General features: G+C 35.7%; 4 protein-coding genes across 6 annotated transcripts; 2 read left to right on the top strand and 2 right to left on the bottom strand.

Annotated features, from left to right (window-relative positions):
• The first annotated feature begins 34,157 nt into the window (after positions 1-34,157).
• On the top strand, positions 34,158-36,760 carry LOC122588373 (cytochrome b561 domain-containing protein At4g18260-like). The gene is made up of 5 exons (XM_043760477.1): positions 34,158-34,172; positions 34,274-34,450; positions 34,573-34,740; positions 35,493-35,641; positions 36,209-36,760. Exons 1-5 carry the CDS (start codon positions 34,158-34,160, stop codon positions 36,585-36,587), a joined length of 888 nt encoding a protein of 295 aa, XP_043616412.1. The 3' UTR covers positions 36,588-36,760.
• A 10,654-nt stretch (positions 36,761-47,414) lies between these two features.
• On the bottom strand, positions 47,415-58,977 carry LOC122588372 (midasin-like). Its single transcript, XM_043760476.1, has 31 exons — positions 58,757-58,977; positions 58,537-58,662; positions 58,098-58,438; positions 57,925-58,009; positions 57,458-57,750; positions 57,155-57,319; positions 56,889-57,058; positions 56,454-56,563; positions 56,222-56,341; positions 55,964-56,042; positions 55,673-55,831; positions 55,550-55,631; positions 55,366-55,462; positions 55,157-55,291; positions 55,016-55,078; positions 54,747-54,923; positions 54,021-54,146; positions 52,168-53,934; positions 51,988-52,055; positions 51,715-51,910; positions 49,962-50,066; positions 49,566-49,868; positions 49,235-49,428; positions 49,094-49,148; positions 48,836-48,986; positions 48,603-48,676; positions 48,308-48,455; positions 47,976-48,074; positions 47,759-47,859; positions 47,582-47,671; positions 47,415-47,486 (listed from the first exon to the last, which is right to left on the bottom strand). Exons 2-31 carry the CDS (start codon positions 58,639-58,641, stop codon positions 47,415-47,417), a joined length of 5,730 nt encoding a protein of 1,909 aa, XP_043616411.1. The 5' UTR covers positions 58,642-58,662; positions 58,757-58,977.
• Positions 58,978-62,491: 3,514 nt separating this feature from the next.
• On the top strand, positions 62,492-69,771 carry LOC122586860 (aminopeptidase M1-like). Of its 3 annotated transcripts, none has more exons than XR_006322089.1 (19): positions 62,492-62,946; positions 63,020-63,165; positions 63,364-63,466; positions 63,584-63,773; positions 63,861-63,954; positions 64,283-64,433; positions 64,561-64,665; positions 64,756-64,872; positions 65,277-65,390; positions 65,490-65,672; positions 65,776-66,094; positions 66,877-66,998; positions 67,081-67,178; positions 67,374-67,551; positions 67,652-67,766; positions 68,253-68,320; positions 68,399-68,481; positions 68,682-68,759; positions 69,275-69,365. XR_006322089.1 is itself a non-coding variant. In XM_043758864.1 (19 exons), the coding sequence occupies exons 1-19, from the start codon at positions 62,713-62,715 to the stop codon at positions 69,467-69,469; spliced, it is 2,643 nt and encodes an 880-aa protein (XP_043614799.1). In that variant the 5' UTR covers positions 62,523-62,712; the 3' UTR covers positions 69,470-69,771. The 3 variants fall into 3 exon arrangements, 2 of the variants coding, with proteins under 2 accessions (XP_043614799.1, XP_043614798.1); XM_043758864.1 differs by having other exon boundaries at positions 62,523-62,946; positions 63,861-63,909; positions 68,399-68,476; positions 69,275-69,771; XM_043758863.1 differs by having other exon boundaries at positions 62,523-62,946; positions 68,399-68,476; positions 69,275-69,771.
• A 414-nt stretch (positions 69,772-70,185) lies between these two features.
• LOC122588370 (serine/arginine repetitive matrix protein 1-like) lies at positions 70,186-71,868 on the bottom strand. Its single transcript, XM_043760475.1, has one exon. The coding sequence runs from the start codon at positions 71,866-71,868 to the stop codon at positions 70,186-70,188; it is 1,683 nt and encodes a 560-aa protein (XP_043616410.1).
• Between the last annotated feature and the right edge of the window lie 221 nt (positions 71,869-72,089).

Here is a 72,089-nt window from a genome sequence, read left to right as displayed (position 1 = left end):
ACCAAGAATCAATAAGTTAAAAACTTCTGGAAGATGAGACCAATCCCAAGCAAGATGTTAAAACCAAGCAAGATGAGAGACCAATCCCAAAATAAAATACAACAAAGTGAAACTTCTAGAAATCAATTCAAATGTTTATTTGTCTAGCTCTCATTCTAGTTCAAATTCTAAAGTGTCTAAGTCTAGCTCAGTTTTGCTAACTAGGGATGCTTCAAATGGTGCAACTAGGTATAGGGATAGATATGGCTGGTTTTCTCATCATAAACCTAAGAAACAAGAAGTTTCCGCACCTCCAAAAGAGTCTAAAAAGATAAAAGTGCTTCAAAACTCTCATTCTTATCTTCTTAATGCCAATCCAACAGGTGGAAAGAGCTTGATTAGTGAGTCTAAATGGGTAGCTAAGTCATTAGTACCTAAGATCACTAATGTTGATAAAAAGAAGAAAAGGCGAAGAAGAAAAGATGGTAGAAAGAAGAAGCATGTTTCTATTGAGTCAAACAATTTATCTTTTAAGTCCTCTGTGTTAAACAATGTTAATGGTGCCAAAAGAGTCTAAAAAGATAAAAGTGCTTCAAAACTCTCATTCTTATCTTCTTAATGCCAATCCAACAGGTGGAAAGAGCTTGATTAGTGAGTCTAAATGGGTAGCTAAGTCATTAGTACCTAAGATCACTAATGTTGATAAAAAGAAGAAAAGGCAAAGAAGAAAAGATGGTAGAAAGAAGAAGCATGTTTCTATTGAGTCAAACAATTTATCTTTTAAGTCCTCTGTGTTAAACAATGTTAATGGTGCCAAGGCGAGGCCTTGTGATGTTGTAAACAATGTTAATTCTTGTTCTCATATGCATGGTTTAAATGCTGGTAAACATGTTACTTTTGATTCATGCGTTAATATTTGGTTGTTTTATACAAATGTGCTTGTTGATAATGTGCTTGTTAACAAGTATGTTGATATGAAAGCATGTTTGTATGCATCTCCTAAGTTATACCTTCTGCCTGTATTAACTAACCACAAAGGACCCGTCTTTAAGTGGGTACCTAAAGTCGGTTAAATTTTTGTTTGCAGGAAATAACCATCTGTGTATGGATACTCGATTCCGGGTGTTCAAAACACATGACTGGCAATAAATCATTGCTCAAGAATTTTGTTGAAAGATTCATGGGAACTGTTCGTTTCGGAAACAACAATTTCGCTCCAATTCTAGGTTATGGAGATATTGAAAGAAACGGAATTGTCATCAAGAAAGTTCATTATGTTGAAGGCCTGAGTCATAACTTGTTCAGTGTTGGACAGTTCTGTGACAACAATCTTCAAGTTCATTTTCAACAATCCTTGTGCAAAGTCCAAACTCTAGATGGAGTGGATATCCTATGTGGAGATCGTGAAGACAATCTTTTCACAGTTAATCTTGATGATAACAAACCAACTGATAATATCTGTCTTGTTTCAAAAGCTACTTCGAAAAATTCTTGGTTGTGGCACAGAAGGCTTTCTCACTTGAATTATCAAACCATCAATGCTTTAGTCAACAAGCAACTTGTTGAAGGCTTGCCTGACTACAAATATGAAAGTGAGCATGTCTGTCCTTCTTGTGCAATTGGGAAGATCAAGAGAACTTCTCATAAACAAAAGAAAACTCCACATACTTTGGCACCTCTTCATTTGCTTCACATAGATCTTTGTGGGCCTATGAAAGTACAAAGCAGAAACGGGAAGAGATATATTCTGGTTATCGTTGATGATTATTCTAGATACACTTGGGTCAAGTTTCTTGCTTCAAAAGATGAAACAACTCAAATTCTGATCGATTTCATCACTTCCACTCAAGTGAATCTTCAACTTCCAGTCCGTTATATCCGTTCAGATAACGGTACTGAGTTCAAAAATGCCATCTTCAATGAATTTTGCAAATCAAAAGGTATTACTCACTAATTCTCAGTTGTTCGTACCCCGCAACAAAATGGTGTTGTTGAAAGGAGAAACCGTACGCTGGTGGAAGCAGCAAGAACAATGCTTGCTTATTCCAAGTTACCATCAAACATGTGGGCTGAAGCTGTTGACACAACTTGTCATACTCAAAATCGGTCCATCATCAATCAGCGTCATGAGAAGACTCCTTACGAGGTTCTTAACAAACGCAAACCCAACATCAATTACTTCCATATTTTTGGGTGTGTCTGTTATACCTTGAATGATCGGGAAAATGTTGGAAAGTTTGAAAGGAAAGGTGACGAAGGTTACTTTGTTGGTTACTCAAAGACATCGATTGCATATCGCATCTTTAATCGTCGAACAAACACGATTCAAGAAACCATGAATGTTTGGTTTGACGAGATGTCTGGCATGATATTTGAACAAGAAAGTTTGCTACCAACAATTAGTGATCCAAGTACTTCAAGTGCTTCATCAAGGATGTCTACCTTAGCTTCAAAATTCAAGAAATATCCAACTCCAACAAGTGAAGAGCTAGATATTCTTTTCGAAGAATTCTACAACTCAAAACCGATTCAAGAAAAGGAACCTCAAGTCATCAATGAACCAATTCCGAACAATGACCCCATTCAAACAAATGAATCAGTTCCTGACAACAATCATGAATCATCTTCAAATTCTACAGAGCAAGAAGAATCATCTTCAAGTGATATTTATTCTCAAAAGAATGTTCAAGAACAACCTTCTCAAATCACCCAAACAACAAATCCATCAAATACTCCAAATGTGTATGTACCACTGGATTTTGATCATCCAAATTTTGAGGAAAGAATTCTTCCAAGCTTTGATTCCATTGCTCAACAGAATTCTGGATTTAATGATGATAATATTGACATTCATCAACAAGATCCTCTTCCTCATGACAACAAGTGGTCACGTATGCGCAAAGATCATCCTATAGAACAAATCATCGGAGATCCACAAGCTGGTGTTTCTACCCGTACTACAGTCAATGAGTGTCTTGTTGCACTTTCACTGAGTAACATTGAACCCAAAACCGTCTTTGAAGCTCTTTGTGATCCAGAGTGGGTTAAAGCAATGCAAGATGAATTAGCTCAGTTTGAGAGACTGAAGGTATGGAGATTGGTTCCAAATCCAAGGAAAGAAGAACCAATTCGCACCAAGTGGATTTTCAAGAACAAGAAGGATGAAAATGGAGTTGTAGTAAGGAACAAAGCTAGATTGGTTGCAAAGGGTTACTGCCAACAACCTGGTGTGGATTTCGATGAAACTTTCGCTCCTGTTGCAAGAATGGAGGCCATTCGTATATTCTTAGCTTATGCCGCATTCAGAAACTTCACAGCGTTTCAAATGGATGTGAAGACAGCATTCTTGAATGGAGAACTCAAAGAAGAAGTTTACGTGGAGGAACCTGAAGGTTTTGTTGATCCTAAGAAGCCAAACCATGTCTACAGGTTAGAGAAGGCTCTCTATGGTTTGAAGCAGGCACCCCTAGCATGGTATGATTCCTTAACTACTCTCTTACTCAAAGGAGGCTTTACCAAAGGTACTATTGACCCTACCCTGTTTATTCGTAAGCAAGGTAAACATGTTTTACTTGTCCAAATATATGTTGATGACATTATTTTTGGGTCAACCAGTCAAACTTTTTGTCGAAATTTTTCATCTCTAATGGTCAATCATTTTGAAATGAGCATGATTGGGGAAATGAATTACTTTTTGGGTTTACAAATCAAACAATTACCAACTGGTATTTTTATATCACAAGGTAAGTACATAAAAGATATGTTGAAAAAGTTTGAAATGACTAATTGTACTTCAATTTCAACCCCAATGGCTACTCGTACAAACATAAATGCTGATAAAAAGGGGAAACCATTTGACCAAAAGAGGTATAGAAGCATGATTGGTTCGTTGTTGTACCTTACAACATCTCGCCCAGATATAATGTTTGCAACATGTATGTGTGCTAGGTATCAAGCCGCTCCGACTGATTTACATTACCAAGCTGTGAAACGAATTTTTCGTTATCTGAAGGGTACACCCAATCTTGGTCTCTGGTATCCAAGGGATACTGGATTCAATTTAACTGCCTATTCAGATGCAGATCATGCAGGTTGTAAGTTTGATCGCAAGAGCACATCTGGTACTTTACAATTCTTAGGGGATAAGATTGTAAGTTGGTCATCCAAGAAGCAAAATTGCGTATCACTGTCAACAGCAGAGGCTGAATATGTAGCTGCTGCTAGTTGTTGTGCTCAAGTGTTATGGATGAAAACACAACTTACAGAATATGGTCTGAAATATGATCGTGTCCCTATATATTGTGATTCTCAAAGTGCCATTGCAATTGCTGTCAACTCAGTCAACCACTCACGTTCAAAGCACATTGATGTGAGATATCATTTTCTCAAAGATCATGTTGAGAAAGGTGACATCGAACTCTATTTCGTGGGAACTGACCACCAACTCGCTGATTTGTTCACAAAACCACTGGACGAAAAGAGGTTTAATTCCTTAATCTCTAAACTTGGTATGCTAAATCTTGATCCTTAATTAACTTAACCATGGAAGGAATTCTTGATTCATTTTTTGAAATATTATATTGTCTTTGAAAAATAACAAAAAGATTTTCTTAATTTTCTTTTCTTTTATTTTATAAGTGGCTTGCATATACTCAGTATGCAACCCGTTCTTCATTGAACTATTTATTCTTTAAAGTGGTTTACATATACTCTGTATGTAACCCGTACTTAAATGATGTATTTATTACTTCGTGACTTATGCACACTCAGTGTATAACCCGTGCTTATTTGTGTTATTTATTTTATAAATAGTTTGCATATACTCTATATGCAATCTGGTTTTAAAATAAAATCATTTATGTTTCAAAGTTGGAATTAATTCATGTTATTATACATATAAATTGATATAAGATAACATGGAATTGAACGCCTTTGTGTACTTCCAAGTGGTCTTATATGAATGTATATGTGTAATACAAGATGTTAATTGCAATTTTGTTACAAAAACTCTCAATTGTTGATATGAGAAGCAAAGGATTGAACGCCTTTGTGTACTCCTGAGTTATCTCATCTTGAACGATTGATTGAGTTCATTTTTCATAAAACCTGTTTTGATTTCACACAAATCATTTTTTTTTTGCTCCACCTTTTCTATGAAAATCTTTTTGATCTATCTTTGCATAGATTAAGGGGGAGTTTGTGATTTCAAATCTCTTTCAAACTTCAAATGTGTTTTTAAACATTTTTTTTCACATTTGATGATTTTTTTTCAAAATATTTTCTTCAAAGGAAGTTCGGTGTTTAGTTTGCACATGAGCGACAAGGTTTTTCTCAAAATTCTACTCCATGAGTTTCATCATCGCCGATGAGTTCTAACCCCGGAGTTTTCACTTCTTTCAGTAGATAGTGAGGGTATTTTTGAGTGATGATGAATTCGTGCAACTAAGTTGGAGGGAGTACAGTCAAAAAGTGAGAGGTTATGGTGATAATGTTGTGAGAAAAGGGTTAAAAGAATAGATACCCTTCTCTAAAATTCTCAAATCGCCGGGTAAAACACATTTCTATCGGATGTCATTTGTTGATATCTCGGTATTGAAGAAGCCTTCATGGACCCAGTGAAGCGATGCACATCTTTACCTAACCACTCAAGTATTTCTTAACAAATGCTTGTTTTATTTCTCACGGAGGTTTTCTCATTTCTATTGACTCTTCATTTGGAAGACGTTGATATTGAAAAAGGGTGACACTCTGCTCCAGTCCCCGACTTCATTTAATCACTTTGTGTCTAGAGCTCTCATAATTGATCATTAATTTGATCGTTATTCATTCTTTAGGACACATTTGCGTCATATCTGTGTGATATACATGCTTATCTTTGTGATATAGCCGGAACATTTGTAGTGATATCTTAGATGATATTTCATGATGATCAAATGGAAATCCTACCATTGCTAACATCATTTCCAGCTTTGAATGTAGGTCTCATAATTGCATTTGTGTAATTATTGAGTTAACAAGAAGTCTATTGTGACCTTGGAATTTTTTTAAAAACATCTTTAAGGATAGTAGAACATGGTTATTGAACGCTTAGGTGACACTGACCATGGTTTACATTCTTTGAAGCATTCTTGAGGTTGGAAAGCCAAAAGACCAAACTATGTTAGAGGTTTGCTTTGTGCATCTCTCAATGATACATAGGAAATCCGATAAATGATATACATTTCTTTCGGTCATCTCATTAATCCTTTTGATTTTTGAATGCAAACGGATCTTTCTTATCCGGTTTCTTTTCTCATTACCCGAACACAGAAAACACCAACACCATGATACAATGTTTATCCCAACAACTTCAATCTTACATTTTAGTCATCCATAGGAACAATTGGGTGGTTTATATGGTTAGATTGATGTTTTGATGGTTGATAATTCTCCATAAGCATAATGTCTAGATTTTAGTCATGATTATTTCTTTTAAACAATCGAATCAATCAATGTTTGCATAATGACATTGGTTCCCAACTTTGTCATTATGAGGGGGAGAAAATAGTTTGATTGATTATTGATTAGGAGAAGAAATTAGAATGATTGATAAGGACAAAGAGAAAAGTTTGTGTTTGGTTGTTTCAATTGCTTTCCGAGTTTGTTAGTCAAATTCATTCCAAACTGCAAGGGTTCCAAATTCAACTTGAAGACTATTCATCTCGAAAGAAAAGGATATACATTCAAGATTTAACGAAGAGACTGTGATTACTCATGAATTGAGGGGGAGCGTGATTACTCATGAATTGAGGGGGAGCATGATTACTTCATAAGAAACTTTTCAAAAACCTTATTGAAATATTTTACTCTCAAAAGTGCTTAAAGATGATGTGACAAAGAAGAAAAGCTTCAAAAAGAATCTTCATCAAAATAGAGAATCTTCACATCATACAACAAACACTTTACCTAAAGCTACATTGCACACATCAAGGGGGAGAGTACATGTTTCTGAAAATTCATTCCAACATTTCAAAGAAAAGACTTCAATATTCGAAGATTGAAGAATTCAAGACAAGTTCATACCTTCCGCACCTCAAAAGACAACTCTGATTCATGATTCAACAATCTTCAAAGATTCAAGACATATACACACTCATCATTCTCTGTTCTATAAAAACATTGAGAATCAACAGATGATCTAACTTCAAGAAGTCCAAGACCAATACTGAATCAAGTTCTCCAAAGACAATGAGAAAGCTTTGAAGACTTGTTTCAACTCACCAATTGTCTTCATCACCGGACTCATCAAATTCATTCCTACAAGACAAAATAACACGTACTTCAGACCTTACAATATATCACTAAGGGGGAGAATGTTAGAAATCCAAAAATAGTGATATATTGTAATTTAAGATTATGGACTTACTTGTAGTTAAGTCATGAGTTGATGATTTCTAAAGTTGAGGGGCTAATTGTGTTAATTAGCATAGTTGGTTAGTTTAGACTATAAATAGCCCTCAATTCCTTAGAAATCATGACTTTTGCATAACATTAGCATAACTCTTGACATACATTTTCATACTATTACACCTGAATAACACACACTTGATCCCAATTCTCTCTCAACACACACACTAACCAAACACCATTGTTGATGTGAATTCGGTTGATAAAATCGTGTTGATTACAAATACCAGTTGGTAATTGTTTGATTTGTAAACCCAAAAAGTAATTCATTTCCCCAATCATGCTCATTTCAAAATGATTGACCATTAGAGATGAAAAGTTTCGGCAAAAAGTTTGACTGGTTGACCCAAAAATAATGTCATCAACATATATTTGGACAAGTAAAACATGCTTACCATGCTTACGAATAAACAGGGTAGGGTCAATAGTGCCTTTGGTAAAGCCTCCTTTGAGTAAGAAAGTAGTTAAGGAATCATACCATGCTCGGGGTGCCTGCTTCAAACCATAGAGAGCCTTGTCTAACTTGTAGACATGGTTTGGCTTCTTAGGATCAACAAAACCTTCAGGTTGCTCCACGTAAACTTCTTCTTTCAGTTCTCCATTCAAGAACGCTGTCTTCACATCCATTTGAAACACTGTGAAGTTTCTGAATGCGGCATAAGCTAAGAATATACGTATAGCCTCCATTCTTGCAACAGGAGCGAAAGTTTCGTCGAAATCCACACCAGGTTGTTGGCAGTAACCCTTTGCAACCAATCTAGCTTTGTTCCTTACTACAACTCCATTTTCATCCTTCTTGTTCTTGAAAATCCACTTGGTGCGAATTGGTTCTTCTATCCTTGGGTTTGGAGCCAATCTCCATACCTTCAGTCTCTCAAACTGAGCTAATTCATCTTGCATTGCTTTAACCCACTCTGGATCACTAAGAGCTTCAGAGACTGTTTTGGGTTCGATGTTACTCAGTGAAAGTGCAACAAGACACTCATTGACTGTAGTACGGGTAGAAACACTAGCTTGTGGATCTCCGATGATCTGTTCTGTAGGATGATCTTTGCGCATATGCGACCACTTGTTGTCATGAGGAAGAGGATCTTGTTGATTAATGTCAACATTATCATCATTAAATCCAGAGTTCTGTTGAGAAATGGAATCATAGCTCGGAAGAACTCTTTCCGCAAAATTTGGATGATCAAAATCCAGTGGTACATACACATTTGGAGTATTTGATGGATTTGTTGTTTAGGTGATTTGAGAAGGTTGTTCTTGAACATTCTTTTGAGAATAAATATCACTTGAAGATGATTTTTCATGCTCTGAAGAATTTGAAGATGATTCACGATTGTTGTTAGGAACTGGTTCATTTGTTTGAATAGGATCATTGTTCGGAATTGGTTCATTGATGACTTGAGGTTCCTTTTCCTGAATCAGTTTTGAATTGTAGAATTCTTCGAAAAGAATATCTAGCTCTTCACTTGTTGGAGTTGGATATTTCTTGAACTTTGAAGCTAAGGTAGACGTCCTTGAGGAAGCACTTGAAGTACTTGGATCACTAATTGTTGGTAGAAAACTTTCTTGTTCAAATATCATGCCAGACATCTCGTCAAACCAAACATTCATGGTTTCTTGAATCGTGTTTGTTCGACGATTAAAGATGCGATATGCAATCGATGTCTTTGAGTAACCAACAAAGTAACCTTCGTCACCTTTCCTTTCAAACTTTCCAACATTTTCCCGATCATTCAAGGTATAACAGACACACCCAAAACTATGGAAGTAATTGATGTTGGGTTTGCGTTTGTTAATAACCTCATAAGGAGTCTTCTCATGACGCTGATTGATGATGGACCGATTTTGAGTGTGACAGGTAGTGTCAACAGCTTCAGCCCACATATTTGATGGTAACTTGGAATAAGCAAGCATTGTCCTTGCTGCTTCCACCAGCGTACGGTTTCTCCTTTCAACGAGTCCATTTTGTTGCGGGGTACGAGCAGCAGAGAATTGGTGAGTAATGCCTTTTGATTTGCAAAATTCATCGAAGATGGCATTTTTGAACTCAGTACCGTTATCCGAACGGATATAACGGACTGGAAGTTGAAGATTCACTTGAGTGGAAGTGATGAAATCGATCAAAATTTGAGTTGTTTCATCTTTTGAAGCAAGAAACTTGACCCAAGTGTATCTTGAATAATCATCAACGATAACCAGAATATATCTCTTCCTGTTTCTGCTTTGTACTTTTATAGGCCCACAAAGATCCATGTGAAGGAAATGAAGAGGTGCCAAAGTGTGTGGAATTTTCTTTGGTTTATGAGAAGTTCTTTTGATCTTCCCAACTACACAAGAAGGACAGACATGCTCACTCTCATACTTGTAATCAAGCAAGCCTTCAACAAGTTGCTTGTTGACTAAAGCATTGATGGTTTGATAATTCAAGTGAGAAAGCCTTCTATGCCACAACCAAGAATTTTTTGAAGTAGCTTTTGAAACAAGACAGATATTATCAGTTGGTTGGTTATCATCAAGATTAACTGTGAAAAGATTATCATCACGATCTCCGCATAGGATATCAATTCCATCTAGAGTTTGGACTTTGCACAGAGATTGTCGAAAAAGAACTTGAAGGTTGTTGTCACAGAACTGTCCAACACTGAACAAGTTATGACTCAGACCTTCAACATAATGGACTTTCTTAATGACAATTCCATTTCTTTCAATATCTCCATAACCTAGAATTGGAGCGAAATTGTTGTTTCCGAAACAAACAGTTCCCATGAACCTTTCAACAAAGTTCTTGAGCATTGATTTATTGCCAGTCATGTGTTTTCAACACCCGGAATTGAGTATCCATACACAGATGGTTATTTCCTGCAATCAAAAATTTTAACCGACTTTAGGTACCCACTTAAAGACGGGTCCATTGTGGTTAGTTAACACAGGCAGGGGGTATAACTTAGGATATGCATACAAACATGCTTTAGTATCAATATGAGCATTAACAAGCACACCATCAATAAGCACATTCGTATAAAAAGTACGCACATTCACATTTGAATTAAAAGTAACATGTTTAACAGCATTCAAACAAGCACGACCATTATCATTGTTTACAGGCCCACAAGGCATAGCCTTGGATTTATTAACATTGTTCACAAAAGATGAATTGTTTAAATCAACAGAAACTCTTTTCTTTTTGTTACCAACACTCTTTCTCCTCCTCCTCTTCTTCTTTTCCTCAACAGACAATTGCTTAAAATTGATCTTAGGTTCTAATGACTTAGGAACCCATTTGGTCTTTCCACCTGTTGAATTGACACTAAGAAGATTAGAACGAGGGGTTTTAAACTTATTCATCCTTTTTGTCTCTTTTGGGGTTGAGGAAACTTCTTGCTTCTTAGGTTTGGCAATTGAAAACCATCCATATCTATCCCTATATCTAGTTACACCATTTGAAGTATCCCTAGTTAGCAAAACGGAGCTAGACTTAGGCACTTTAGAAATTGAACTAGATTGAGAGTTAGACAAAGAAGCATTTGGATTTTCATTTGGAAGTTTCACTTTGTGTACCTTGGTTTTGGTGAGGTTTTAGCTTGTTTCTTTTGAACATGTTTGTCATGTTTTGGAGGGTTAGGACTCTTTTGTTCAGTCTTGACAGAAGGGGTAGAACTCTTTTGTTCAGCCTTGACAAGTTTGGGTTTAACTCGTTCTTGGAAGTAATATGATGTTGGAGCTTTGGACACTGATTTTAGTTTTTGAGATTCTCCTTTTATTTCTTTTTGAAAATTTATGATTTTGATAGATTCAATCTTTTTCTCAGTTTTTGAGTCAAAAACATATTCTCCCTCCATGAATTTATCAAAATCATCTTTGGTGAATTCATTCGAAAATGTAGAAATATCAGGAATCTTGTTGGCCAACATCATACCACGTGTAGTCTCAGGAATAAGGTCGACTTGGACTGAAACATCCTTGGTTTCACAAGAAAATTGAGTAGAAGTATCAACACCTATACTAGCACAAAGCTTAGGGTGAACAACTAGCTCATCAAGATTTTCGCATGTGAAAAATCTATAAAAGTACCATATCAAAACTAAGTTATGCGCAAGATCTTCATCAGATAAATCAGATTGCGCATAATTTGTAGCTAAAAAGTAGCAGTAGTTTGACAAGTACATGCAAAACAGTCAGTCACGGTCTGGGTGGATGAACTTGTAGATGAATCACAAGTAGTCTGAGTGAAATTATCTACTAAGAGACTGAAATCAGTTTGGGTAGAAACATTCACACAAACTTTCTTGATATCAACAACAACTGATTCATTCTTCGAATTCGGACTTTGAGACTGTAGATTATGAATGAGTTTTTGTTGAGATTTCACTGTTTGTTGTAAACCTTCTATTTGTTTTTCCAAAAATGTGGATGGAATATACAAATTAGTTGGTTTTGGTGGAGAAATGACAAATTCTTGGTTTTGAAAATTAGACGCAATCTCTTCTAATTAAAAAATTGTTGAATTTTTTGTTTCATAAGAAGTATTGATAGCATCATAATTAACCAAAAACTTATTCTTTTGAATCTTCTCAACTTCATCAGTCTCAAATTCGTCATCCAAAGGACGAATGAATTGTTGTACCATACCAAGTCTCAAAAATTTCTCATCATACAAAGGTATAATTTCTTCTTTTGCTTTTTGCAATGGAGTGATATTTTCAAAACCCAACCCAAGAAGAAGTTCCGATCTATCAATCTTTGATTTATTGAAATAGGCAGTGAAATCCGAAAAAGGATTTTGTTCAACTTTGTACAACTTTTCTTGATAGAAAAGTATATTCTTTTTATGTTCCTCAATTTGTCTTTCAAGGTTTTCAATCTCAATGCCTTTTATAAAACAATTATGATTTAAATCAGAAACTTTTCTTTCGAGTTCAATTGTTTTTGGTGTAGCTTCTTGAAGCTTCTTATTCAGAATATCAACATCCATTTGTCTTGCATTTTTCCGAAGCCATTCATTGGTCTTTTGAACTTCAAGATCTTGATTGGCTTTTTCAAGATCAAGAATGGTCTTTTCTAAATTACGGCACTTTTCCAATAACTTAGAATCAGGAGACGCATTCATCTCACATTCTTTAACCAACATTTGTTCTTTATAATTTTGAAATTCTTGTTTCATAGCATCATACTCAAAAAGTAGTTTAGAATTTTCTTCAAGAAGTTTTGTGTACTCCCCTTTTGAAAATAAAATGCTATTTTTCAATTTCTTGTTTTTGTTGGCTAAAAAAGTGTAATGATTCGTCAAGTTTGATAAGACAATTCTACAAGACTCTTTATACTTAATTGATGAAAAAGTAGAGTCGAGATTTACCTCATCATCGGGATATTCCTCGTCAATGCTATCAGCCTCCAACACTTTGTCTTTGCTCAACCTTGCCATGAAACATACATTTGCAGACAGATCTTCATCTTCATCATCAGACAGCAAAAGCCACTTGTCATCTTCAGCAATCAAGGCTTGACCAGCTTCAACTTGCTTTGCCAAGAGCATCTTCTGCTTGTAGTATTCATAATTCTTCTTGCGAGGCAGCTTGCAATCCACAGCAAAATGACCAGGAACTCCACAGTTGTAACACTTTTTGTCAGATGTTTTTCCTTTCTCCACGATTTGTTTCTCAGTTTCTGCTTTCTTGGAACCACTTGTTTCACCTTGTTCAAAACTCTTGTCATGATATTGTTCCTTCTTTGGAAATGCACTTGTTGATGAAGTACGAAGATTGTTGTTAGTTGGCCTCGCTTTGAAATACTTTTTCTTGAAATGCTTAGTCACAGCGGCAAGAGCTTGGTAGAATTCATCAGGAACACCATCTCTTGGAGCCAAGAAATCTTCTCCCTCCTCATCAGACGAAGAAACAACAGTCATTTGTCTTTTAAGAGCCTCAGAAACCTTTCTTTCAACAACCAATGCCAAAGGATCAGTAGATACAACTTCTGGCACTTTGTTGAATGAATATTTGTTTAGAACTTGATGCTCATTCAACTTGAAAGATTCATAAAGAGTATGAATGTTGAATTTGGTCAGATCTTGATGTTGCTTGATTTGAGTTCCAAAATCTTTCCACTCGGGACCAAGTGCTTTGATAAATTTGATGTTCAGCTCAATTTCAGTTTTCTTGACCTTGTTCTTTCTCAGCTCATTGATTACATTGCAAAATCTATAGTACACGGACTCGAGAGATTCATTTGGTGATTTCTGAAAATTGTCAAACTCAGTTAAGAGATTTGTCAGTCAGATTGTTGAGGATACATCAACACCTTCCATTTGTCTAGCAACTTCATCCCAAATCTCCTTTGCTGTGTCATAAGAGTCAACTGAGCCATAGATCTCATCAGGAAGTGCTTGATACAAGCATGACCTAGCTCTGTTGTCAGCTGCAGTACGATCTCTTTGTTCGGCATTCAAAAGATCAAGAGTCAAAATAGCACCGGTAGTAGGATGACAATGCATAGCAAGTCCATTCATGATTGAATCCTTAAGCATGTGACCATTAGTCTGACGTTCCACATAATCCATGAACCTTTTCTTCCAAAGTCCATAATTACCACGATAAAGAACTGGAGGTCTTGTATCAGTACCCAGAGCCAACGCTTCATGAGTAGCCATTAGAAATTGATTTGAGAATTGAATTGATTTTTGAAAAAAAATATGAAACGATCTAAAATGAGATAGAATGAAACGATCTAAAGTTGGAAAGATAGGAAAACGATCTAAATTGACAAAGGAATTGAAACGATCTAAAATGAGATAGAATGAAACGATCTAAAGTTGGAAAGATAGGAAAACGATCTAAATAGATAAAGGAATTGAAACGATCTAAATTTTGATTGTAAATGAAATGATCTAAATCTTGATTGGAAATGAAACGATCTAAATCTTGATTGGAAATGAAACGATCTAAATTTGTCTTCAGGAATAAAATGATCTAAATTGAATTTTGGATGAAAAATTCTAAGTATTCTGAATGAATTTGGACAGAGTTTTGGTATGAAATATAATGGAATGAATTGAGCAAAACCAACCACAAAGATCAGTTATCCAAGAAGTAATCAAACCAGGAATTTGTTTGAGTGAAAGATGAAATGATCTAAAAGAGATCGTTTTGGATTCACCAAAACTGAAACGATCTAAAAGAGATCGTTTTGGTTTTTCAAAGTCTGAAAAGATCTAAAAGAGATCGTTTTAGATTTCTTCACAGAATTTCACCAAAACTTGATTATTTTCAAGAAATTGAATTGACCAAAACCAATCCAAAGGATCAGTTAGCCACAATCAACTCTTTACACCACAACCACACTTGTCAAAACGATCTAAATTGTATCGTTTTACAAGCCACAACACTGAAATGTAAGTATAAAAAAAACTGAAACGATCTAAATAAGATCGTTTTAGCTTCATAATGTCGTCTTCAACCTCTGAACATGAACAACTCCATTGACGATTTTTAAAACTTCAATATCTTTTGATTTTCTGGGAATTGGAACATGAAACCACTTGCAAACAGTTTGTTTTCACCTTAGCAACGATCCGATTAACACAATTCAGCTTATAACACAACAGAATCAAATCCCAAATTTTAGCTCCAAAAACTCAAAATCTGAACTTTTGATCCAGTTCGAATTAGAACATGAAACTTGAGAGGATTATGTAATTAACTATGAGGAATCGAACGGTGAACAAACATTTGTGATTTTATGTGATTTGAGAGGTTATTTTTGAATTTTCAGTGTTTTAAAAAAAACGAACAGAAACAGGATTAAAAACAGAATTAAAAAGTGATTGTTTGATGAATTGTGATTGAATTCAGTTATGGATCGAGATCAAAACGATGTTTTTCTCTGATACCACATGAAACAACACGATTTTATCACTCGAATTCACATCAACAATGGCGGTTCAGTGTGTGTGTGTTCTTGGTGTTTGTGTGTGTGTTGAGAGAGAATTGGGATCAAGTGTGTGTTATTCAGGTGTAATGGTGTCAAAGTTATGTCAAAGTTATGCCAAGGTTATGATTTCTAAGGAATTGAAGGCTATTTATAGTCTAAACCAACCAACTATGCTAATTATCACAATTAGCCTCTCACCCTTAGAAATCATCAACACATGACTTAACAACAAGTAAGTCCATAACTTAAATTACAATGTATCACTATTTTTGGATTTCTAACATTCTCCCCCTTAGTGATATATTGTAAGGTCTGAAGTATGTGTTGTTTTGAATTTGATGAGCCCGGTGGTGAAGACAATTGTTGTGTTGAAACAAGTCTTCAAAGCTTTCTCATTGTCTTTGGAGAACTTGATTTAGTCTTGGTCCTGGACATCTTGAAGTTAAATCATTTGTTGATTCTCAATGTTCTTTTTGAACAGAGAATGATGAGTGTGTGTGTATTAAATCTTCAAGGATTGTTGAATCAAAGATCAGAGTTGTCTTTTGAAATGTGGAAGGTATGAACTTGTCTTGAATTCTTCAATCTTCGAATCTTGAAGTCTTTTCTTTTGAAGTCTTGGAATGAATTTTCAGAAATATGTACTCTCCCCCTTGATGTGTGCAATGTAGCTTTGGGTAAAGTGTTGTTGTATGACTTGAAGATCTTTAATTTGATGAAGACTCTTTTTGAAGCATTTCTTCTTTTGTATTGAATCTTCAGCCTTTTGTCCTTTGAAGCTTTGATCTTTGTCACATCGTCTTGAACACTTTTGAGAGTAAACATTTCAATAAGGTTTTGGAAATTCTTTTATGAAAGTAATCATGCTCCTCCTCAATTCATGAGTAATCACAGTCTTTGATTGGAGCATTTTGAACTTTTTGTAACATCTTGAGTGAGCATCCTTTCATTATTGATCTTGATCTTCTTATCCTTAAAATCATTATCCATTTTGATCTTCTCATATCTTCATCTTCAATCTCAAAAAATTTTTAAGTCAAGATCTCATCTCAGCTAAGACCTAGTGAGAATTTGAGCTCAATTGACCATCTTGAAACTTGCAGTATTAGTCATCTCAATGAATTTGTGAGTTCAATCTACAAAACATTCAAAGCTTGAAGATGAAAATTGTCTCTTGTTTCTCTTTTCTTCCCTTAATATTTTTCAATTTTAAAACAATCAAACGCAAATTTTTCTCTTTGCTATCCTTATCAATCATTCTAATTTCTTCCCCAATCAAAAATCAATCATACTATTTTCTCCCCCTCATAATGACAAAATTAGGAACCAATGTCATTATGCAAACATTGATTGAATAGAATGTCAAAAGAAATCAAAAGATCCATAGCGCAATGGTGTTTACACAAAGATATATTAACTAACAACTCATCAACCCAACCCATTAATCCAACCCAAATAACCCTATGGGTGACTAAAATGTAAGGTTGAAGTTGTTGGTATAAGCATTTTATTATGGTGTTGATGTTTTCTGTGTTGGGGTGATGAGAAAAGAAACCGGATAAGAATGATCCGTTTGCATTCAAAAACCGAAAGGATTAATGAAATGACCGAAAGAAATGTATACCGTTTATAGGATTTCCTATGTATCATTGAGAAATGCACAAAGCAAACCTCTAACATAGTTTGGTCTTTTGGCTTTCCAACCTCAAGATTGCTTCAAAGAATGTAAACCATGGTCAGTGTCACCTAAGCGTTCGATAACCATGTTCTACTATCCTTAAAGATGTTCTTAAAAAAATTCCAAGGTCACAATAGACTTCTTGTTAACTCAATAATTACACAAAAATCCAAGGTCACCCTTAGAAATCATCAATACATGACTTAACAACAAGTAAGTCCATAACTTAAATTACAATGTATCACTATTTTTGGATTTCTAACAAAATCCTACCTCCAAACCCTATCCGTCATCTTCTTTGACAAATTTACAAGTAGGCAGTAGTCGTCCCTCGCCGCATATTCCCCTCTTCCGATGCTCCCCTGCCACCACTGCGTTGATTTTGACAGGTCCCCACAACTATTCCTTCGATTTTGTTTTAGATGATTGTAAGTGTAATCTATTTGATAGGTTAGATTAAGTTACTGTAAGTTTGTGATTCTTGCTAATAATGGGGTAAGAAAGTTATCAAAAGTTAAAGGAGATGGTGTGTTTAATTTTACCCATAATATATGGGGGACTACAGAACTGCACGCTATGTGTTTGATCTATTGTCTTTACAAGTGATGACCACGTACAGTATTTTGAGAACCAAATACTTATAATTAATTACAAACATTTGCTTCCTTTTAGCTATTAAAGTTTGAAAATGATAAAAAGAATAGTTTTCCTTGCACATCATGAAAGATTTCAATGTCCTAGTTGTGTATCCATATATGATAAACTGGATGATCTGGTCCTATATAGCGATAAGTGTGACTTCATATATATATATGCTATAGTGATAAGGTGTAGTCCTAACTCGGAACGTCACTATTATTGTTTTGTTAATCGGTAGTGTGACTGTAGTGTTGTGTATAAGCTGGTACGAAGTGGATGTCCTCTACTTCTTGTGATTGTTCGTTTGCTGGTTATGTTACAATAGTGGTCAGATGTTTTCAGGTTAACGCTAATGTTGTTCGGCTCAAGATAGATGGGTCGACATGCTTATGTAAAATGACAGACGATAATTACAGCTCAAGATGTGTTTAACAGAAAATAATAAGTTCTATTTGGCTTGTATATATATTATACATTTGATGATTATGAAATTATATTTTTAGATATATTAGAGCTTAAGATGTGTTTTTAAATCGTTCAGAGATCAATTTTAGTTTCAGCATCATTGATTACGATTATGTTAAATATGTAGAAGTAGTATAAGAAATAGATGATTCATGTCATTGTAGTTAAATATCATTTTTGTTTCTCTCATTTTCTTACCAAACATAAGAATTGATTTACTACTCATTTCTCATGTCGATTTCTCTGATGTTACCAAACACATGAAATTATTGAATTTCGTTACTTATTTCATTTCTCTCAATTTCATTTCTCTGATTCATTTCATTTCTCTGAATTTCTCCCTACCAAACGTACTATAGTATATTAGGTAGAGATGTTTAAAATAATGAATAAAGAAGAAGGGTAATTTAGGTAGTTCTAATCATCTTTTGAGATTTTAAAAAAAGGTAAAATGCTTTATAATAGATTATAGATATGATAGAATAGTGTAAAGTCTCTCACACGATGATTTAACCCACAAGTGTAGAATAACAAGGTCAAGTATGTACTAGAATTGGACTAGTATTGCTTGTAATATAAATGCAAGAATATAAATAAAGCAATAAAGACTTAAGCAATAAATAAGTAAACAAGTATGTAAATGGTGGAACACAAATATAATTTTCAAATGTATTTTATTTATTGATGTTAAATAAAATACAAGATTGTTACGGAACCAAGATATTACAAATAATGTAAATATCCTAACAATCTATGAATTATAAGTGATCTATTCTTGCCAAATAACCTTAAGATCGAAATACTTAAAGTTGTGAAGTATTCCTTGTAGCGATCGAGAGTATTTGTGCAAGTTCACCAAATTGCAAAAAGTGATTTTGACGAGGGAAATGACTTGGTATTTATAGGCAAAAATAATTAATATTTAATTCTTTTTGTCGTACAAATAAAGTTTCATACACTTACGGATATAATATTTATACCTTAAATGTATTGATTTAAGTATACGAATAAAGTCACATCAATGTGACTTTTCATACTTTAACCAATCACCTTTACACGCGTGTAAGACTTTTAGTAAGGGACAAAAGGATTATCTGGGTAAAAGCTTGTAAAGGTAAACAAGTCAATTCCTCGTAATCAGTGTTCAGATTTGTAAGGTCTAGAACGCTGATAAGGACTCCAGTCATGAGATTTGGTAAGACTGCCAGTGGGCTCCGCCATTTGTAAGTCTTTTTTCTTCAGACTTCAGTCTTTGACTTCAGTGAGAATGTTCTTCAGTGGAGAGATCTTGACTGGAGTGAAGTCCAGTGAACCAATCTGGTGGAATCCATATTCTTGTACAAGTAAATGGTTCACTGGCCTTCTCATAATTTCTGGATAAATCTTCAGAGGGGCTTCAGTAATCACGTCTGGAGAGACTCCAGTAAAACTGGACCTAACAAATTCCCCCTATTTGTTTAGAAATTATGCATGGATTTTCAAGCTCTATCTATACAAGTTTGTGCTTGAAAAATCCTTGAAATTTTACTAAGTCTAAATTTGAGTTTCTGGAAAACACTTTATAGATCATTAGTGTTTCCAATTTATACATTTTAATTTTTGCTAGACTTAAAGTGATCATTTGTGAATTAAAAATTGCAACTATATTTACATACATCAACTTATAATAAAATTCTGACCAACCAAACGACTTCACTGAGGCATTCTTTCTTTCATCCACAAAGTCTCATTCTCTGGTCAGCTTAACTTCAAACTTGCTCATGCCCTCATGATTCTCAGCCAACTTGATTTAAGCACTTATGATCCTTCTGGCATTTGCCCTGAACGCCATCAGTTCATTATACTTCTCCTTTTGTTTGGCCAGCTGGATCATCACTTCAGTTTCCCTGGATACCTTGGTTTGTTCAATGGCTTTTTGAACTTGAGCCCTATTTATAGTTCTGGAGGTATCCAAGGGAATAAAATTACTGATGTCTGTATCTCTGGAGGAATTGGTTTGTTTGGTAGATACCTTGGGCAAATCTTTTATCTTTTTTCGTTATTAATTCTCCAGAGCTGCAGCATTCTTCCTCACACGTTTCTGGAGTTCAACTAACTCCTCCTTCCTCTAAGCAATGACCTCCAACACACTTACACCATATGTTTCAGAATCATACATCTATTCTTATTGGGAATACCTGGAGCGAATATGCACATCATCTAGTGCATCAAGACATTTATGGACTCTGGGGTCTTCCTTCATCTTTTTGTATACATCAACTTGAATCCCCAACCTACCAGCGTTGTAAGAGTCCAGAGTCCCCATATTTGCCATTTGCATCTTGTGGGCCTGCAGTTCATCTTTTTGATTTTTCTTGAAAATCTCTATCATGATGCACTCTTGCTCCAGTCTTTTTGAGTTGTCATTATCAACATTTGGTAGTGTATTGTCCATCTCTTCAGTTTCTTTACCATATACTACATGTTTATGTCTGACAGTTTTCAATGTGGTTGGGATATCTGGGAAGTCCTCAAACACTGCCTCACTGGCATCAGTACCAGCAACCTCTTCTTCCTGAACAACTTGGACACTGGCTTCAGTACCAATGACCTCTTTATTCTGCACAATGGTTTCAGTACCAAGTGCTTTTTGGGCTTCTTGTGCTCTGGCATCAGTACCAGGCACATTCTTTTCAACAATCTTCTTCCATACTTCAATCTTTCTTTGAAGTTCATCAGATTTTTCCCCCTTAGAATGATCTCCAGTCTGAGATGAGAGATGATTCCATATCTGGTCAAGAGTGTGTCTATCTGAAGACCTGAAGGTTCTGCCTGCTACTGGAGTTGTAATATTGACAGTTTTTCTTAGAGCCACAACTTCCTTCTTAACAATTTCCAGTTCTTGTGGCAAGTGTTTGGGCAGCTCTCCTTCAATGATTTTGACCACCTGTGGCAACAACCCATCATGTAAACATCGGAGGACAGAACCAGAAATTTCCTCAGTAATTGTTTTCAGCATATCAGCTCTAAATTTTCTAGTAACCTCATCACTAATACTGCTGACAACCGATTTCTGGTCAAGAGTTGGCCTGCTCTCCAAACTACTAACTCTGGTGGACAACCTCTGAATTTCTTCTGTCAATCCTGCCAAAGGTTGAGCAATGTTTGATTGTATGGTAGACTAAACAGAATTCACCAGTCTTTCTTCCAACCCCTAGACTGCCACTTTGATATTTTCAGAATTTTTAGTGGTGGCCAGTACCAGCTCATTCAATTTTTCAAACACCAGCTTCTGATTCCCAACAAACAAATTCATCTCTGAAGAAAGGTTGTTAGATAACAAAGATTTAAAATCTGCAACAACCAAGGAAGAAGACAGGAGTGATCTCTTTAGGTCCGCCACCTTAATAAAAAGGTTTTGGACCTCGGTGGAAGAAGAAGTGGAGAGACCACTGGGAGGTGCCAAATCTGTAGTCATTCTGACCACCAACGGTATTTGTGTATGGACCCCTTTAGATGTGACAACAGTTGGGTCCAGTACACGGTGTTCAGAATTTATTTCAAGTGGTGGTGGTTGATCGGATGAAGGTGGTGGATTTAAAGATTCTGGTGGTAGTGGAGGTGAGGATTCTGGTGGTGCTAGAGGTGAGGATTCTGGTGGTGGTGGCATTTCTGATTTTTCTGGAGGGGTGACAGATGCAACAAGAGTTTCTGCTGGTTGTTCTTCCATCTGTACATCATCATTCAGAAAGTCCATGGAAGTATTGAAATCTTCTTCTGAAATGGGAGATTCAATATCCCACACTGGCACATTTTCAACCAACTGTTGACCAGCCTCAACATTTAAATCAATCTGGGCTTCCTGCCCAACCTGCTCACTCTCCTGCTCAATATGTTGTACCTGAGCAACAACTTGTTCAATGATCAAGGACCCATCTTCATTCATAATGTCACCAGCAGTTACAGTTTCTGCACCACTATCCCGTTGGCTATGTACAGCACTGATAGGATTGACCAGTAATCCTTCTCTTCGAAGACTTCTGGTGTTTCTTGGTCTTGTTTGAATAGCCTGTTGTTGGTCAGAGATCACCTCAGTTTTTGGTGACTGCTCTATAGCAATGAAAGCTCCAGGAGGACCCACATTAAGTTGAGAACCACCCTGGGTTTCCTCTAAATCAATTGATCTTGTTGCATCAGTTATTTCCATTCTAAAATTATGAATAATAGCTTCTGGGATCTCAACTTCATTCTCACTGGACACCAAATTGTTGAGATCCCTCAAATATTCAGCCATAGAAAACTGACTGGTATTATAATCATACTGGTCGCCCAAAGCTCTTTTAAAAATTAAAGATAAAAATCGAATAAAAGGAACATGAGCTTTTCTTTTATGGGCTTTTATTCTTTCAGCCAGATCATTCCAAAAATTTTGTGCAAAATCAACTCTAAGACCATACCATAGACAATAACCTATCATCAGTTGCGTCTGATCGATCTGGTCCAGCCCTCCAGATCCACTTCCAAGGCACTCAACCAGATGAGTAAAGAAAAATCTGCATGAGTTAGTGAGTTTGGTCATATAAATAGTACCTTTCCTCTTCAAAATACCATGCTCATCAACAATATCAGTGTGACCCATTTCCCTACATATTTCCCTATGATTAATGCCAGTTGGGAGTTGTAGAGGCAACTCATTTTCAGAAAAATAATTTAAATGAAGGGCCTCTCGAAGAGTATCAACAGTTAATTTGAGAGGGCGAGATCCCTTTTTAAGAGTATAATGAATTGTATTATCAACACCAACCTAGTGTACCAGAATTCACAAAGATACTCATGGTACATCTTTCCCGGGTTCATTGTGAGAGCATCATATAAAGGACAACTGAGAAAGAAAGAGTTGAGTCATCCGATAATGGTCTGAGAACCATGAGTTCCGGCAAGCTTTGCCATCCAGTTATGCATGTTGATACGAATTTTGTCAGAATCGATGATGATGTCATCAAGTTTCTCGACACCAGCAGGAGGACTATAGTTATTAGTGAGGAGATTTTTATCTGAGTTAGATTGTCTAAGAGCCATATGAGTGTTGAAATTGAAACTGAAAAATTAGGGTTTCGATGATTTATGATGAAAGAGAGTGATGATTGGAATTGAATGAAGGAGAAAGTAAATGAAGGAATTTTGGGAGTAAAGGCTTTTTGAGATGAAAAAGGAAGTAAAAATAAGTTTTGGTATATATAGGAGAGAGAAAATGGCAATTCAAACGGTTTATTTTGAAAAATTATACAATGTAATTTTGATCGGGTTTGAAATCTGCATTAAATTCACATCATCACACATAAATGTATGACGGTTGACAGCCCACAAAACTATCCACTTGCACTTTTTGTCTTCCCAAGGTAAAATAACCATCATTTAGTTTGAAAAATTACATGCCACGTAGGATAAACAGTAACTGTCCATTGAAAGGTTTGCTTACGTGGCACGCACTAATATCAAGTACACACGTGTTATGACTGACACACCATGACTCAATTCAATGTATCTGGAGGATGACTAGTCACTCCAGTATCACTGGTGGATTAGTCCAGTAAAGCATGCACTGATGGTACACTGGAGGGACACTTTAGTAAAGCACCAATTTAAAAACCATACTGGACTTCAAACACGCACATCAACTAGTATAGAAAAATGAGAGGGACACATTTACAAGGCGATTGGAGTCACCTCAAACATGCACTTCAACCTATCCTTTTCCAGTGAGAGGGACACATTTACAAAGTACCAGAAATATTTTCCAGAAAAAAAAATTTTATCCAGTGAGAAAATAACTTAATAAATTCTCCCTGAATTTAAAACATATTAAGGACAAAAATATTTTGGTCTGAGTCTTCCCTTGGAATGTTGATTCAGAAATTTATAAAAGTGAAGATAGTACACAAAGGCGTTCAATATCTAAACTCTCACAAATTTATAAATCTTTAAATCAAAGATCCTTGATAGTACACAAAGGCGTTCAATACCAAGGTTCCAAATTTAAGGGTTTAACATTCCCAACTCACCAACAAGATATTCAAAAGTTTTAACATCCAGAGGTTTTGTAAAAATATCAGCGAGTTGTTTGTCAGTGGGAATAAAATGGAGTTCAACTTTGCCTTTCATAACATTATCACGAATGAAGTGATACCTGAGATCGATGTGTTTCGTTTTGGAGTGCATGACTGGATTGTTTGAGATAGCAATGGCACTGGTATTATCACAAAAGATTGGGGTCTTTGAATATTTAATACCATAATCAAGCAACTGGTTCTTCATCCAGAGTATCTGAGCAAAACAACTGGCTGCAGATACATACTCAGCTTCAACAGTTGACAATGAAACTGAAGTTTGCTTCTTACTGGTCCAGCTCACCAGTTTGCCACCAAGGAAATGACATCCACCAATAGTGGATTTCCTATCTATCTTACAACCTGCATGATCTAAATTTGAATAACCCATTAAATCCATGCCTGAGCCTTTGGGATACCAAAGACTCAAACTGGGAACACCTTTAAGGTACTTCAGTATGCGCTTTACAGCAAGCATATGAGATTCTTTTGGATTAGACTGATATCTGGCACATAAGCATGTTGCAAACATTATGTCTGGTCTACTGGCAGTTAAATACATCAGTGAACCTACCATGCCTCTATAGATAGTGGTGTTCACTGGTTTTTCATCAAGATCTAAGTCCAGTGTCAGTGGTGCAGAAATTGGAGTGGGTTTAGATTGTGAAGAGTTCATATCATGTTTCTTTAAAAGATCTCTAACATATTTTTCCTGATTAATAAAAATACCATCTTTGGTTTGTTTAATCTGGAGCCTTAGAAAATATGTTAATTCACCCATTAAACTCATTTCATATTCAGAGGACATGATTTTTGAAAATTTCTTGCACATGTTTTCATTAGTAGACCAAAATGTAATATCATCAACATAAATTTGTACCAGCAGAAGATTACCTTTTTCATGCAATATAAATAAGGTATTGTCAATTGCACCTCTTTTGAAACCATTTTTCAACAAATGTTTAGTCAAAGTATCATACCAGGCACGAGAAGCTTGTCTGAGACCATAAAGGGCTTTGTCCAGACGATATACCCAGTGAGGATACTTCTCGTCAATGAAGCCTGGTGGTTGCTTGACATAAACTTCTTCTTCTAATTTTCCATTCAAAAATGCACTCTTTACGTCCATCTAGCAGACTTCTAATTTATGATGAGCAGCAAATGCTAAGAAAATTCTTATTGCTTCAAGTCTAGCCACTGGAGCAAATGATTCATCAACATCAACATCTGACTGGCAATACCCTTGTGCTACCAGTCTGGCCTTATTTCTGGTTACGTGGCCATCTCCATTTATCTTGTTCCTGAAGACCCATCTGGTTCCAATTGGTTCTTTCTTACCAACTTGGAAAGGGACCAGGTACCAAACCTTGTTCCTTTCAAACTGGTGTAGTTCTTCTTGCATAGCTAGCACCCAGCTTGGATCTTCCATAGCCTCGTCAATCTTCTTCGGTTCTATCAGTGACAAGAAGCTGACGTATAAACATTGTTCACTGGAGGCTCTTCTAGTCTGAACCCCTCTACTGGAGTCACCTATGATCTGATCAATAGGATGAGCTTTTGTCCACTTAGAGTAATGACCAGGATTGTTTCTGATAACAATATCAGTGCAAGTATTCAGTTGATTTCCCTCTGGAATTGCTTCAGAAGGAGGGTCTTGCCAGACTACTTCAACGTCTTCGTCTGAATCTGTAAGATCACGATTTGCATCATGAAATTCTTCATTTGAAGGCATTTCCTGGAGTACTGGTTCAATATCAACTGAAACTGATACTGGAGGAGTAGTACAAACATCTGATCCAATAACAAGTTCAGAGGGTAGTTTGAAACTTATTGAAGGATAGAAAGGGGTACTACTGGGGGTTTTTCAGATTTAATAGGTTCCAGATCAGGATGACTGAAAACTTCTGGTGAATATTTATTGTAGTTGATAGGATCAGATTGACAGAAGATTATTGGATTTACTGGGGGAGAATCAAGGGTTGGCTTTTTTATTGATTGCATTGTTTGATTCATCAAATGTTACGTGAACTGACTCCTGAACTCTTTCCAGTCTTTTGTTGTAGACTCTGAAAGATTTGCGAATGGCCGAATATCCTAAGAAATATCCCTCATCAGCTTTTGCATCAAATTTGCCTAACTGATTGGAGTCGTTAAGGATGTAGACTGGACATCCAAAAACATAAAAATAACCAATATTTGGTTTTCTATTTCTTAACACTTCATAGGATGTCTTCTTGTGTCACTTCACCTACACTGATCGATTTTGGGTGTGGCAAGTAGTAGCAATTGCCTCAGCACAGAAACTACTAGGAATATCAGATTCAGCAAGCATACTTCTGGCAGCTTCTATCAACGTTCTGTTCTTTCTTTCTACCACCCCATTCTGCTATGGAGTACACGCTAATAAGAAGTTCTGAGAGATGCCAGTGTCAGTATAGAATTTCTCCAGAGATGCATTCTGGAATTCTGGTCCATTGTTACTTTTTAACCGACACACTTTTCACTTATACTTGAGTTCAATCTGCTTAATACGAGTGATGATTTCAGTAGCAGCTTCACTTTTTGACCTGAGAAAGATTACCCAACAGAATCTGGAGTATTCATCAACAATCACCAGGGTAAATCTTTTGCCACCACGAGTCTGAACATTCACTGGACCAAAGAGATCTATATGAAGCATATGAAGTGGTTCAGATATGCTAAAATTCTGCTTGGTCTTGAAACTGGCACGTTTATGCTTTCCCATCTCACATCCTGAACATGGCCTTTCCTTTTTGAAGGAAACTGAAGGTATCCCATCTACAAGTTGTTTTCTGGACAAATTATTAATATTTTTGAAATTTAAATGGGACACCTTTTGTGCCATAAAAACTGAACCGAACCAAAAATATATATTTTTACTTTATTTTATATTTATATCATTTTATTAATAATTTTTGATAAATATGTTATTATATTTGCATTTTTAGGTATATATAATAATATCATTTATATGTTTTAAGTGAAAATACACAACAAAATTAATTTGTTTTAATAATTGTATAATTAAACAACGCGTAAAAGATATAAATAGTTATATATAAAATTTGTTTGAAGTTTGTACAACTCACTTTTATGGATTTGTTGTCATTATTGTTGTGTTATTGTTACTAATATTGATTTGAAAACTTGTTGAAATTAATTAAGGTATAATTATATGGTATAAACTTATAAACTTTTGAAGCTCAATTTGATTCAAACCACAAGTAGTTAAAAACTTATTAAAACCGAAAAACCAAACCGAAATAGACCAAAACCGAAAAAACCGAAACCCAATGGTTTTAATTTTCAAAAACCGAATTATAACGGTTCGGTTTCGGTTTTAGTCAAAAACCGAACGAAACCGAACCGTACTCACCCCTACCATCACATACACATTCCCTTTTCTGGGAGCAATCAATACTACCTTCCAATCCTTATTAAATACGATGCCTTGAGAGATGTTAAACAACACCTGGTAGCCATCATCACACAGTTGGCTCACACTTATCAGATTATATTTCAAACCATTAACATAAGCCACCCGTCTGAATTTGACTTCACTATTATTCAGGACACCATATCCCTCAGTATTTCCAGAACCATCATTTCCAAAAGTAATGGAGGGTCCGTCAGAAACCACGAACTCCTCTAGCAGGGTCTTACATCCAGTCATCGTCCTGCCAGCTGCGCTGTCAAGATACAAAATATATTTTTTTTCGATCGCCTTACACATCCACCAAATTGATTAGTTAGATTTGGGAACCCATCGACTGATGGGTTCACTGGATCCTCCCATATAGATCCCTGAAGGTATTTGGTTGAGTTTACTTTCTTTAATAGTAGTCTTCGTTGAAAAGACTAATGGAGTTGACAGTTTAGAAACCTTTTTCTTAATTTTCTCAACAGGAGCAATATTCGTATTTTTCTTAGAAAAAGGTTTGGAATTTTGTTTAGGGCCAGATGAAGTACCCTCAAAGTTGTTCAGTCTTTGCATTACAGCTTTGAACTTCACGAGCCAGTAGTTGAAACTGGCTCTCTAACCTTAACAAAATTGATTCTTCAGATGAAACCTCAGCCTTTCCAGATGACTGGACATTAGGCTTAGGAAAGGAAACATTCTTTTTCTTCTGAACCTGAGGTTCTTTAGAAGCAGACCGAGGCAAAGGTTTATTCTGCTTGACCTTTTTAACTGGAGCAGTCATCTGGGATGTTCCAGTCTTAACCTCAGAGGGTTGAACTAGGATAATACAAGCTTTTGGGGTAGAAGGCTCATCATAAATGGTGCTTGGTTTAACCTTTTCTGGTAATCGGTCAATTACTGGTATTAATGCTGCAACATGAGTATTTCCATCCAGATATGCACGTTTTTGGGATGGAAACTGGTTTACTCAAGCATCATATGGCTTTTTAGTTTCAAGCCATGATTTAATGACATGTTTTTCCTTTTTTAAACAATTTCCAGATCATGTTTTTCTTAAACCAGTTGTTCAGTTACCAAAACTTGTGCTTTAAATGCCAGTTCAATATCTTGAAGTTCTTCTAACTTTGATTGCAAATTAGCCATTTCAGAGAAATCTGTTTCAAAATTATTTGACATTTCGGATCGAACAGTTTCAACAAAGATCAAATCAGAGTTTAGAGCTTCAACAATGTCCAATTTTAATTCTGGATCGATTTCCTTATCATAATCTATTACCTTGTTAATGACAATGTCAACCCATCTTCCAGATGTGGCATGTTCTTTCACCAGATGCTCTTGATCAGCCAAAGCCATGTAACAACAGTCTCTTTCTTCTTCATCATCAATTGATGAGTCATCAGAGGGAACCCACTTCTCTTCAGCAACCATGCATTGCTATTATCTTTTTCTGCAGACATGAGAGCAATTTGAGCCTTAAGCTTTTTGTATTTTAACTTGTAGCTATCATCAGGCTTGTTATAAGAAGTAGATGGACCAGACTGGGATACAAATTGATTGGACTTGCACTCCTTCATGAAATGGCCTTTTCTGCCACACTTAAAGCATGTTAGATTGGTCTTCTCAGTAGAGGAACTGGGTGCATGTTGTCCAGTGGGCTTATTTGCTCTTGCTTTAAAACGGTTAAACGTTTTAGAAATCATTGCAACCAAGTCATCACTGTCAGATTCATCACAGTCTGATGAGATATTGTTTGTGATTCCAAATTCCATTAGTTCAGACATCATCTTCTTCATAGAAAATACATTCTCGGAAGACATTAGTGCAGCACAAGGTGGTTCAGAATTACTGAGCACTGTGGAACTACTGGAAGCATGATTTAAGGCATCTATTTCAGCCTTAATTCTTTGGGCTTGATTTTCTTCAGTGAATCTGAAAGCTGCATACAATGTTCACAAAGTATGGGAATGCAAGGTTTTGCCTTGCCTCATGACCACGATCATATGAGACCATTTTGAAGGAAGAATATCACAAAATTTCTTCAAAAGTATATCCTTGTCTTTTTCTACTCCCAGTCCTTTTAATTGGTTTATGATACTCATAAATCTGGTGTAAGTACCAGTTAATGATTCATTGGGCAGAGCAAAAAATGACTCATACTTCTTGTTAAGGGAGACTTTCCTGGTAACAATAGTATCATCACCACCTTCATACTGGTTCACTAGTTCATCCCACATGCTTTTGGCACTGGGATGAAGCATTAGTGTGGGAATAAGAGATTCAGGAACGGCCCCGAGGATCATATTTTTCAAAATAGTATCAATATTAACAAGTCTTTTATCCTCTTCAGACCAGTGTTCCTCTCTCTTTTCCCTTCCAGATCTTGCTCCAAGAGGATCAAGACGTGGATTGAGAGGGCTTCTAGGAATATAGGGTCCTTCATTTAAAATTTTTATCATATTTTCCTCTCAATTCTAGTAATATGTAAAATCATCATAGCTTTCCACGTCCCAAATTCACACTATTCCCACTGAATTTGGGAACAGGAGTGTTTGAGTAGTGCACATGCATGTGTGGAGAAGCAGAAGTTGGTAGAGGTGGTGATGGATTATTGTTAAGAGGTGGGGGTTCATTAGTTTCATTATTAATAGTAGGAGGTAGTTCAACATTTAAAGGATTTCCTTGTGTATTCTCTGGGTTGGCCATCAAGTAATACAGATCTAGGCACTTATGTTAGCCTTATGCTCTGATAGAATGATGTAAAGTCCCTCACTCGATGGTTTAACCCACAAGTGTAGAATAATAAGGTCAAGTATGTACTAGAATTGACCTAGTATTGCTTGTAATATAAATGCAAGAACATAAATAAAGCAATAAAGACTTAAGCAATAAATAAGTAAACAAGTATGTATATGGTGGAACACAAATGTAATTTTCAAGTGTATTTTATTTATTGATGTTAAATAAAATACAAGATTATTGCGGAACCAAGATATTACAAATAATGTAAATATCCTAACAATCTATGAATTACAAGTGATATATTCTTGCCAAATAAACTTAAGATCGAAATACTTAAAGTTGTGAAGTATTCCTTGTAGCGATCGAGAGTATTTGTGCAAGTTCACCAAATTGCAAAAAGTAATTTGGACGAGGGAAATGACTTGGTATTTATAGGCAAAAAGAATTAAATATCGTACAAATAAAGTTTCATACACTTAAGGATATAATATTTGTATCTTAAATGTATTGATTTAAGTATAAGAATAAAGTCACATCAATGTGACTTTTCATACTTTAACCAACCACCTTTAAACGCGTGTAAGACTTTTAGTAAGGGACAAAAGGATTATCCGGGTAAAAGCGTGTAAAGGTAAAAAAGTCAATTCATCGTAATCAGTGTTCAAACTTGTAAGGTCTAGAACGCTGATAAAGACTCCAGTCAGGAGATCTGGTAAGACTGCCAGTGGGCTCCGCCATTTGTCAGTCTTCTTTCTTCAGACTTCAGTCTTCGACTTCAGTGAAAATGTTCTTCAGTGGAGAGATCTTGACTGGAGTAAAGTCTAGTGAACCAATCTGGTGGAATCCAGATTCCTGTACAAGTAAATGGTTCACTGGTTTTCTCATAATTTCTGAACAAATCTTCAGAGGGGCTTCAGTAATCACGTCTTGAGCGACTCCAGTAAAACTGGACCTAACAAATGATATATCAATAAATAAGAAATGATATTCCAATAAAATGGAAACTTATTAATATAAAGAGAAAATTTCATTAGATCATCCTGTGGTTTGATGTTTTATCATTTTCTTACCCTGTTATTTTTTTTATTATTACTTCACCATGTGGTGACTTTTTGCTTCATTAGAACCCCCTCACTTTAACAGCCATTAATTTAAGTCCGTGAAGCCCCCTCATGTGCATCACACATGAGGGCATTTTAGTCTTTCTCACCAAAAACACCCTCTCTTTCTTCATCTTCTTTTTTAGATTCAACTCTAACCTTTTTTTTTTTTCCAAATCCAAACACAAAAATATAAAATCCAAAAGCATTCCACAAACATCAAAAATATTTTAGTCCATTAAGTCCCTAACCATTTCCCATTGATTCAAACCCCATCAATACTTCCGATCCAATCGAATATATGTCCAAGATCTAATCCATCTTTGCTGGATCTTCATAGTGATGATTCATCCAATTTCAGGTATAGGTTCCAATTTCTTTTATTTGTAGTTGAGATGTATGAAAATGGAAAAAATTTACCTTGGTTTTGGAGATGACGTTTAGTTCGACCATGAGAAAATATCAATATATATATATATGTATCGATGTGATGAATATGTTGTTATATATATGTATCGATGTGATGAATATGTTGTTGTTGCTATTATTACTACTACAACAACAATAACAGGACCCAATCCCTGCGCAGGGTATGGGGGAGGTAAGCTGTAAACAGTCTTACCTCTACATAAAGGTAGAGAGACTGCTTCTATAGGGACCTCCGGCCACAAAGGAGTGCAAGACGGAAAATGAGAAATGTTTAGAAAATCATACCTGTCTGCTGAGAATCTGAAAAGCAGAAATACCTGTCCGCTGGGTCCGGCTACTATGCGGGTCGGAAGTTTATCAATCATGCATCCTACCGATATCTTAGAATCATGTTTGACAAAACAAATACCAACACGAAAGCAACCATATTGGGCATATTAAACAACATAAAAGTAGCAAACTACTACCTAACTCGAACAAGTAGTGGGAAACAACCAAGACAAACATATATATAAATAAGAAATGACAAAACCTGAAAAGATCCCGATTGAGCCAAGGCAGTAACTACTTCTAAACAACCTATGAAAAAAAAAAAAAGGAAAAAAAAAAAACCTTAGCTCGCCTAGCTATCCTAATCCTAATCCTTTCACCCGCTCTTCCAAACCATTAAACTAGTCCTAAAGCCCTAGTCCTCTAGATAAACTCTCATTGGTCATGTCCTTCGACAACCATTTTGGGGGAAACAAACACAAGAGTATCCTCCCCCTCGGTTTAGGCCTCTCGAGACTCAAGACCAAAAATCCTTACGAAAGGTCACAGAAAACTAAAGTCTAAATAAAAAAAAATCTATTATTACTACTATTACTATGAATATTTATCTTCTGCGTTCAAAAAAAAAAAAAAGAGAAGAAAAGGCCAAAAAGGCTTTTTTGCCTTTTGGCTGCTTGCAACCCACGAACACCACACCAGCACACCTATTTTTTGTTAGTTTTTTATTTATTCTTTTGTGATAAGTGATGTAGGTTTTCACATGTGGGCTTCTCTTATAACAGTCCTTATAACAGCCCATATAAGTTGAATCTGGTCAAGTGAAGATTATATATATAGATAGATTATTGGTTATGGATTTATGGGAAAAAATGGTATATATAGATAACGATGAAGAGGTGATAAATGTGAAAGCAGATAGATAATATTGAAGATGAGGGGAAAGGTAATATTGAAGATCTAGATGTTTACATCTTTTGGAAAAGAAGATAAGAGGTAAAAAACGAAAATACCCTCATGTGCATTGCATATGAGAGGGTTAACGGAGACCAATAAATGTCAGTTAAATAGAGGGGTTTCTAATGATACAAAAAGTCACCACATGATGAAGTAATAATAAAAAAAACGACAGGATAAAAAAATGATAATACAGCTAACCATATGGTAATCTAATGAAATTTTCTCTAATATAAATAATTCATACAATAAATTATATATCATCTTTTCTAACATTACCGTCACCAACCTCCATACGAATCCGGTGGTGAGCAAAGTTAGAAGTCATTATCTCCCCAGCTAACTATCCTTGTTGAAAACTATAAGAAGAACCTACCGCCGGTGCAATATACGCTTCTGGTCGTCGTTTAACATGCTAGTTTCCACGCTAATAATCATTTTACACTGGTTTAGTTTTGTTGGTATGATAAAACTAGTTAAAACTTATGTGGGTGTCATGCCAGCTAAGATTGGCAGGTTAATCAAGAACATCGCTGCAGCAGGATATATAGGAATGCCGCTTCTTGTGTACATAGCATACTAGAGATTTGAAGACAGAGATTTATTCTGCTAATATTTGACCTATTGCCTTATATTTCTTTGTTGGTATTCACATGTATACGTAGCGTCTGTCGTATATATTCCGTATGAATTAACTAATGTTATGTCACAATACTTGTACCAAACTGTGGTGTTTTTATATGAAAAATCATCGGCCGGGTAACCTTTTACCCGAAAAAACATTGTCAATGCATTGTAGCATTTTAAAGGTTATGATATGAGAGTACCAAGCGTTTAATTAATATTCGAATGAACCAGACCAAACTCTTAATTATTGTCCTTTTCATAAAGCATGGTGGGATCACTGATATGTTAATTACCGGTAATTACATGATTAAGTTTTTGACAACTTTTGTATGAATATAATGTATTTGCTCTTTAACTTTTTCTTTACATTAATGTCTTTGGCTCATGTACATGTTTTGATCAATGATGATATAAAGTCACATATTTAGAAAAAGCGAAAAGAGATCTTGTAAAATCTCAGTCAAATATATATACAAGTTTTAAATAGTTAGGAAGCTATCAAGTGGTTTTCACAATGCATGGATCTAAAAAAAAACTTGTTCTTTCATTTATGCCTACAACTTTTCTTGCATTTGATCTCTTACCATTTGTTGTTTGTTCTTCCAATGAAAACCACCTCACCATTCCTCACAAATACTTCAATCAAGCTTCTAATCACCACAAGGTACTAGAATCACTCCTCTACTCAAATGTTCTTATTTTTTCCGCATATATCTGTCTTTTTCGGTGTCAGTTTCAAGTGAAGAAGACATATATATTTGACTTAATTCGTAAGCGATTATGTAGGTGATCAGTCCTCGTGTGATGTTTGAGATAAAGGTTCATGGAATTCTGTTGTGGGCTTCCATGGGATTCTTGATGCCTCTTGGTGTACTCTTGATAAGAATGTTTAATAAAGAAGGATGCAGCCCCAGAAAGCTTAAAGTTATAATCTACATTCATGCTATTCTACAGGTAATTTGTTTTTTGATTCAAGTTATTTTTGTTGTTATTACAACAAGACATTTCTTCATTACACTTTAGGAGTAAGAAAAAATTATGGTGTTAACTAGTTTAAATTCACATGCCTTTATCATTTAAAGTTTTGCATCTTCTTTGCCATGCCATCATTGCTTCACTTTAATCATGGAGTGATAGAAATTTTAATGAAAAAGTAAAGGAAAACAACAAAAAAAGTGAAAAACAAAGTGAGTTGTATTTAGAAAGAGACAAGTTATAATGAATATTGAGCCCACAAGTTTAGGTGGTCTAGCCACATCAACCAGATTACCTTTAATCTTAGGCCCACAAAGTTTACGTAGTTTAGCACTCTAAAGTTCGAAAAAAGTCGGGATGATACCGAATGACCAACGTTCGCTATCATAAATTAAATACGTTGCACTTTGTAGAATGCCGTTGTTTTGTGAGTCCAGAACAGTATGTAAGTTATGAAGTTTGCAATTAGAGGTTGAAGCTTGGTCATGATAAATGAGTAGGCTATACTATTTCTGATTAATTTGTATATATATATATATACATATAATGAATAGCCCAATACAAAGCTTAAAAAATATGTGACGAGTCACCAGAAATATAAGATAGCCAGTAAGATAATAGGTGCTAAAGGTGGTCCAGAAGCACAAAATGAACATAGGAGATACTAAGCCGACTTCACTCAACAAAGTATATATATGACCAATTTTCTTACCCTTCAATATGTGTGACAGATACTTGCGGTGCTTCTTGCATTTGCAGCAGTAATATTGTCTATATTGAGTTTCGAGAATTCTTTCGGCAATGCTCACCAGAGAATAGGATTGGCACTTTATGCTGCCATCTTGGTACAAATCTTGGCCGGGCTTCGCAGGCCTAAGAGGTAGAAACTGGTTTATAATAACTATTTTTTTGGCCCGTATTTAAACACTCGGAAATTAATTATCGAATAATTTATTTCTTCCTATCCTAGCTATGTGAAGGAATTTTGAGTTTTAATTTCATTATAGACTACTGAATACACTTTTACAACAATCTTAAACATGTAAAGCGTTATTATGACCCGAAATCTATCACAACTTATAAAAAAATATTATTTTTTCTAAAGTGACAATGAAAGTTCTTTTTTTATTTTTCATTTATAATATAGTAAGTCATTACATATATAGAAACATAAGGCAAGCGGCTAACAAGCACGTCGCTACTTTTGTATAGCAAAGACGTTTAAAAATTTCTTTCATAGATTATGGCATTTTTTAAAAACTTTTAAACGTGAAAGTTCGTAAGTGCCGACAACTTGCGACAACTTGAAATATGTGTGAATTTTCTTAACGTGTGAGAAAGAAGTATCCAAATTGGATATTTTTGTAGTATACTTTCGTTCTTAACAACACCTTATAACATGAAAGCATAGCCAAACAATAACCAAATGGCTGTTTTTTTTTCGCAGAGGAACCAAAGGGAGAACATTCTGGTATGTTTTCCACTGGATATTTGGAACAGCAATTTCATTAGTTGGGATTTTGAACACCTATACAGGTCTAAAAGCATATCACAGAAGGACGTCGATGAGTGCACGGGTTTGGAGTATACTTTTCACAGTTGAGGTGTCACTCATGGCTTTTTTCTACCTTTTTCAAGAAAAATGGGATTACATGCATAAACAAGGAGAAAATACAGGTGATGAACCAGTCATGGTGATCTTTTCTGATCATGTGGATAATATTCGAAAGGAAGTGTTGCCACCTCAACCATCAAGAAAGAGTAATTCATTAGGGAATTACTTTGCCAAAAACAATGCCTTGAATAAGTTGTTTCAAGCAACGTAAATACGTAAAAGTATTTTCTCTTCGGCTTTTATGTATATCATTTACGCTTGCAATCATCTCGATGATATTATGTGATTTTGGTAGTGTGTTTTTGTACATTTTGGATAGAGGATGTGAAACTAGCTAGGAAGAATAACTCTTTCTTTTTTGTCTTATATATGAAATTAAAGTTAATAAGGTGACAGTATTTCGGGGTGCAATTAAGGAATCAATAATGTAATAGTCGAATTTACTTGATATAATTGTCCTTGGTCACATAATGAATGACCTTCATGGTTATTGTAGGCAGAGATGTGTGTGCTCTGGTTTGGTCGGTTTTTGCTAAAAATCTCAAACAAACCAATGTAAACGGTTTAACATTTTTTCAAATTAATCCGTCCAAATTGTTATACCAAACTAAATCAACCAAAACCAATTAACGGGTTTAGTTTGATCCAGTTAAACGGTTATCCTACTTTTGACGTTCATATATAAAAGCTTTTAATAATACAAAATTACAAAAGTTTCACTTATACTTAAAACGAAACACAAAGTATTTTGAAAAATATAAATCATATAATATTAATTAGCTTGGTAATTTAGGAATCGTATCCTTGAAAATTTTAAATCTAAAATTTGAATATGTTCAATTTTATACCAACTAACAATTGTTATTTATAATTTATAATATTTAATGTTAATATATAAATGTATATATAATATATATATAATATATATATATATATAATAAACATACCATTGATATAATTAAATGGTCCGGTTTGATAAAAGTCTAAAACACGAACCAAACCATAAGAGCGGTTTATTAAAAAGACAAACCGACAGTTTAAGTTTTTGATTTTAAACCGAACAATCCGTCCAATTACTTTGGTTTAAACAGTTTAGCTGGTTTAGACCAAACCGTACACATCCCTAGTTGTATGAAGTTAACTGGTATTCAAGATTCTTTACATCTATTCTCTTGTTATCTTTGATCGTGTATACTATTGTTATCCCTGCAATGCAAAATACCCTAATATTTGCATTACGATAAATAATTTGGCTGTGTGAGAACTCGACTTGCTCAAATTAATTACAAGGTGAACCTTTCATATCGTTTTTATTAATAAACTATAGATTATTTTAGACTGTGTATATTGTATTTATTGTAACTATTCATCTCCTGTGTATTTATTAGTTCACGACTATATATTTCTTGCACCTCTTGTTGTGAGGTATGCAATCTTTCTATGTTCACATGGTATAGAGCCATATCCTCTTCCCCTCCCTCCCGTCTCCCTTCATCTTCCATCTTCCTCCTTCATTCATCACCATGGCTGGCTCCTCTCAATTCACTAAACCCATCTCTATGAGTTCTATTTCTCACATGCTTGCCATCAAACTCTCTCCCAACAATTATCTCTATTGGAAGAATAAGATGGAACCCCTTCTTATTGTCCACAACCTCATCTCTCACGTGGATGGGACTAAAAACACTCTTGTTGCTACTCTTCTGCAAGATAACAAATCTGTACCCAATCCTCTTTATACTCGACTGAAACTGGCCAGTCTCCAGTTGCATCTGGAGACCAGAAGATTTGTCCAGAAATATATTGAAGTCTATTTGCGATGTACAGTTAATGCAACTGAAGACTTCCTCCAGTTGAGATCTGATCAAACCTGAAGACGTTCCAATTGAAGTCGAAGACAACAAATGGAAGATAGAGAATGACAATGGCAACGAAGCCCAGTTGATATTCTATTTAGATAGAAACTGGAGAGCATCAGTTTAAAGCCTTTACAATGCTTTACACTGATTACGAGGTATACCTTTTTGCTTTATGCAGCTTTAAGTAGACAATATCATTTATCTATGATTAAAGTGCAAAAGTGCATAAAGCAGGTTGGATAAAGTAACATCTTGACTTACCTTATCAAGCATTTCAAAGGAATTCAACTAGTTTCCTTAAAAGCTGTCAACCATATCTATACGACAAAGTTGGAATCCCAACACCAACTTTGTCTATAAATAGAGGTCTTTGCACAACAAGAATATAACTTTGTATATTTAGACTTTTGCAATATCCTTGGTGAATTTGTACAATATTCTCTCAATCGTAAAAAGGAACACTTCACAACTTTAAGTGTTTCGATTGTGAAAGAGAATTTCCAAGTATAGATCAATTGTATTTCGTAGGTTGTTAGGATATTTACATTTATGTATTATCTTAGTTCTGCAACAACATTGTATTTTATTTAACATCAATAAATAAAATACATTTGAAAATTACAACTTGGTATCACCATATTTAGTTTATTGTACTTACTTATTGCATTGTCATTTACTTATGTCACCATTTAAGTAATCTAACCAAGGACTTGGTATATATTCACTATAACTGGTCGTCTCCAGTTCAGTGTTTATATTGAAAAGAATTCTCACCATTGACATAGAGGTGTCTTCAGTTAGTACCATCTCTTGAGTTGGGACTTACAAGTGGTATCAGAGCAGAAGGCTAATATAATTGCCTAGATCTGCTATGATGTTTACTACTGAAGGTCAGAATGGTTCTGGTCATGATGAAAACACTAATGTTAACAATACTGTACCTAATCAAATTGTTAATCAAACAGTTAATACCAACCCTTCTCCTCCACCTCCTCCAAGTGCCCCCAACCATGTCCATGTTTATTGTTCAAATACTTCTGTTCCCAAATTTGATGGGAATGGTGAAACATTTGGGACATGGAAGGCCAGAATGCTTCTGTATTTTGGTGGGATAGAGATGTATATGTTAAAAATCCTTAAGGATGGACCATATACCCATGTCTCTCGGGGTAAGTCCTCTTCTTGATCCAACTGGAAGAAGAGGATCTAGAGAAAAGCCAGAAGACCACTGGTCAGATAAGGATCGTAGACTGGTAGACTTGGATACCAGACTGAAAATCATGATCCTTGCTGTTGTTTCCTAGTGCCAAGGTAATGTGGGATGAATTAGTTATTCAGTTTGAAGGAGGTGATGACACCATTGTCACCAGGAAAGTTGCCTTAAACAATAAGTATGAATCCTTCTTTGCTCTACCAAATGAGAGTCTGACTGGTACTTATACCAGATTTACTAGCCTCATCAATCAGTTAAGAGGTTTGGGTATTGAAAAAGACAAGGACATTCTTCTTGAGAAATTCTGTGATATTCTTCCATCTAAATGGGAAAATATGATTCTTGTCTTAAGACAAGGTAAAACCCTGCACAGTCACACTCTTGCATCCCTCTATGGAGCTTTTAGATTCAATGAGGATAACAATGCTGCAAGACTTGTGGCTGAGCAGGATGCCATGAACCATGCCCAGGGTTCCAAGGTGACCAGTTTCACTGGACAACCTTGTGCTGCTTTAATATCTGTTGAGAATGTTCAGTTACATTCTATGAAGGAGATGTTAAGCAATTTGTTGAAATCAGTATTGGTTGTGATGAAACAGACGATAATGATCTGGTAGCCATGATTGCTAAAACCTTTAATAGGTTCAAGCATAAATCTAATAGATTTAGTGGTTCCAACAATGCTTCCAGCTCCAACTCTCTGGACAAGGCCAATCTTACATGCTATAAGTGTGGTAAGAAATGTCATTTTATGAAGGAATGCAGATCTAGTCAGATGAACAACCAAGCTGGTCCCCCTGTCCCAACTTATAATGTGCCTGATGATAAATATAAAGCTAAATACAAGAAGCTTAAGGCACAAATTGCCCTCTTGTCTATTGAGAAAGAGAAGGAAAAGAACAAATGCATGATGGCAAACACTGAAGAGAAGTGGGAACTCTCTGATGATTCATCAGATGATGAGGAAGAGATTAGGGATATGTGTTTCATGGCACTGGAAGATCAACAACAACATCTGGAAAAAGATGATGTTATTGCAGGGAAATGGGTGGACATCATTTTGAAAAAGGTATGTGATTATAACAACCAGGATGACCCAGAACTAAAACTGGACATTGCTGAATCACTCAATGGTAATTTATTGTTTGTTGAAACTGTTAGAACCGACTATGAAGGATATCTGGAGACAGTTCTAACTGAATTAAATAATTTGAAATCCCAGTTGAATGATTTACAAAGCATCCAGTTGGCTCTTAAGGAGTCAGTTTTGAAAAATGAGGTTCTTGAACTTGAAAACCAAAAATTAAAATCTGATCTGGAAAAGGAACAAATGGTTATCAAGTCATGGGTAAACGCACCTGGAAAGAATTATGATGCATTTTCTAGAACTATTGATGCCTAGAAAAATGCACGGACATCTGGAGATGTGCAAATGGCTGCACTCATACCAGATTTTCATGCATTACCTCCAAGTCTTAGAATTGAAACACCTTATGACCAACCTAAGACTGTCAAAACTGAATCTGTTGAGACCACCACTGTTGAGGTCAAAAGTGGAGCCAAACAGGCTAAAGCTCAAGTTAATAACGCTGCTGGTGAAAAGCCTTTACCTCAAAAGTCGAAGGAGCCCAAGAATCCCAAAAAACAAACTGAACCTAAGTCCAAGGTTCAGGTTTCGGTTGAAAATGATATTTTGTTGAAACTGGACAATCAACTCCAACTTTTGTCTAGGCAGGTTCATAGTTGAACTGCCAGAATAAAAAATCTGGAAGGAGCCTCGTCTTCTTCAGTTGAAAAACAAAGTGTCAAAACCTCTTTCAAATCAAAACAGAAACAAAAGGTTCCAACTAGAACCAAAACTGAAAATAAAAAGGGGAACAAATATCATGTACCAATTGTCTTTACTCCTGGATCTGGAGCTGTTGAACATGCTCCAGATTTAGCCTCCAATTCCATCCCTCAACAATCAACTAAGGCTTCTCAGGTGATGTCTAGTGAACCCATCAAGAAAAGATCGGTTCACAAAATAACTAATGATTTTGTGGGTATGCAGGGCGATCGAAAGAAGCATATCTGGTATCTGGCCGGCCTATGATCGGATATAAGCCCCTGCTGGAAGAGTTCACTGTCCAAGATGGACCAATAGTGACATTTGGTAATGATGGTAGAGGAAAAACTGAAGAATATGGTGTGCTTAATAATGGACAAGTCAAATTCACTAAAGTTGCATTTGTAAATGGTTTGAAATATAACCTGATCAATGTAAGGCAACTGTGTGACGATGGCTTCAGAGTTTTGTTCGATATTGCACAAGGCACCATATTTAACAAGGATTGGCAAGTGGTAATGATTGCACCAAGAAAGAGAAATGTGTACATAATGGATATGGAACCAGCTCCAAAAGAGCATTGTTTCTATACCAAGGCTGATGAGGACACCAACTGGTTGGGGCATAAGAGATTATCTCATCTAAATTTCAAAAATATTAATAAGTTGTCTCGAAAACACCTGGCAGATGGGATACCTGTTATTTATTTCAAGAAGGAAAGGCCATGTCCAGGGTGTGAGATGGGCAAGTAGAAAAGGGCCAGTTTTAAAACCAGGCAAAACTTTAGTATTACTGAACCTCTTCACATGCTTCATATGGATCTATTTGGTCCAGTGAATGTTCAAACTAGAGCTGGAAAACGTTATACTCTAGTTGTGGTTGATGAATTCACCAGATTCTGTTGGGTGATATTCCTCGGAGCCAAAAGTGATGCAGCTGCTGAAATCATCTCTCTCATCAAAAGAATTAAACTCAAGTATACTCACAAGGTGTGTCAGTTGAGAAGTGATAATGGTACAGAATTTCAGAATAGAGTACTTGAATCATTTTGCAATGACACTGGCATCTCTCAAAACTTTTCTTCAGCTCACTCTCCAGAGCAAAATGGTGTTGTTGAAAGAAAGAATCATACCTTGATCGAAGCAGCAAGAAGTATGCTATATGAATTTGGTCTTCCCACCAGTTTTTAGGCTGAAGCAGTGGCAACAGCTTGTCACACCCAAAACAGGTCAGTCTATATCAAAAGACACAAGAAGACTATCTATGAAATGCTAAGGAATCGAAAGCCAAATATTGGATATTTTATGTATTTGGCTGTCCAGTCTATATTTTAAACGATTCCATTCAGCTAGGGAAATTTGATGCTAAAGCTGGTGAAGGAGTGTTTGTGGGCTATTCAGATATTCGCAAAGCCTTTAGAGTTTATAATTATAGACTCCAAAAGGATCATGAATCAATTCATGTTACATTTGATGAATCAAATGATACTATCAACAGAAGGCCAAATCTTGATATGTCTCCAGTTATTCCAGTTGATTTTGGTGTATCTGACCTTGTTCATCAGTTAGTTACTACACCAAAAGATGTTTCAAGTCACAAAGACTTGGAACCAGTTGTGAAGAAAACCACCAGTGACACTCCATTTTATCCTTCCATCAGTTTTAATTTACCACAAAAACTGGATATGATGTTTGTGTCACTCCAGTATCAGAACCAGTTCAGACTCCAAGTTCTCCAGTTGTTCAAGAAATGCCTTCAACTGAAGAATTCCATGATGCAAATCGTGACCTCATTGACTCAGATGAGGATATTAAAGAAGTCTGGACTGATCCTCTTCCAGTTGCAACAACTGTGGAGGTTCCTCAGGTTACTTGCACTGATATTGTTGTACATCAACCTAGTCAATACACTAAATGGACACAAGCACATCCAATTGAGCAAATAATTGGAGATCCAAGTAGTGGGGTTTAGACTAGAAGAGCCACAAGTGAAAAATGCTTGAACGTCACCTTCTTGTCACTGATTGAACCAAAGAAGATTGACGAGGCTATGGCAGACCCAAGCTGGGTAGAAGCGATGCAAGATGAGCTTATCCAGTTTGAAAGGAACAATGTCTGGGAATTTGTTCCTTGTCCACCAGGGATGAAGAAAGAACCTATTGGTAGAAGATGGGTCTACCGAAACAAGATGGATGAAGATGGCAATGTTGTAAGAAATAAAGCTAGATTGGTTGCCAAGGGTTATTGTCAAGCAGATGGTGTTGATTTTGATGAGACTTTTGCTCCAGTTGCTAGACTTGAAGCCATAAGAATTTTCTTGGCTTATGCAGCCCATCTGCAGTTCAAAGTCTACCAAATGGATGTCAAAAGTACATTCCTGAATGGAACATTGGAAGAAGAAGTGTATGTTTAGTAGACTCCAGGCTTCATTGATGAGTAGCATCCTCACTGGGTATATAGACTGAATAAAGCTTGTTTGGTCTTAGACAAGCCCCAAGAGCCTGGTATGACACTCTGACCAAACATCTTCTTAAACATGGTTTTCAAAGAGGTGCAATAGATAATACCTTATTTATCTTGAAAGAAAAAGGCAGTATCTTGCTGGTACAAATTTATGTCGATGACATTATATTTGGGTCAACTGATGAAACAATGTGTAAAAAGTTTTCAAAAATCATGTCTACTGAGTATGAAATGAGTTTAATGGGTGAAATAACATTTTTCTTAGGTCTTCAAATTAAACTAGCCAAAGATGGTATTTTTATAAACCAAGAAAAATATGTCAAAGATTTGTTAAGAAAGTACAAATATTGATTCAATCCCATCGAAAACTACACCAATTGTAGCTCCATTAAATTTGGATTTTGACCCAAATGACAAACCAGTGGACCAAAAGGAATATCGTGGTATGGTTGGTTCACTGATGTATTTAACTGCAGTCGACCAGATATAATGTTTGCAACATGTCTATGTGCCAGATTTCAGGCTAACCAAAAGAATCACATTTGCACGCTGTTAAGCGCATCTTCAGATACCTGAAAGGGTGTCCTAGCCTTGGTCTTTGGTATCCCAAAGGCTCAGGGTTAGATCTAATGGGTTATCCAGATTCAAATCATGCAGGTTGTAAGATTGATAGAAAATCAACAACTGGTGGTTGTCATTTCCTTGGAGGAAAACTAGTGAGTTGGACCAGCAAGAAGCAGACTTCAGTCTCTATGTCCACTGCTGAAACAGAGTACATTTTTGCGGCCAGTTGATGTGCCCAGATTCTCTGGATCAAAAATCAGTTATTAGATTATGGTCAGAAATACTCAAGGACCCCAATCTTTTGTGACAACACTAGTGCTATTGCTATTTCTCACAACCCAGTGATGCACTCTAAAACAAAGCATATTGACATCAGGTATCATTTCATTCGTGGTCATGTTATGAAAGGAGACATTGAAATTCATTTCATCCCCATTGACAAACAATCAGCTGATGTTTTACAAAACCTCTAGATGAGAAAACTTTTAAACATCTTATCAACGAATTGGGAATGCTAAATCCTTGAAACTGGAGAATTTGTTATGAACGCACTAGTGACACTGATGAAGTTCTCCAGTTAAGGAGGTCCAGATGATCTTTGCTCCCCAGGCTATTGAACGCCTTTCTGATACTATCCTGGCATTAATTGACATCTGGGTCATCATGTTGTAAAAAGATGCACTTTTTATGGGGATTAATTGACACTAGTGACACTCAAAATATTTTTCTGACTAAAACTGTTTTTGTTTGAAAAATTACAACTGGAGACCTCCCAACAGATTTCATAACGTTGTAAATTACTTGGTCAATTTTTGTGACACGTGATGGTACTCAAATGTTTTAACCCACTCACAACAGTCACATGACGTGTCAACACCATGTTGTAAAAAGATGCACTTTTTATGGGGATTATGAAAAGATAGTGGGAGAGTGGGTATATAAGCCGTCCTAGCATTTAATGCTAACACGGAAAATTCAATGTTTTATTTCAAATTCGAATTCATTTTTAGCAAAATATCTTAAAAATTGATTTTTGGCAATAAATATTTTGGTACTTCACTGGGATTGTTATTACAGCCTATATATATCCCTTATTTACTCCGAAACTCATTTACTTCTTTTCACATTCCTTCATTCAATTCCAATCATCAACAATTGCTTCATTTTCTCTCTTTTCAATAAATCAAAAACCCTAATTCCCAAATTCAATTTAGTTTCAACTTTATCTTATAGTAAAATGACTCCTAAATCATCCCGCAGCAGAGATATAAATCTGTTTTCTGATCCATATGCTCCAACACCAGATGTTAAACAAGCATTTGGTGTCCCATCAAACCCAATTCAATCAAACTAAATCCAAATAATCCTTTGGCAAGTTTGGTGGGAACCCAGGGGGCCAATACACTGATTGGGAGAATCCAAAAATTCTTAAAGATTCTCCTATTGGCCCATCGTTCTCTGCTAATCCACGCAAGATGTTTTATGATTACTTTTGTGAATTTTGGTACACGGCCAAACTAAATGAAAACTGTTCTACTATCACTTTCACACTTAAAAGTGGAACAGTTGAGTGTACCATATCTGCGGAAACATGAGGGACACACTTAATTTGAACTACTTGAGACCTGGAGAATCACCAGTAGTTGTCCCTCAAAATGTCAATTTTAGACAAACCCTCCTTGAAATAGGTCACAAGGAGTGTCTGGAAAATGGTGTCCTAAAAACAAAAGGTGCCATGACAATGAAGGACCTTACACCATCCTGGAGGTACTTCTTTATTCATTTAGTGGAAAGTATGGGTGGGAGTTCTGGTGGAGTGGACCAGATAACTCCTCACAAGCAGAAATGGCCTACTGCTTGTGGAACGGATTGAGAGTAGACTTTGCTGACATCCTGTTTAGAAGTCCGGTGCAAAAACTGAAGGGCACCAAGGGATTATGCATCCCCTTCTCCAGATATCTCTCTCTTTGTTTCAAACTTATCTTGGGCAGTGACCATACAAGGACACTACTTCACCCTTCATTGTCCCAGATTTGTTGAGGAATCTTGACTCAATTCAATCTGAAGTCGGTGAAGTTGTTTCGCCAACTAAACACAAACTGGTAAAACCTTTCAGGCAACTGAAAAAGGTCATCAGGAGTCTGGACCACACGTTCAGCCATCTCATGGATAAATGTTGATGAATTCTAGTTGGAGTCTTTGGACTCTGAATGGCATGCCTCTGATCAAGAATGGTTGATTGCTCTGTACAAGATCAACCCTCTTCATCCTTGATCTGCCACCAGAACCACAAGTTTCAGTTTCCTCCACTCAACAAAGAGCTACTGAAATGCCACGCCACCACCTCCCCAAAGATCATTGATCTCTTCACTTTTCGTGCCGAAAGCAAAGGCTCTGGACAGATGGATGCAAGAAGTACAGATGAAGTGATGGTCTTCTTCAACCAATTCATCAACATATACCTGAAATGAAGTAGAGACATATCATCAATGATGCCTATAGCAGCGGTAAGATGGGAGATTGGGTAACTGGTCGAAAAGAGTGAGACTGGGTAATTTCTGGGACCGGTCAAAGCAGAATGTGTTGAACTGCCAACACCTTTATGTCCATGTATTTTAGTTACAAAGAATCAATGTATACAAAATCAAACATAAGATACATAATATGATATTTGTTTGAATAATTTTCCTTAGAAGGCTTAAAGCATTAAAATAACAGTTTTTGAAGCTTTTAAACCTGCTCCATTTATAATGGTTCCAATTTTAGCTATGTTTTTAAATCAGAGTTCAAACATTTAACACTTCAACCCAAGATTATGTATTTAACATTATGATATATGATGTCTAAATAATAATCATTATAAGCAACATACCTTAGTAAAGCGATTAAGAAAAGATTTAGGAAGGCCTTTCCTCCCGCCCCCCTGATTGGAAGGATTTTGACAAGCAAAAACCCTAAAAGATGAAGGGCACTTGAAAACTTGGCCCAACTCTGGGATAAAAACTTCTGCTCGATGATCTAATATGGCGTTCAATCCCTAATTCAAATTAACATGTTAGCAGATCTGACAACGAAATGATTTTGAGTGTGCATATATGATAGCAAGACCAAGTCATACCTCCAACACAGATTGAGGAGCAAGATTAAGTTCATCCAGCAAAACCCAAGATCCATTCTTCAGAGCCTGGATGAATTGTTCACACACACTAGGGATACTAAACATACTTGCAAAGTTGGCTATAAAAACTAAACAAAAACAGCGAAACAATGGTCTCTAACCTGCAGCAGGATACCATCAGACCAAGCAAACTGCATTCCTTCATCACTTTCAATGGGCAAGTCAGATCCCAGTAAGTCCATGATGTCAGTCTGAGTAAATTAGCAATCAGAAAGGTTTGTAGAGAAAACAAACGGTAAGCAGAAGACAAATCAAGAGAACGGAAGAAATGTTCTGACCTGCTCTGATAAGTTTATTCTTACAACAGAATGCCCAGAAAATTTTCCAAGAGCAAGCACTAGACTTGTCTTTCCAACACCTGGACTTCCTTCCAACAAAACTACAATGCACAAGTGGGAAGAGATGATTAAGATCTTGTTTGGACTTGTTACCCAACCTGCCGTTAACACTGAATAGTTTGAAAAAAATCATATGAAGGCCATTAACATAATGTACCAGGCTTTTTAAGCTGCATGGCCCGCAGTACACGTAATGAATTTCTGCGGGTGGTTGGTGCCAGAAAATCAAACCCTTCAGCCTCTAGACGCCTATTACCTGAGCCACAGAAAAATACATTGCACTATATAAGTATTTAACAATCCACGAGTATGCTTATAGACACAGTTAGACGCACGTATATTCAACATATATTAACGATCCAGCATTTGTAGTACCACTTCCTTTGGTTAGATTTTTTATTTAATATATATAACAAAGAAGTTTATTAATCAAAATATTTATGCAATCCAATCTTCAGATAGATATCACTTAATAACGAAAAAACTCACCTTTCTCAATATAAAATGGATGAATTCCAAAGGAGCTGTCCACCTCCATACCATTACTAGACATGGCCTCGTCAGACCTTGGAAGATCAGACCAACCATAATTTTCGGTCGCCAAAAGTTTTGCCTGATTCAAGCTCAATCTGCTTTTCTGGTGCATCAAACGCATATGATATATGTTAAAGAAAAAAAACATGAGGAACAAATAATGTCAACGATGAATATAAAAGATCAGATAGCATGAGCGATCATTAAGATAGTGTAAACTAGAAACCCTCCTAGATATATTGAAGAGTACCTCCAATTGCGACATAAGAAATGACTGGCAATTTTCCCTCAAGACGTTTGCCTCAATTCTGGAAATTCCTGAACCTAAAAAAGAAGCAGCAAAAACACTATCAACATAAGAAAATATATATATAATCAAAGAAGATATTAAAGAGGATTTTCCTGTAGAATTACGATACAATCATAGAACACATTTTGAGAGCATTAGTTACTAGAGGTTAAAAAGGTCATTTGAGATCACACCTAAGCTTAGTCCATCAAGTAAGACAAGAAAGGCACCATGCACCAACTTCTTCTCCGGACCTAAACTTGTATCAGTCACATTGATAAAATCTATCCATGACAAAAGATCTCTCACGGTAAGCACTCTTCCCGTTTGTAACCCGTTAAACCACTACAAACAGCAAAAATGACAGTCGGAACTCGGAAACCAAGTGTAAAAGATTTACAATATTCCAAGCTTCCAGCAGATTATAGGGCACAACTTAAAGTGAATCATACCTCCCAGAAAATTATCATAACATTCGCCACAGCAGAGAGTTCAGGACCAGATATCCTGAAAGATAGAATCGGCATTAGGCAATAATAACCCTCGTGACATACTATTAGAATCTTTTGAACCTGCGGAAAAAAATTACATACTTCTTTAATGCTATACTTTCCAGCTCCTTCAACTCGCTCACAGGGGGTACCCATATTTCTGTAAACCTATTGCGGAGTGCTGGAGATAATTCCTTTTTACCATAATCACCCCCAGGATTCATAGTAGCAAGTATGAAAAACTTTTCATTTGCTGTTATTTTCTCAAGATCGGGGCCCCCTTTTTCTGCCAAAGACTGTTGAAACAAAAATAAATAAATAAACATATAAAGATTGCTACAAGCCTACAACAAACATAATCCCACATAAAACCAAATTATGAAGCAAGTATTATAATCTCTGTGAGGTAGGGTGGGAGTGAAGGGAGACCTACCAATTTTCTCTCTGGTTCCAACACACTATTCAATCTTTCAAGAACACTATCATCAGCCAATGAAATTTCATCCACAAGAAACATATCACCGGTCTTCATTGCTTGAACTAGGGGACCATCTTGCCAGTTAAAAATCGTGCACCACTTTTGGTAAGTGTGAGATAGCTTTTGGCTGATTTTTTTTACACAGTCAACTTCATTTGGGGTGACCTCGGAAGGAAACTGGCCTTCTTGGTAATACTGTATCATCTTAGTCACTTGATCAAGTGTAGTTGAAGCTTGATTAATGTCCAAAGAAATAGTCTGCAGCAAAAAAAAAAATGTATTCTTAAGGACCATGAAACAACAGAGACAGATGCATACATTGTAAAAATATGTAAGTAACTGAAAACTTACACCATCACAAGGAAAGTTTTTAAACGCTTTTGACTGCAGCAAATTCTCGCACAGACTTTTAAAGTCAGAAGCAAGTTTTGATCTTTCACGAACTGGATAAAATCCCTGTTGTACAAAAACTTAAGTCAGTTAAAACATTGACTTGCCAATAAGCTGTTTAAACCAGCAAGTGTTATGCAGAGATGAACACGCAGTTAAGGCACATTCTACATAGGCCCCGTCAAATAACCAGTTTGAAGGCTTGTAAGTCTTCTGGTCCAAATAAAATAAGGTCCAGTGGCCACCATAGATTTTAAAGTAAATGTAATATATATTAAAAATTAGATACATATATACATATATATAGCATTAGCTACAATACAACAAACTTTATCTTTACATATTCTAATATGTGACGGATTATGATCATAAATTTATCATTAGTTTTTGTTTGAGCAAAATTGCTTTTAATATAAAAAACTAGGAAGGTGCTAATATATTACAGACCAATTGGTGAGCCACTTACAGACAATAAAGTCTCCAAATCCCACAAACCCCAAGGTGGTTAAAATCTGAACTGGCATCTAGTAAAAGAAGCTTTGGATGTGACCCAATAAGTGTTTCTCACTAGGTGCATCCCAAGCTGACACACAGATGACATTTGAAGCCTCAAGCATGAGCATGACTCTATAGTGCTTCTCACTAGGTATGTCCTATGATGGCACAAGGACCACCTTCATGAAAAAGAAAACTCAGGCAATCTGGGGTACAATCAAAATTGGTGCTTCTGACTAGGATCCTCCTAAGATGGCACACATAGAGTACATCCCAAACTCCCCAACCTATAACCCCTTACTGGACTGACAGAACAGTATATTCATTTAATAAGTTTATTTAATGAGCATACAATTTTCTTCTTATGATCCGATTGATTAATAACTAAGAGTCACAAGTATGGTGTAAATACAATACCCATAAAGAACATACACATATAAATGGTAAGATGTAAATACAATACCATAAAGAACATGCACATATAAATGGTACCATTTAGTTATTCTTATTATTGGAACAGCAAAAATTTATAAATGAAGTCTGAACGGGCTTTAAAGGTCAAACTTAAAGAGAAACTGCCAAACTTAAAGAGAGTGAAGTGTTAGTCTTTGATCAACTAAAAGAGAAACTGGCTGGCAATACGATTAGCTATCATCACACTATCTACTTCATTGAGAGTTCCACACATTCTTCTCTTTCTTTGATACGCTATGATGTTTGCAACAAATTGTATGATGGTTGTAATTTGTATGTATTCTATTTTAATAACATACTATTTTGGCGTTTTAGATATAAGCTTGATCGTTAGACGTTTGGGAATTACCTCTGAATAAGTTAAGAATACTGGAACTATATGTTAGTTGTAGAGAATATTTTGTTGGATAAAGAGAACATTTTGTTGGATAGAGAGAATAGGTGGGTTTGATATTGGTAAAGATTTGTGTAGATGTACTTCAGTTTGGCCAAGCTTAGACCTGTGTTCTGTATGTTAGGCCCGTGTTCTGTATGGTTTGACTATGTTTTATTGTTAATTTGTTATTAATATATTCCTTTCCACCCAAAAAAAAGTATAGTAAAACTCTTCTCTCTGTCTTTCTTATGTTCGGAGCACAAGTAATCATATTATGTATTTTATTTGTAATTTGTGTGTTTGTCAGAAAATTGGTGGTTGCAACTTATGTATAGCTACTTAAAAGGAAGTTGAAACTGAAACACAAACCCCAAGAAAATCAGAAGTCTCTGTGTATTGATGGCAATTCAGAATATGTAATTTGGATTTCAATGCAAAACTCAGTAGCTGACACACAGTAGTCTTCCCACCACCAGTCTCTCCAACGAGAAGTACAGGTTCACGTAAAATGTAACAGCGAGCTACAAGGAAGTACAACCGCCACATACTGTCGGTCCAAACCACACTGCATTGAGAAGATACTAAAAATATTAACTAAATGAACAAAGAATAACAAACATAAAGAATTGACAAAACACGTACTCTTTAAGATCCCCGGAAGCAGCCAACAATTTTCCCAAGTCCATAGCTGCATCCCCATCTATGTTTTCCTAAATTCCACATAAAAAGATTTGGCAAGACATATCAATAAAAATACAGATACAAAATTAATTAATATTATCAAAAACCTAAAGCTAGAAAGCATATATTGTAAGATGTTACCTCCTTGTACATACTACTGCTAGGAAGTTCAATTCTCAAATGTTTTTCCAGAATTTCAAGAACTACTTTTTTCTCTTTATCATCACGGAGTCTTTCTGCTAACAAATAATACCCATCACGTCCTAAATCTTTATACGATTTTCCAAACATCCTATACCTATCTGCCCACCGAAACAAATCTCGAGGGGTGATAAACCCGTGCTTTCCAGCAAAAACTTTACTGCTCTGCCTATGTAGTTGCAAATCTTTCATGACATCAATCATTTTCTTCGCATAGGTAGGAGCTATTTTGCAACGTTTCTCCAAAATTGTGATCAGTTCATTTTGTGGGATTTCATCCACATGAATCTCCACAAATCGATTCCGGAATGCTCTAGAAAGCATCTTGCGCCCACCATAAAAAGTTGGTGGATTTTGAGTAGCAAACAGCATAAAATTCGAATGTGCACGGATAGTTTCACATAATTCAGGCACAAAAAGTTCACGATTATCATCAAGCAACCTATTTAATGCTTCTAAAACATCAGATGGGGCCAAATTAAGCTCATCAAGAACGATCCAATACCCATGCCTAACTGCCTTAACCAACACCCCTTCTTGAAAAACCAGTTTTCCAGTGGCGTCAGTTATGTAAGAACCCAAGTATTCTTGAAGATCTGTGTGTTCATGGTTATTAATGCGAACAAATTCATTGCCAGTTATTGCAGCAAGATACTGAACAAGACTAGTCTTTCCACTAGATGTAGGCCCCTGCAAAAGAACTGGATATTTTCCTACAAATAGAGCTCGTGCCAAGTTGCTAAGTTGCCACTTAACACTTTCAGTCAAAACATAGTTGTCTACAAAATCATTAGATTTGGAAAGTGACATGCCAGGCCACTTTTTCACAAGATACTCATGGAATGTGACATGTGGGGCCACTTTTCCATCAAGTAGGTATTTCACAATTGATGTGTCCATTAACTTGGCACTGGGAGGATCTAACATAGTAAGAAAAAACATCGAAAATCCATCATAAACAGCCTTCAGAAATCCAAATGGTTGTCTTGCCTTTTTTGTATATTCTAAGGCACGATAAAGAGACCTTAAACTGTACTGCGGCTTTTGATTAGCCCCATCCTGGAGACTCTCATCAGCTTCCTTCTTTGCAATTTTATAAAACTTCAGGACTTTACTAGTTGTTTCTTTAATTGAAGGGTCTGCCTCCATAAATTTATTAATAAAAAGAATCAGATCTTCATCTTCCAAAACATCATTCATAAAATATTCAGTAAATCGACTTCTTAACGACAACGGAAGATCTCGTTTACCGGCATCAGTTGCTGGATTCATACAAGCAAATATCCGGAAGTCAGGGTGCCGAGATATATAGCTCACATCTCCTCTTTCTGCTAAGCAAAGGGACCCACCTTCATCTTCAAGAACACCGATAACTCTCTGAAGAGTTTCAGGCGGTGCTAAATTAACCTCATCCAGTAATATCCAATGACCTTCTTTTAAAGCCGATATAAAAACTCCCTCTACAAACGTAAATACCATCCCGTCCGAAGCACTCATTTGTGCTTGAGCTGTATCAATTCTTGAAGATAACATGTCCCATTCTTTTACTAACTCATCACCTAAAGACCGTTTTCTTTTTTCACCAGTTTTGTGTTGTTTTCCAATTTCAACCACTTTACGGACACCCTTCTGAAGACCACTACATAACCTCTTCCAATTTTTATCACTAGCAGACTTTCTTAAGTTGGCAAGGAAAGTCTCATTATTCTGCATTTCATAATGGAGATAAAGAATTAATAATCATGCATGCATGCATACATATATAAGTCTAAACATATCAAATGAGAACATACCTTTAAAGAGAAAGTACGGCTAAAGAGTTTTTCAAACTTATCATATAGAGAAAGGCATAAGAATTGTGGATTCATAGGCTTAAAACCTCCCAACAGGTCTGCAATATCACTTTGCTGGCTCAAGTTCTGTAACATAAATTTGAGCAAAACCAATTATAAAATAAACAAAACCATTTGTTCTATTAAATATCAATACTATCATGTAGAGCTAGAGGTCACAACTACCACCCATTTGACTAAAAACAGGTCGTTCAGTTTGTTTTAATCTCCAGCTGATCAAAAAGTTACCACCCATTTGACTAAAAACAGGTCGTTTAGTCTGTCTTAATCTCCAGCTGATCAAAAAGATCAAATAAAATTACCAAAACGAATGTGGATTAAATGGGTTGACAAGATCAGAAGCCACCTAAAGTGTTCAAAGATACTTATAACCTTCAAAATCCTTTACTTCGATAATATAAATCTTACGATCTTATAAATAAGATAAAAAGCTATTAACAAATACAAGAAAAGCTAATGAGGCCTAGATCAACTGGCAATTGCTTGGAGACTAGTGTGAAGGCTTGGGGGGTTTTATCCACGGACCAGGGTTCAAATCCTGGCTAAGTCTTGTGGGGTTTTCTATGGAGATTAATGTTATACAAGAAAGACACTGATTGCTCATATCCAACCGAATTCTGCCACCTATAGCAAAGACCATTTATCGAAACTTTATTCTATACATACCAAAACTGTAAGTTTCTGACCAAGCCTTGCAGCCAAATTCTGCACCAATGTTGTCTTACCGGTACCAGTTTCACCCACCAAAAGAACAGGTTCATTACAATAAACAGATACAGCCACCCTTTCAAGGGCATGCAGTGAAGTACGAATCTCAACGAACGACTTGATCTCGTGAGATACCTTCACAAAGCACATTGTACATGATTAGAAAAGAAAACGAAAAACATTACTGGAATATACATTTTCAAAAGATAGCATTAATGGTGACACACAGGTTTTCTTTTTCCGATGCACTTAAGAGATGCTCGTCCAATACGTATACCAGACCCCAAGCTCTGCAGATAAACATTAAATGTTAAATAACGAGAAACTGAGCATCGTGGCACGGATATATCATGTAAAAAGATAGAAACCTGAACAACAGGTTTATCATCGGGGCATAAAGTTTTGGCAGTTGAAGTTGGTATCTTCCAAATTATAGCCAACTCTCTCAAAATTCTCGATTGCATATCCACTGAGCTTGAAGAAGTTGCAAAGACATCCACAGCCTGCAAACCAAATGAGACTAATCAACCATGTAATCAAGAGCTATAAAAATAACAACAATATATAAGTATCTAACCTCTTGATGGATGCCCTTAGCTACATAATATGAAGGATTATCATCCGCAATATGAAAACCCAAACCAGAAATTCGCTTGCACCACTTCAAAAGATGCCTAAAAGTAGGAATGATGCAATTTAATTTCCGGTCATTAATATGAAACTCGTTACACACAATAGTAATAGACAAAACTGCTCAATACCTCAATGAAAACCTGTCAGCAGATGAAATGGTGACAGATGTTCCAGTTTGAGATGCAACTTTGTTAACTTCTTCGAAGGTTTCTGCAAAAAGGCAAAAGGGCATAGTTATATATGTCAACAACGATGAACCATTTCAAACAACATTAAATCGGTAATACCTATGAGTTTTCCACCAAGAGATTCCAACTCCGGGTACCAGGCTTTCACGATACTTAGCAAGTCACTACTACTTGGAGGACCAACCATTACTCTCCTCCATAGTGAGCCAAGGGAGTTCCTAGCTATAAAGCAATGGAAAGGAAAAAAATATCCATCATTTGACCAAAATTATACTTCAAATACAGTAAAACTTTAACTATTTATTATATTTCCCAACTCATCAAAATACTTCAAAGAACAACATCATCACAAACCTGTTGTCACAGTGGATGTGTCTAGCCTTGAGCTCGATACTGTGGAAAAAAGGCGAAAGCTTTCGCTGACCCTTATTGCCTGCAAACAGTAGAAACTGACTCAAAGTCTATCCTTATATGAGTCATCCATAAAAATGAAGAGAATAAATATGGCACATTTGAAATTTTGGAACCTTAAAGTTGCCCAGTTTAAGAATGATCAACAATTAACATTAACCTTGAATATAGATTATAGAACAAAAAATTTTAAATTGCTACCTCCCCATGGCCAGTTAAAAATGAACTAGAACCCTCTAGCAACGGTAACAGAATAGATTGTACATCTGCAGGAGCTTTATCAATGTCCTCAAATACAACCCAAAGTCCATTAATGATAGCCTGTGGATAACAAAAAAATCCATGCTCAGGTTATAGCAAACAAGATCAAGACCCAAAAAACTCATTGCCTAATAAACAAATATATAACTGATACATATATAAGCTAACCAACCTGAGTAAGGGAACCAGGCTGCCACCTAAATTCACCAGGTTGTTCAGCACATACATAGCTCCCAATTAGTGTTTTTCCATCAATTTGCTCATCCATGTGAATAGATAAAACTGGAAAAGGATATACAACACGAAATTGAAATTAAATGATGCTATGACAGAATTGACATCTTGAAATATACAAATACTACACACAAACAACCCTCTGTCCTGAGACATGAAGATAAATGACACGTAATTCTAATGTTTCAAAGGAGATGAGCATGATAAACAAAATACCAGATATACAACTAGTCATGCCATGATATAAACCTAAAAACATCATCTAAAACTGTTTAACAATTTTGTTTTTGAGGTATTATCTTTTGCTGACAATTAGGGGGATGTAACGAGTTACTTGTCGTTACTCTTGCAATTAACTGCACGAATGACATACCTTGACTTCCATGACCCAGCGCTAACCTGCTAATGAGAGCAGTTTTGCCTGCACCAGCTGGACCATAGAGAAGAACAGGCCACCTCTGACTCACTGCCAACAGAACCATCTCAAAACTTTTCTTCACGGCAGATGTTATAACAAAAGGTCTTCCAATTTTAGGTATATCCCTAATATAACATGTAAAAGAAGTAACTTCAATAATCCAAAAGAGGGACTAGATACATCAATATGTTACATAAATTACTCAGTTTAGTTTACGGCACCATGTCTCCTCCATGTTGTCCCAACTTAGTGCCTCGATACCCAAAATGGATGAGTATTTATCGTGATCTAAATTTACATCGGAAGGACCCGATGTGCTTTCCCTAAAGGGTTCAAGATACCAGCCAGCCTTCTCCAACATGACGTCTTGAAGAAATTCTTTCCACCTATAGATGGACAGAAACAGACCAAAAACAGAAGCATTAGTAATTGAGCAGAAATGGCACCACGAGTGAGCACATTAAAAATAAGTAAACTATACAATCATCAAATATAAAAACAAGTTAAAGAAGAAATAAACCGACCGCAATAAACACCCAAATGCTTCTTCATCATCAAATCCAAAGTCTGAAGTCACCATGTCACTTGTCCTATTTTTCCGTACAAAACCGTCATTCATCTTCAAAACCACTGTTAATATTTGAGCCGCACACCATCTTATGTCCATCAAAAGGTCTGCATTTCCACCATCAAAAGTAGTGATCTCGTGTACAAAGTCCAAAAAACGAGACCAATCCCATAACCTAGAAAAAACATCGGTTTCTGCTAAAAGGAGGCGATATGATACACGCACAGCATCTAACAGATGTACTCGCTCCTAATAAAAGCAGAAGAACAATAAGGTCATATATTTGCAAAGAGAACAGAAAAAACAATTTTCAAAACCTAGTAAGTTTCCATTGGCGTAAATGTTACTTCCATTACAGACTACATTTTAAGTTGAATTAATCTAACAGGATACATAACATAGTACGATTTAAAGAAGTAACACCTGCAATGATGACTGAGCCACTAGCCCCTTCTTCATAACCCTTATAAATGGAGGTGGTGCAAATTCAAAGTAATCCCTTACACACCTGCATGATGTAACCAAGGTTTTTATTTATAGTAAAATTGTAAAAAACAGTCTCTATTTACATGGACAAGGATGTGAGCTGAGCTTACCCGGATAGATGAGGAACCAAATCAAGCGCTCTTGATAACGCTAAACACGAAAGCTCGTGAAGCCTCAAACCTCTCTCACAGTTGACATATCTATCAACAAGATCTATTATTTCTTCATCCTCTGAACTTTCACTCTCCGTAAACAATACTCCTTCATCAAAATCCAACATCTCATTAGAATTGTTGGACTTCAAATCATGCACACGCAACAACGCCACAGCCTTATCAACAATCTTCCGCACTATCGGACGGAAACATCCCACTAACGGAATCGTGTAACGAGGATGTAAAAACAACTCTGCTACTCCATCAATCAACTCCACCTCTGTCAATCCTTTACCCTACATATATATTATATATATAATTTTTTAAAATAAAAACTATATAAATATGTAGAAATTTTATTTAATTTCAGGCATATATAGGGGTCCTTATTTACCTTTTTGAGTAAGTTACTCAACTTAGGAATAACGGCAAGCTTAGGACACCGAAGAAGAAACCTTTCAAGCTCTTTCTCGATACGAAAACTCCCGTCGATTGCCATTTAAACAACTTCCACCTCTTTCTTGTAACACAAAAAAATTACAAACTTCAAAACAAAATTTAACAAGAGCTGTAGAGTAATAATTGAAAAATTAGGTTAAAAGAAGAATAGTTACTGTTGGATATATGTGAGAATGATAAAATTACCGCGGCTGCAAAAAAAGAAAATATGTGAAGTAAAAAGGTAAATAAAAAAAAGGGGAAAAACTGACCTTGAATTTCAGTAGCAGTTAACAATATTATGTTTCTTGATTGATTGAAAACAAAATTTTGTAAAGTCGGTGAAAGAAGGGGTTTTAGAAGCGGGGCTTCAGGATTGTACGTAAAGGCTGAAAGAGGGTTTAGGGTTTAAGAATCGAACAGGGGTTATATAGATATATTTTTTATTCTTGACCCCCAAAAAATGATTTATTTCAAAATTCCAGCTACAAAAAATGAATTAAAAACTCAGACTTATGTGATGATTACGTACAAAAGTGAAACCCAGAAATCCAACCCTACTCACTCGCAAATAGCATGTGTTGATTGGGCCGGATTAAACCGACTTGTATACCACGTTTGGCCCAATTATCATGATTCATGAATTTAGACCTAACCCTACTCGCGTAAAATACGTTTTTTACGAGAAAAAGTTTAGAACCAAATTTAACCTTTAATTAAAACCATTAGATCAATGTCATATACTTTTTTTAACTTTTTAGATTTAATTTTAATTTAATAAATTTAAATTATCATTATTTCCTTATATAAAATTGTAAACAAAATAATTATTATTATTTAATGATATAATTATGAAAACTAATATTTATTATCTTTTACATCATTTTTCATATTTAAAATCAAGTTTTTCTTTTTTAAAATAAATTTTCATGTTTTAATGTAATACATTTTTATTAAATTATAACTTTTAGAATATTTATCATATGACGTAATAAATAAATTTTGGTTATAAACATTTAGTTTTACGTCATTAGTATATTATTATATTTAATTCAACGTTTTGAAAACCAAACTGGATGCCAAATCGACCTTCTTACCATTTCATTGTTCGGAACGGTCGGATCAGTCGAGACGGATTAAAAAACCGGATAATATAATATAACATGTACACACATACACACACATACTAGATTACGCCGGTGCGATGCACAGATTAACAAACTTTTCAATAATTATTCAACGAATTTTGTGTTAATCTCTATCTCTACTCCCTTATAAAGCAAAAGGTCTTTTTTTATTTTTAATAATTTATGTCTTTAAATTACCAGAATTGACCTTGACATTTATTTTAATAATTAACACTTTAAGTCCTTATCTTTTTAAATATTCCACTATCACCTTTACATCAACCTACACCATTTGAGACTTGACACCGCCACCACCATAAATAATACCGTCACCAACAATACTAGACCGTCGTGCCCACTACCGTCGCCGCATTGTGCGGACACCATGCTCTAGTATACGAGTCACAAGTTAGAATTACGTAATAAACTCACACAAAAATCAAACAAACAAATGAAACAATACTCCGGACTCTGGAGTCAAGAGTATTGATGTTGTTGCTGTTGTTATTGTACTTTACTCAAGATAGGCAACATCAAATGCAACATTTATTTATTTATTTATTTATTTTGAAGCAAACTGACCACAAGATCAATCTGCTTGGTTCAAATATTGCTGATTGATTTACAAAACAATGGAAGTCGTCCTTCGCCAATAAGATGTATAAAACATAAAAAATAATTATATTAATGTTTTAAATGTTACATGAACGTAAGACAGTAACGATCATGAAATAACTATATCTAAAAAGGTTATATATATAAAAAAAAACGGATGAGAATAACAGTGTGAAAACATAAGAACGCAAAAGTTTAGTGTCAAAAAGATAAAAACAGAAACTTTGATGTGAGACAAAGGTTAAAAGATATAAACTTTAGGGGGTTAAAATGAAAAATGGTAAAAAAAAAATACTATGTATTATAAGAACTTGTAAATTCATGCATGAAGAATTTATACATTTATATAAGTTTTTAGTAAATATATAATTTCCAAATTGTAGTTTTACTGCTTTACGAGTATACTTAATAATGGATAAAAGGAATATATATTTTTTTTAATCGGACAAAAAAAAATTAACACTAAAAAATAATAAATTTGATTGAGAAGAGTTTTAACGGGGCATGTAGTAGGTTTTGGTATAGTTAACGAGATGTTAATTTGGACCAGTCAGATATATGATGTGTAAACACTATTTGATGTCATATATTCATTCATAAATTTATGGAAAATAAGTTTTTTGTTTTTGATACATATAGATAGTGACTCGTAACTTTTCATTATAAGAAAGTTGATGTTTAATTTTTTCCTTAAACAACATAAGAAAACTGATGCATACTCTATTTTAAAAGTTAGACAAATTTTGCATTTTCCATGGGTTTATGAATAAGTTTGCTAACTCTTTACTTCATATAAGGTACTAAAAATAATTGATTGCTCGCAACTTTTAAGACTATATGAAATACAAACTTAATAAATAAACTAAAACGTCAATCTGAAACATATTATTTTACAATCATTAACACAATATAATACAATGCAAACTTAATTATTTAAATAAGTTTGACACGTGTTGACCCAAATCTTATCTCGTTGACCAAATTTTAATCAAAGCCGTATTGACTTGATCTGTTTAGCTACTGAGTCACGAGTTAAATTTGGTACTCAGTTAAGTGACTTAAGTCGGCCAAGTTTATTACAAACAATAGGACCAATCAAAACAAAAGAGTATAGTTTAGATATTTGCGAGCTATTTCAAACTAAGTTTTTTATAATGTTACTATTTTGTTGCATGAAACAAATGAAGTGATATCATTTTCAGGTATCTAACTTATTTGTGATTTCTGTCTCTTTTCTCTGAATAAAAAAAAAAAAAATAACACCAATCTTTAATATATATTAAAAGTGATCATTTAAATAACAAAATAAAATAATATTAACCCTCAATTAAATTTTCATCTTTAATCTCATCAAATTGCTTACATAATCTTTGACCAAACTTATAAAGAAATATGACATTAGTCCTTACTTTAAATAATTTATTTAAACTAAAATACAATATTAATTACACATATTTATCTATCCAACTTTTTATTTATCAAATTCTTCTTGTATTCTTAACAATTTAATAGTTTGTTCTTTTTCTTAGGCATTTTCAATCATGAGCTCTTGTATCAAAAATATATTCACATATGAGAATTTTTATATTTTAGAGATTGATATTCTAAAATATTATATTTTTGTGTATGATGATTTGAAAGTTGTCACTAAGATCGTGATCTCGTGTTATATACAAATTTTGTACATATGTTACTTGGTGTAATTTGTTCCTAATGATTGACTCCCAATTTGTAGTTTTTTTTAAAGAAAATAAAGATGCATAAAGCTATTTATGTTTAGTTGTTAGTTTGCGTAACTGTTTTATTTTTTATTATTTATCTTCTAGTTTTTTTACATCTTTAATGTTTTTTTCCATCATGTCAGCATCTTTATATGTATAAATGTAATTTTTTTTAATGATTCTTCTGCGTTTCACACGGGATATAAATCAAAACAAAAGAGCATAGTTTAGATATTTGCGACTAAATCTTTTATAATGTTACTATTTTGTTTGCGCTATTTTGTTGCAAACAATGAAACAAATGGAGTGATATTATTTTCAGGTATCTAACTTATTTGTGATTTCTGTCCCCTCTCTTTGAATAAAAAAAATAAAAAATTAACACCAATAATTTATAATTCCATTGATATTTAATAAATATGACATAAATTCCGCCTTGGTCCTACCACATCACTCTAAAGTCCAAACACCATTATCAACGAGTTGTTCCCACCCCGCATCACCATGGAAGAAAAGCCTACTTGATCTTCTTCTTATCTATATATCTTAAATTATATTATGCTACTTGATATATCAATCGTTGTACAGTACGTATCAGCTTATATACTCATATATTTATAACTCCAACTTTATGATTGATCAGGAATTGTAGGAATAGGAATAACCACCATGAACCAAGACGAACAACAACAGAAACTTGACCACTTGAAAGGCCAAAACAGGCTTCCGAAATTCGCTATCCCTCATCGTTACGACTTAACTCTTAAACCAAATCTTGAACTATGCACCTTCTCAGGCTCTGTAGTTGTTCATGTATCTATCTTAGATTCCACACAGTTTCTCGTCTTGAATTCGATAGATCTTATTATTCAAGAAACGTCTTTCACTGACTCCAAGAACCGTGTACGTAATCAGTTAGTTATTGGAAGATGTTTGTTTTTTGAAGTTGAGTTGACCGTACGTTGTGATATTGCAGAAAGTGGTTCCTAGTGAAGTTTTGGTGGAGAGTGATGATGAGATACTTGTGTTGGCTTTCGACGAGGCTCTTAGTGTGGGAGACGGCGTTTTGGCGATCAACTTTAATGGACTTCTTAATCAGCATATGAAGGGTTTCTACAAAGGGTATTTCCAATTCCTATCATCTTTTACTTAAACTCAGTCAGTTTCTAGTTAAAAAATATGCAATCATGTACTACTATACTATTCTATATAAGTAAGTACAGAGGGATATAGAATTAGTTGTTGCATACCTTCAAAACCGGTCCTGATGATTCTTGACTTGTTAAGAATCTATTAACGTTATCGGGTCATATTTGGTAGGACTTACGTTGACGGAGGAGTAAAAAAGAATATGGCAGTGACTCAATTTGAACCTGCTGATGCACGCAGATGTTTTCCATGCTGGGATGAGCCCGCCCTTAAGGCATGTATCTTGACGAATCTTTTGTCTCATAAATGTTTATAAAGCGGTACTAATTTCTACAGAAAATTCGGTATCTTGTCAATTATAATGATTTTTACATAAAGAATTTGCATTCAGGCCACGTTCAGAATAACAGTTGGCAATGTACCATCAGAGTTGACTGCATTATCCAATATGCCCGTCTCCGAGGAGTCGTTGGATGCTGAGTTTAAGACAGTTTGCTTTGAGGAATCCCCAATTATGTCAACTTACTTGGTGGCTATAGTGGTTGGTTTGTTTGATTACATTGAAGAAATGACACATGATGGTAATGCCCATTTGTATGAGACTTGACTCATTTCATCACCTCCACCTTTCGTCTTGATTCTCATGTTTCACTTTCTTGAAACTGCAGGAATCAAGGTTCGCGCATACTGTCCTGTTGGTAAGAGTGAGAAGGGAAGGTTAGCTTTAAGTATATCAGTCAAATCAATCGAACTCTATACAAAGTAAGTAACTTAAGGTCTTTTAACACATAGACCGTATGTCATTTTGTCATTGCCAGCACTTATTTGCAATGTGACCATTGGAGTATAAACAGAACCAAACTGAGAGATACTGTTCAGTAATGTTATTTATGACATTGACATATAGTATATCAATTTAAACGGAAAAGTAAACACTAAACAGAACCGCTTTAGAGTTACTGTTCAGTAATGTACAAATGTTGCTTATGACACTGGATTTAGTATATTTATTTAAACTGAGTCACTGAGATATAAACAGAACAAAACTGAAAGATATCGTTTGGTAATGTTTGCTTATAATATCGTGTAGGTATTTCGCGATGCCTTACGCACTTCCCAAGCTAGATATGGTTGCTGTTCCTGATTTCCCGGGGGCTATGGAGAATTATGGGCTGATCACCTTTTGTGAATCTGAGATGCTCCACGATGATTTGCATTCAGCGGCAGCTAACACACAAAGAGTAAAAATATTAAAACTTATTATCAGTTCTATAGATCTATATACCGAAATATGGTCAACACCTGTACATACATTATGATGTGTGAATACCATATCTTATGACTTCTGTGACCTTCGGTTCATGTCAGCTTTCAATAGTTGTAACACATGAAGTTGCGCATCAATGGTTTGGGAACTTGGTAACATTGGAATGGTGGACCCATCTATGGCTCAAAGAAGGTTTTGCAACATGGGTATGGTCTTTCCGTAAAATAAATTAGATCTTTGGGCTTTCAAATGGTAGCTGGAAATCCTTTTTCTTATTATGATATATGATAATCTAGGTAAGCTATTTAGCAACTGATAACTTATTTCCCGAATGGAGAATTTGGAGACAGTTCCTTGAAAAGACTGCTGGCGGTCTCCGGTTAGATTCATTGGAGCAGTCACACCCAATCGAGGTAATCTTTATCAACACCAACTCTTGTTGTTATGGATAGAAAAAAGGGAGGGGTTGACGGGTCGGGTAACAGGTAAATTTGTAGTACAGATTTATTGGCCCGACCTGCAAGACTTTACTGTCCGTTTTCTCTTTTTAGATGATTATATATATGAAGTATGATTGCAACATCTATATTGTTTTAAATAAAATGATTAAAAACTTGAAGCATTTAAATAAGCATTTAGAGACTTTTGATTCACTAAACTAGCTCAACCCATTTCTTTTTTTATATATATTGGCCTTAATCAATCAAATAAAACCAAAATTGACCCATTTTTAAATGAGTTTGAAATTTCCACTTCCACTCTCTGTATTAGTTTACAGTTTACATTAATGTTGCCTCTATAAGATACTTGCATTCAGGTAGAAGTAGGCAATGCTAGCTCGGTGCTGGAAGTGTTTGATGCAATAAGCTACAACAAAGGATCCTGTCTTGTTCGTATGCTAAACGAGTATCTTGGTGCTGACATTTTTCAGGTTGTTGAACCTATCAATATCATAGAGTACCCCGTTAACTTGACATGTCGCTATACCCTTTATATGTTTCTAATTGAGCCAGTTGCTTGCTGAACTTAGAAATCACTGAGGTCTTACATCAAAAAGTACGCAAACAAAAGCACAAGGACAGAGGATTTATTGAGCGTTCTTTCAGAGGAGTCCGGTGTTGAAGTAAACAAACTTATGGATATATGGACCAAGCAAACTGGGTTTCCTCTTATATATGTTAAACTTGAAGATTCCACTTTGGAGTTTGAGCAGGTTAATCCATTTAATCTAGTAATTAACAATTCAAAATGCCAACAATTTGCAGCATATTTTTAAAAAATGATTTAATATAACATGGTTCTGCACTGCTTCTCAGACTCGGTTTATGTCATTAGGACTGCAAGGTGAAGGTCAATGGATAGTTCCAATAACTTTATCAGTGGGATCATACAGAAACAGCAAAAACTTTTTTTTGGAAACGAAGATGGGAAAATTGGATGTTTCGGACCTTTATCATTCTTATCCCTCAAGCTCACACTCAAATGGCAATACGAATCAAGAAGTGGCTGAGAAATTGTGGGTCAAAGTGAATGTTGGGCACACTGGCTTTTATAGGGTTAACTATGATAGTGTACTCACGTCTAGATTGAGGAAAGCCATAGAAGACAAATGTTTGTCACCTGAAGATAGATTTGGTAGGTCTCAATTCTCTATCTTTTGACAGTAAGCTCGTAGGAGCTTTATTAATCCCAAAACTATATAAAGGTGGAAAAATGGATGGTCCAGGTGGGTTGGATAACATGTGAAAATGGGTCATTTTCACCCGAAGATAGATTTGGTAGGTTTCACTTCTCTATCTTTTGACAGTAAGCTCATAGGAGCTCTATGAAGCCCAAACTATGCAAAGATGGAAAAATGGATGGGCTGGGTAGGTTGGATAACATGTGAAAACGGGTCGTTTTTGTACGGGGAAGGTCTGATTGTCCTAAACCTTTTTTTGTCCTAAAACATCACTTTTTGCGTACAGTGATAGTTTTGAATATGATTATAGAAGCCATCTTGTTCCTGTGAAACTAACAGTGAGAGTGTTGAATATGATTACAAAAGTCATCTTATTCCTGTGAAACTATATATTTTCAAATAAAACAATATAGAAATTTCCATGCTTTAATACACACCTTAGGTGATTTTTAACCTGTTTGACTCTAAGCTCATTTTACCTTACCTGCTAGATAAAAGACTAGCAGATTGAACAACTTGTGATTTAATGCGCCACTAAGCATGTGCTTGTTTGGGACATAGACATTTCTTTTCAGACTTTAATCTTAAATGTTGAGTATCTAATCTCTCAAAGAAAATCTTTTTGTTGGGTACCATATAAATAATCATTTCTTATCGAACTTAAGCCAGTCATAATCTCTATAACTTATAAAATGACTGTACTTGGTACTGTAGCTGATCAAAGTTTCGTTGACAGGCATATTGGATGATACGTATGCCCTCTGTGAGGCTGGTGAAGAGTCAATATTGTCTCTTATTTCCCTGATAGATCTGTATAGAGAGGATCTTGATTACCTAGTGTTATCAAGACTTATCAGCGTAATACTCTTTGATTGTCGCTAATCATTTCATATAGCAAACAGGTGGCTCAGACATATTCATATTACTGTCTATGTGGCAGGCTTGTTATAATACTTCAAAGATATTGAAAGATGCTATATATGATCCTTGGAATCATATGAACCAGTTCTTTATCGATCTCATTTTATCACCCGCGGAGTAAGGATGCATTCTTCATTTTAGATGAACACACACAAACTGCTATTTTTAGCATGTTTAACATAATATTTAAAGTTCAAAATATGCCTAAAGTGCTGCAATTTCCAACCCAAGATAGTGTGTGCTTTGACATGCATGTGATATATTTGATCCATCAAAGCAGTTATAAGTAGACCCGTCTTATTTGATGTTCAGGAAATTAGGCCTGGAACCTGTATTAGGGGAAAGCCATTTAAATACGATGTTGAGGGAAGAAGTTTATATGGCCTTGGCTACTTTTGGCCATAAAGAGACCCATGAAGAACTAAAGAAGCGATTTCATAAATATGCAAATGATAAAAACACATCAGTGTTTCCAGTTGATATCAGAAAGGTAAATGTTATTATGATAACTAATAATTAACCATGTTTCGCCAAAGTCCTCCTTATTTAGCAATTCAATTCAATTTGAAAAAGCTTTTTATCAACTTCAGGCTGCTTACATTTCTATTATGAGAACTTCAAGTGCTCTTGATAGACACGAGGTCGATTCCCTACTAAAGCTATATAGAGAAGTCGATGCAGTTCAAGAAAAACAAAGAATTCTGAGTAAGTACTCTTTAGAGGCGAGAAGATGGGTGCGAGAGTTGGGTAATGATTCAAAACAAATTATTATTTTGTATTGGTAGAAGTGGGCCGGGTTGACCGACAACACTTTTTTCTTAATTGTTTAAATTTGCTTATAGATAATTAGTGTGTTAAACGTGTTTTACAAAGATTATATTACTGCAATATAAAATATGATTTTTTAAACAAAAATGATTTAGGACGTTTTATGCACTAGATACACGTTAGGCAAATTTTACCCTGTTTAAGCCTTTTGACTTTTTCTTCTTTTTAGCTAGTTTTATTGGATTGACCCGTTTGTCTGTTAGAGATGATAAATGAACTGAATCTTTTCATTCATAAGTACAGGTCTAAATTGCCACCTTTAGAATTTATTGTCCACTTCAAATTATATATTTCCATCTTTAGGTAGTATTTGGTTTTCACCTGAGTTTTTCAGCTGAACTGGTATGTTTGACCTTTGCTCAGGTTGTATAGCTTCTTCTCCTGACCCAGATTTAGTCATAGAGGTTTTGAACCTCATGTTTACAGATGAGGTATTAAATACAGTTACATAATGCAAAGCTTGAGTCGGCTGTATCATTCCGTTGTTTCACTTAATTTTACGCTCTCAGATTCGGGAACAAGACAGGGGATTTGTAACTGCTAGAATAAGCTTGGAAGGCCGAGAAACAGCATGGATATGGTTAAAGGTGAGGTAAAATCAAATTTCAAATACTCCGTAACTCTGAATGATGGAGACATGGAGTATTATACAAGTTCTCATATACATGTGTTTATAAGTTTTAGTATAAAATTATATATTCATATATTTATATTCCCCTCCTTTCCTTTGTACATTTTCGGATATCACTACTATATATAGACATGATGTCCATTGCATGTGTCTTTTTTAAGGAGAACTGGGATGTGATAATAAAACGGTGGGGTCAAGGGATGATGTTTCCTCATTTCGTTAGACATATCGTGACAGCGGTAAGTAATCCTACTACTTGAAATCTAATACAATTATCTCAACGGGGACAACTAACTTGGCATTTTTTAGTTAGACGCTGCAGTTATGACCCATTTACTTATAAACGGGCGGGTTAAAAGGCATCGGTTTCTCTCTTTTGGGACAAACGTGTTAAATGATAAAGAAAATAGCTTGAATGAAATGGTTCCAATGGGTTGACGATGTTGAAAGTTGCCCATAGGGTATTTTGTGATCTATGAAACCTGCCAAGTCATTGTTTTTTTCATAAATAATACTCGTTTATATCTGACTCAACAGTTATATATAACAAGTTAAAGGTTTTGGACTAAAACTAAAACTCTAAAAGTATTTTGGTCAACCTAACTGGACGTGGACCATTTCAACCCGTGCAAATTGCAAAAGACGACCAGTTACCTGCTCCACCCATTTTGCCACCTCTAGGTTTGAACAGTATCAATTGCATAAAGTGAACTATGTGTCTGACAAACTATTGAAACACAAATACACAATTCAGTTTAGCAGCCATGATATGGCAGAAGAGGTGGAAGACTTTTTCAGCAGCTGTGTGACTCCTTCATTTGCCATGAATTTGAAGCAAAGCATTGAACAGATCCGAATAAAAGCCAAATGGATTGAAAAAGTTAAGCAAGAGCAACCCCTTATACCTAAATTAGCAAGAGGATTGACCAGAAATCCAATGAGCACATAGCAACAATACCCAAACCATCGGTTTCAATTCCTGCACCTCTTCTTGGCTACAGGGTATACCATATATATTGGTTCATTACGTAAGGGTGTGCTGTGGTCACTGAGTCTAATTAGTTGAATCAGTTAGCGTATACTCAGTTGGCGCAAGTTGTTTTGAGTTAAGTCTCATATAGAGACACAAGAAGTACATTACAATGGGGGCAACGAATATTTAGTTACATATACATGCAAGTCAATGTATTTTGCACAAAAAATGTGACTCTTTGTGTCTAGTAATAAAAAGATTGGTAAGTTTAAGAGTAATATACTGTGTTGTCTATACATGCATAGATACATATACATCGTGTACGTGTATGTATCTATAATAGTCTACAAGTTAATTTAATCATCAAAACTATTATTTTTTTTTTCAACATTTCATTCTCAAGACAGCTAGAAGACCACCCAAAGTCACGACCTCACATGCTTTGTAGTTTTTATGTAGCATGACTTATTGTCATATCTCACATACCCACGTCACAACTACTTAAAAAAACATGATAGAAAATCCAGAAGTTTAAATGAAAGAGGAATACCATACAATGAAAAGAATGGAATTATGTGAAATAAAGCCAGATCTATATACTTGTATTAGATATTGGGTGTATACGTAAAATGTACCAATGACATATATAACATTAAACCATTTTAAAAAGAGAAAAAAATAATATAGGTCCATTAACTTGCATTCGGGTCTAAGTCTGCGCCTGGGCCAAGTTTGGACATTCTTTCAAGCTTTAGTCCGGCCCTGAACCGGGCAATGAAGCTATCAGCTTTAGTGTCCACGTCCGGGCTAGGACAGAAAAGGGGTGGTGTTAAAGCAGTAGTTGTCGCCGTGGCATCCATATCTGACGATGGAGACCGGGCTTCCTCGCCGTCAGGAGACACGCTCCGGGAGCTTAGTGTACTTTGAAACCTAACAAAGTCACCTTCTACCGCAAATTTCCAATCCGGCATCTTAAATGGTGGTAGTGGTGGTGGCGGTGGAATATTCTTCATTGGGGATTCTCCACCACTCGAGCTATCATCAATAATGCCATTTAATAAACCTGTGAACATCAATGGTACTTTGGGTCTGTCAGTAACAAACGGTGCCACTCGGGTCACGCTGGGTCGTGGTGCACGATTTGCGTTAGGTGGCGGGGGTGGTGGCGTTGGAGGGCCAAATGTGACTGATAAAAATTTCTTTTTATTTTCTTTTTTAAATTGAATCAAGTTGTTGATATCCGACGAAGACGGTAGGGATGGAGAGGGTGCCAACGGTCGAGAATTGGGTGAAATAAGAGCACCTAAATTGTCCACACTCCTCCGCCGTTGCAACTTGTTTTTCTTCTTATGATAAAAAGATGAAAACAAATCTTTAGTTGCATTGCCACTGTTTCTTTTCCGTTCAATCAACGGCGAAACCGGAGGCGGTGACGACGGCTCCGTCAACAGACCTATAACCGGCGACAATACTCGACTAGGTTCAGAGCTTCTAGCTCTTGTCTTTTCTCCTGTAGTACCTCTTTTCCTCTCACCTCTCCCGACTTTTTTCTCCAACGAATCTACTTCCGGCGACCCGGTACCGGATCCGCCTTCTAAGCCAACACTATGATGCACCCTTCTACTCTTTTTCTTCACCGCATGAGCTGGCTGTTCCGGCAACGGTGGGAATGACGGAGTAGATAAATTTTCTTGAATTCCCGACGGCTGGTATCGCCGGCTCCGGTGCCGGAGATAATTCCTGTTAGACTCCGAAACCTGATAATAATTCAAATGGGTATCATCTGGAAACCGCCATGGATCCACGGCAGCATCACTGTGGTTCCACGGCGGCGAAAGTTCCCGGAGATCAGGGTAAGAACTGCTAGTCCTTTGCCTTCTTAACCCATTATTAGATTTGAAATCCTGATCGTTGAGATCATACCATTGATGAGGAACTAATTTTTCCGGCGAATTGATCGGAGCTCCGGCCGGGTCACTCGGATTGTCAAGAGATTTCATGTTTTCATCATCATTGTTAATGTTACGAGCCAGAAACCCGAAAAGCAAAGCAATGAAAACCAAAAGCAAGTTGATGGAATCCCAACTGCTTGTTTTAAACATATAATAATTTGGCTTAAAAATAATCATGTGATCATCATCATCATCATGAGCTGATGATGATGATGATGAGTGATGAATTATAATAGACGGAATAATAATGTAGACCATAGACGCTACCGCGAACACCAGCAAGCACATTATCAGTACAAATGAGTTGAAGAAAAGGGACGAGAGGCTGCGTTGAATCCGGGTCGTGTTGGTGGTACTGCTTTGTAGCCAAAATGGTGATCTTGGGGTGGTGGTGTCAACTTCTTCTCCATATTCTACTTCCATCATATATATTCCATGAACTAATAATTAATGGTACGTGAAAATGAGAGAAAGAAAGCTATATTTTGGCTTTATGTTTTTGCTTTAAGCATGCATTTTATTTGCTATACAAGGTGGAGACATTATATCTATATCTATCTATCTATATATATATACATACAAAATAATATAATAAAAGAGGGGTTGGAGCGAGTACACTTGGTACCCCTAATCTCCTTCTTTGA

This window comes from Erigeron canadensis, chromosome 2, assembly GCF_010389155.1.
Source record: "Erigeron canadensis isolate Cc75 chromosome 2, C_canadensis_v1, whole genome shotgun sequence".
NCBI classification, from domain to species: domain Eukaryota; kingdom Viridiplantae; phylum Streptophyta; class Magnoliopsida; order Asterales; family Asteraceae; genus Erigeron; species Erigeron canadensis.
Note: the sequence above shows the minus strand (reverse complement) of the source record. Positions and strands in the feature narration are given on the sequence as shown.

Excerpts from the sequence above, each read along its gene's own strand:
- LOC122588372 (XM_043760476.1), bottom strand. The coding sequence starts at position 58,641 with ATGGCAATCGACGGGAGTTTTCGTATCGAGAAAGAGCTTGAAAGGTTT. Across the intron at positions 55,832-55,963 it reads CACATCCACTGTGACAACAG|CTAGGAACTCCCTTGGCTCA; the intron begins GTTTGTGATGAT and ends ATTGCTTTATAG. Across the intron at positions 55,632-55,672 it reads GTTGTTTGAAATGGTTCATC|AAACCTTCGAAGAAGTTAAC; the intron begins GTTGTTGACATA and ends GCCTTTTTGCAG.
- LOC122588370 (XM_043760475.1), bottom strand. The coding sequence starts at position 71,868 with ATGGAAGTAGAATATGGAGAAGAAGTTGACACCACCACCCCAAGATCA.
- LOC122586860 (XM_043758863.1), top strand. The coding sequence starts at position 62,713 with ATGAACCAAGACGAACAACAACAGAAACTTGACCACTTGAAAGGCCAA. Across the intron at positions 63,467-63,583 it reads GGGATGAGCCCGCCCTTAAG|GCCACGTTCAGAATAACAGT; the intron begins GCATGTATCTTG and ends ATTTGCATTCAG. Across the intron at positions 64,873-65,276 it reads AGCAGTCACACCCAATCGAG|GTAGAAGTAGGCAATGCTAG; the intron begins GTAATCTTTATC and ends ACTTGCATTCAG.
- LOC122588373 (XM_043760477.1), top strand. Across the intron at positions 34,451-34,572 it reads AAGCTTCTAATCACCACAAG|GTGATCAGTCCTCGTGTGAT; the intron begins GTACTAGAATCA and ends GCGATTATGTAG. Across the intron at positions 35,642-36,208 it reads GGGCTTCGCAGGCCTAAGAG|AGGAACCAAAGGGAGAACAT; the intron begins GTAGAAACTGGT and ends TTTTTTTCGCAG.